This window comes from Microcaecilia unicolor, chromosome 8, assembly GCF_901765095.1.
Source record: "Microcaecilia unicolor chromosome 8, aMicUni1.1, whole genome shotgun sequence".
Classification (NCBI taxonomy): domain Eukaryota; kingdom Metazoa; phylum Chordata; class Amphibia; order Gymnophiona; family Siphonopidae; genus Microcaecilia; species Microcaecilia unicolor.
In genome coordinates, this window is record NC_044038.1 from 28,638,529 (window position 1) to 28,701,559 (window position 63,031).

General features: G+C 45.0%; 1 protein-coding gene across 1 annotated transcript; it reads right to left on the bottom strand.

Annotated features, from left to right (window-relative positions):
• Nucleotides 1-9,613: 9,613 nt before the first annotated feature.
• On the bottom strand, nt 9,614-52,364 carry LOC115476124 (acyl-coenzyme A synthetase ACSM3, mitochondrial-like). Its single transcript, XM_030212300.1, has 14 exons — nt 51,951-52,364; nt 47,193-47,451; nt 45,626-45,836; nt 43,263-43,470; nt 40,966-41,109; nt 37,592-37,748; nt 35,847-35,926; nt 31,625-31,748; nt 28,471-28,551; nt 26,618-26,719; nt 23,532-23,659; nt 20,163-20,262; nt 19,048-19,167; nt 9,614-9,880 (listed from the first exon to the last, which is right to left on the bottom strand). Exons 2-14 carry the CDS (start codon nt 47,394-47,396, stop codon nt 9,794-9,796), a joined length of 1,746 nt encoding a protein of 581 aa, XP_030068160.1. The 5' UTR covers nt 47,397-47,451; nt 51,951-52,364; the 3' UTR covers nt 9,614-9,793.
• Nucleotides 52,365-63,031: the final 10,667 nt, after the last annotated feature.

Consider the following 63,031-nt stretch of genomic DNA (forward strand, 5'->3'; position numbering starts at 1 on the left):
AAAAAGGCCCGTTTCTGACACAAATGAAATGGGCGCTAGCAAGGTTTTCCTCGGAGTGTGTATGTTTGGGAGAGTGTATGTGAGAGTGACTGTTTGAGAGTCAGAGTGAAAGTGTGAGTGTGTGAGAGAGAGAGTGAGTCTGGGTGTGAGTGTGTTTGTGAGAGAGTGTGTGTGTGAGAATGAGAGTGTGTGCAAGTGTGTATGTGAGACACAGTGTGAGAGAGAGTGTGTGTGTGTGGGCGAGAGAGAGAGTGTGTGTGAGACACAGATTCTCTGTGAGAGTGAGTGTATGAGACCAAGCGAGTGTGTGAGTGACTGTGTGGCACATAGAGAGTGAATGTGATACAGTGTGAGACAGAGTGTGTGAGAGTGAGAGTCAGAAAGACATTGTATATGAGAGAGAGAGTGTGAGCCCTGCCCTCCCAATCCATGCCCATCTGTCCCCTGCCCCCTCCATTAATCCTTTCTAGCAGTTCCCCTCTCTCCCTGAGCCCTGCCCTCCCAATCAATGCCCATCCATGCTCCTCTGTCACCTGTCCCCTCCATTCATCCCTATCCAGCAATTCCCCTCTCTCCCTGAGGCCTGCCCTGCAATCCATATCCATCCATGCCCATCTGTCCCCTCCATTCATCCCTATCCAGCAATTCCCCTCTCTCCATGAGCCCTGCCCTCCCAATCCATGCCCATCCATGCGCCTCTGTCCCCTGCCCCCTCCATTCATCCCTTTCCAGCAATTCCCCTCTCTCCCTGAGCCCGGCCCTCCCAATCCATGCCCATCCATGCTCCTCTGTCACCTGCCCCCTCCATTAATCCTTTTCCAGCAATTCCCCTCTCTCCCTGAGCCCTGCCCCGCAATCCATATCCATCCATGCCCATCTGTCCCCTCCATTCATCCCTTTCCAGCAATTCCCCTCTCTCCCTGAGCCCGGCCCTCCCAATCCATGCCCATCCATGCTCCTCTGTCACCTGCCCCCTCCATTAATCCTTTTCCAGCAATTCCCCTCTCTCCCTGAGCCCTGCCCCGCAATCCATATCCATCCATGCCCATCTGTCCCCTCCATTCATCCCTATTCAGCAATTCCTCTCTCTCCCTGAGTCCTGCCCTCCCAATCCATGCCCATCCATGCTCCTCTGTCCCCTGCCGCCTCCATTCATCCCTTTCCAGCAATTCCCCTCTCTCCCTGAGCCCTGCCCTCCCAATCCATGCCCATCCATCCTCCTCTGTCCCCTGCCGCCTCCATTCATCCTTTTCCAGCAAGTCCCCTCTCTCCCTTCCATGACCCCCCCTCGCATCCATGCTCCTCTCTCTCCCATGTCCCAGCCTGGGCCGCCCTCTTTCCCCCCCCCCTTCGCATCCATGCCCCCCCCTTCGCATCCATGCTGTCGTTTCTCCCCTGTCCTCCCGCTCCCATTGTTCTTCTTTACTGGCCACCCTCTTCTCTCCCCCCAACATCCCTTTTTGTTTTTTTTCTTCTTTTTAAATTTACCTCCGTGGCGGTTCTGGCAGCGAAGCGTCAGGGAAGGAGGCGGCGCTCCCGACGTCTAGCTTTCCCTTCGCTGTGTTCCGCCTTCTTTTGACGTCATCCTTGACGTCAGAAGAAGGCGGAACACAGCGAAGGGAAGGCTAGACGTCGGGAGCGCCGCCTCCTTCCCTGACGCTTCGCTGCCGGATTTGTTTTTTTTTTTTTTTTCCGCCCTCGACGTCATGACGTTTGACGCGAGGGCGGGGCAGAGACGGCTGGCTGGCTTGAAGACTTCACACCATGAATCCACGAACCCTTCAGCCTGGGAGTGACGTCAGATGGCTTCATGGCTTCAGAACGTTGTCCTCAGAACGTTGAGGGTGCGTTTTATTATATTAGATATGGGAAGCTTTCAAATAAATTAAAAAGCTGTCAAATAAGTAAAAAAAAACCAAAACAAAATATTTTGTCCTCTACCTTTTAAGGCACTGCCTATCTAACTGGAACAGCTTTAGACTTTTTACAGATGGACCACGCATAGGCAGTCCCTTATTTCCAATAATCTTTTTACTATTGTTTTCAAAAGTGTTTGCTACTGTTTTGGGTGAACCAGTGTGGTATCAGGCTCTGCATACTGGCTTCAGCCCATATAATGGGCTAGATAGGCCTACCCTGTTTCTTGTTTTATCTAACCTCCTTGCCCTGATCCCAACATCTCTCATACTCTCTCTCCCACCAGGTCAGCATCTCCCCTTTTCCTCCCTCAATCCTCTTCCCTCGAGACTACCTTTAATTTTGTTTCAAAACTTGCTGGGTGGCGGCAGCAATTCACAGGTGCTGCCCTGCCAGCGGCCTGACATCTTCTCTCTCTACTGTGCGCCCCCCCCTAGCAGAAACAGGAAGTTACCTCAGAGAGAGAACATTGGGCTGGCGGTAGGGCAGCGCCTGTGAATCATTGCCGCCGCCTGGCAAGTTTTGAAACAAATTAAAGGTAGACACGGGGAAAGAGGGTTTGGGGAAGGTGGAAGCAGCGGCGGTAGCGGTGCAGCGAATGAGAGGGAAAGGAAGATAAGATGTTGGAGGACGAGTGCTTCAGAGCACTGGCTGACAGCAAGATGCCGCTCCCTTGGCCTCATTATAGGACCGCCCCTGAGTAACTGCATGCACCTAAATGCACATGTGTGAATGCAGACAGTAGCTATTCTACAATGGCAATTTCATGCACAATGGCCAGGGCTGCCGAGAGACTGAGCCGAGGCAAGGCCACCCCCGAGGCCCCTCCTTCACTGTGCCCTGCCCTCGCGGAAACAGGAAGTTACATCAGATGAGGGCGGGACACAGTGAGGGAAGGCCCGAAGGGAGGCGATCTGCCGATTTGAATGCAGGGGGCCCGGTGGCGGACGGAGGGGGGCTGTTGACAGAGCCGAGGGCGGGCAGATGAGACCAGGGAATGCGGTGCCGGCAGCTTGGGAGCAGGAGAAGGAAAGAGACCCCGGCGCCGGGCCCCCCCTGGAGGCCTGGGCCCGGGGAATTTTGTCCCCCCTCCCTCTCGGCGGCCCTGACAATGGCTGTCATAGAATTCCCATTTAGAGTGCTCTTAAAGGGCACCTAACTTTTGCCACCCTTTAGAGAATCTACCCCCATATGACAATGCATGATGCAATAGGTAATGTGCTGCTTTCAGTTCTTGCAGATCTTTGTACAATATTTCAGCATCTGGGTCTGTACTTTGCAGAATTTTACAGCAGTGCTGAAATGACCATGCATAAATTTACTCCTGCTCTGAAAAAGATGCAAATGTGTGCAAGCATGTACCCACATATAGGGGTAGATTTAGTAAATGGCAGCCAGAGAGACATTTTATTTTGCTTTTACTGAAATTTAGATTTATATAAATAAGAATTCAATTTCTGTAACACTGAGATAAAAGAATTTTATTGCAATCATTTATTTACTCTAATAAATTTTAGCATTATTATAAAAGACAGAAGATATACTCTGGAGTGTGTTTCCTTTCTGACCCCTCCGAAGTGTTTAGCTGAGATGCAAGGGGGTGCTTTACAACTGTTAACGCGCATGCTAATTGTAGGCTTGTTAGAAACGCTAATGCGGCATAGTAAACAGGGCCCTTAGTGCGTATCTCACACTAACTTCGGGCGTGAGCACTTCAGTCTGCAAAAAACTGGTGTAAATGCTGGCACCTAAGTAATGGCAGTTGGGTGCATAAATCACACCTTTCTGTAACATCACGTCTGAATCCTGGGAACACCTCTAACCCACCCATACCCCTCCCATGGCCACGCCCTTTTTTGCAGTCACAGTCGAGAGAAATCAGGCCCTCGGTTTACAGAAAAGGGGCACAAGTCAGTTGTGCACGATTGCTAATTAGTGGCAATTAGTGTTTATTAAGGCCAATTATTGTTATTTATCCCCAATTAAGTGCCATTTAGCTAATTATGTTGCACGCATAACTGGACCTATTCTATGATGGTGCGCATAGATGCGTCCAACTTTGGGCACCATTTATAGAATTTGAAAGAATAATTTATAGAACACATGCATATGTAACTCCACCTCTGCTCCGCCCAAAGTAAACCCCAGGAGTGTCTCTATTCAGATCATGGAAAAGTGGGCATAATCTTCCTTTGCACCCCTGTTTTATGCATGTATTCAGTCACACAATTTTATAAGAGTCCTTTTCTAAGAGTAAAACTAGCTTTTATTAAATTACTAATAAATCTACAGCCCAGATATTCAGCCGATGACGGTCAGTGGCACTAGCACTGAATATTGGGTGCTAAATATGGACAGGCTGGGCGCTGAAGCATATACTACTACTACTACTTAACATTTCTAGAGCGCTACTAGGGTTACGCAGCGCTGTACAGATTAACAAAAAGGACAGTCCCTGCTCCAAGGAGCTTACAATCTAATGGGCAAAATGTCAAGTTGGGGCAGTCTAGATTTCCTGAATGGTGGTTAGGTGCCGAAGGCGACATTGAAGAGGTGGGCTTTGAGCAAGGCTTTGACGATGGGCAGGGAGGGGGCCTGATGTATGGGCTCAGGGAGTTTATTCCAGGCATGGGGTGAGGCGAGGCAGAAAGGGTGGAGCCTGGAGTTGGTGGTGGTGGAGAAGGGTACTGAAAGGAGGGATTTGTCTTGAGAACAGAGGTTACGGGTAGGAATGTAAGGGGAGATGAGGGTAGAGAGGTAGGGAGGGGCTGTAGATCGATTGCATTTGTAGGTTAAAAGGAGAAGCTTAAACTGTATGCAGTACCTGATCGGAAGCCAGTGAAGTGACTTTAGGAGAGGGGTGATATGAGTGTACCGGTCCAGGCGGAAGATAAGACGTGCAGCAGAGTTCTGAACGGACTGAAGGGGGGATAGATGGCAAAGTGGGAGGCCAGTGAAGAGTAGGTTGCAGTAGTCATATGTGGGTCCAGCCAATATTCAGCCGGGGCCTGCATAAGAAAACTATGTGGACCCTGCCTGAATATTGGGCCAGGACCCGTATAACCTTTTAAAAACAATTGAGCCACTCAGTCCTTTCCTGCTCACCCCCCTGGCAAGCCCACAGACAGCAAGAATTCCTCCATTCCCATCCAGTTGTTCAGGTAGGCCCCCTCTGGGCCTACCTCTGTCCTTGGTGGTCCAGTGGGAGTTATTGGAGGAATAGGGTTATCATATGGCTCCAGAAAAAGGAGGACACGTTGATCCAGTCCGGGTTTTGTTTCCATTGAAAGCAATGGAAGTAAAATCTAGACTGGCTCAATCTTTCCTTTTTTTGGAGCCATATGGTAACCCTATGGAGGAAGGAGCGCAGCCTCCTCACTCCTGCCCCTTAGAGCTCCATTTCAAAATGGCTGCCTCAACCTCTCGCTGCAGCTTGCAGTACTTCATATAGTACCGCAAGCTAGTGCAAGAAGTTGTGGCAGCCATTTTGAAATGGAGCTGTAAGGAGCAGGAGCCAAGGGATTTTCAATCCTGTCCCCAGTGACCCTCCCACTGGACCACCAGGGAGACAAGTAGGCCCAGGGAGGCCTACTTAAGCATCAGAGGGTGGGGGAGGGGAGGGACAGAGCAACACGGCCTGGGGGGAGGAGGGAGAGGGGGCAATTAGGGAGGCCGGGAGGTGGATCAGGATGGTTTTACAAACTAAAAATAGTTATGTGGGTGCCAGCCTGATATTCAGTGGCTATATCGTGTGATATGGCTGGCTAGCCACGAATATTCAGCACATCGCTGTTTGGCGGCCAAATTAGGCCTGCTATTTGGGCGGCCAATCTTTAGCCACTATAAACTTAACTGGCCAGTGCTGAATATTGGCTTGGCCAGTTAAGTTTAAACCGGACAAAAATAAACCGGATATTTAATGCCGGTCACCGGAAATGGCCCGGCATTGAATATCCGGGGCTCACCACCGACTGCAGGAGTTAACAGTGCTGCCTTCTGTGGTCTGAATATCGGCCCCTGTGAACATTATGGTTGGAGAAGAAGAATCCACATATTGGGCAGGAGGAGGGGGTCTCAGTTCAGTAACAGCCCTCCTTCTCTTTCTTCCAGCCAACTTCATCCTCAGACCAGCAGTCTCTCTTTCTCCTCATCACCCCTTATCTCCATCTCTGGTTCTTTGATCCTCATAATAATAATAATAAAACTTTATTTATAACCCGCTATGTCTATAAAAGTCTAAGCGGGGAACAAACCATATACAAAATACAAAAAATATAACAACAAAAATTGTTTCTTTCCTCAAGACTATAAAGTAATCTACCATAATAAAACGCACCTCCAACGTTCTGAAGCTGACTCCGTGGCTTCAGTGAAGGGTTCATAACATCGTAAAATTCGTAAGTCTGTCACATCTCTCTCTGCCCCGCCCTTGTGTCAAAACGTGATGACGTCGAGGGCGGAACAGTGAGAGTGAAGGCACTGGTGCACACTTACGACATCGAGGGACGTATCACATGGAACTGTATGGAAAGAAGGGAGGAGCGTCTGGAGAAGGGGTCATTTTCAGTTAGCGAAGGCAACGGTGCACAGTTGCCAGGCAACGGTACGTGATGTCGACGGACCTATCAGAGGGAAATATATGGGAAGAAGGGAGGAGCCTCAGGCAACAGTACGCGACGTCCAGGGACCAATCAGAGGGACGTGTATGGGAAGAAGGGAGGAGCGTCAGCAGAAGGGCTCATTTTCTCTGAGTCAAGTCAACGGTGCACAGTTGCCACGCAACGGTACGTAACGTCGAGGGACCTATCAGAGGGAAGTGTATGGGAATAAGGGAGGAGTCAGGACGGAGAAGGGGTCATTTTACGTGCACCACGCAGGACAGCAACATTGCTGGAACTACAAGATTGACTGGTTTATTTCTCTGTATTTCCAGTGTACTCATATTTTCCTGTATTTGAAGTGTGGTAAGATCCTAACACTTCCATTTACAACATTAATGGCAGAAAGTCATCACCTTACTAGCGCCCGTTTCATTGGTCTCAGAAACGGGCCTTTTTTTACTAGTTTTCTATATTACTCTTAAAATAAAGCATACTGCAAATTAAATGCAAATGTTATTGACAGCAAAATAATATCATACATCAAAGGAACCAAAAGCCTTCCATTCAATCTGTTCTTTCTCCCTTCTAGCCTTGATCTCTGGTTATATTTCCTTTTTTACCTTCTCCCTCGCACTCTCTCCAGTTCTGTTCCTGGTTGTCTCCCTTTCCTTATTTTATGGTTTGAACTGAGTCTGATTCTCCCAGAGGCTCAATAGTGGTACCTAGCAACAATTAAGCCCATGGAACAGCTGCACAGCTGTGGGACATTGAAAGAGCTGCAGCCTGCCTTTATGTATTCTGCCATAAAGTGATTCATTTAATTACAACAGGAGCAGAAGGAGGGACAGATCGTACAGTAGACTAAGTGCATGTACCTGCTCTTTCTACTCTCCTGGCCAGTCTGCGCAAGCTTGCTCAAAGGATGCCAGGTAGGTTGGGGTAAACGTGTTCCAATTATACTATTTGTGAGTGAGGTGAATAAGCAATTTATAAAAAGATCTGAGGAAGCCTTCCCAGGATGGTTCACCAACCTGTTCTTTAACTGTGGAGTGTTTTGATTCCTCAAAAACATACTCGTGGTGAAACTCATGTGGTTTGTGGCCTGCTGGGAAGTGAAATAGACACCAGAAAAGCCAATTCAGCCCATCAAATTCAGCTTTATCCAGAATATAAATCCGCATGTGACACATATGCGGACCAAAGAATGCTTTGAAATGGGTCATGAGATTCTTTTATCTTGATTAGTGAACTGACATTTTCTTTCAGAAATTAGAATAGTTTCCAAACCACAGCCATGGAGAAGGAGGCAGCTACTGGTGCAGCAAAGAGATTCATGGATCTTCATGAAGCTGAAACAAAGAAAAGGTTTGGGAACCACTGCCCTAGTACCTTCCAACCTGTTTCAAATTTGCCTTTTATAAGCAATCAATAGTAAAGATCATTGCTGTATTTGGAAGACAAATATTTCTTTGCAGTAGGGCAGTCTGGGTTCTAGACTGCACACGGTATCGAGGTGTCCGTCTGTCATTAATGGATGACTTGTATAGAAGTCTTGAAGCAGGCTCAAGACTGTGTCCTTATTTTCTTGGATATGTCAGCACATCTGACGCTATCGATCAGTGCTTCTTAACCGTCTCCCGGAGGCGCACGTTACCAGTCAGGTTTTCAGGTTCACCATAATGAATATGCATGAGAGAGATTAGCATACAATGGGTCTCTGCTATAGGCAAATTTATCTCATGCATATTCATAGTGGGAATTCTGAAAACCCAACTGGCTAGGCATGTCTCCGGGAGATGGTTGAGAAGCACTGCTACAGATCATGAAGAACTGCTCTTCAGGCCTTATGCCTGTGGTATTAAGGGCCTCCCCCTGCCTTGGTTTGCCTCACTTGTAAACGACAGAGTGAAGCATGTACAATGGAAGAATGAATTGTGGCAACCCTCAATATTGGGAGTTCTAAAAGGTTGAATTTATCAACAGTCTTATTTACATTCAGCCTCTTCAACAAAGTACAGATTAAATATTTGCTACTAGTAAAAAAGGCCCGTTTCTGTGAGCCATGAAACGGGCGCTAGCAAGGTTTACCTGCGGCAGCTTCGGGAGGGTGCAGGACGGCAGTGTGGCAGCGTGGGGAGGGTGCAGGCGGGTAGTTTTGGTTTTGTGGGCGGCAGCTTCGGGTTCCTGGTGGCTCAGGTGTTCGGACGGCACTCCTCCCCCTGCGTAGCTCGGTGTTTGTCGCTGTGTGTGTGTGGGGGTGGAGCCCCTGCGTAGTCCGCTGTTCCTCGCAGTGTGTCGGGGGGGGGTAGCGTCGGAGGGCGGTGGAACTGGCGATTGGCTGAGTGTCATAGCCCCACCCTTCACGTCATCACGTTGTGACTGAGGGCAGGGCATACACTCATGGGATCTTGCAACTACAAATTTGCATTTAGAATGTTGGGGTTGTGAATTATGTGTGGATGGGGCGTGGCTGAGGGTGGGTCTATGAGTGAGAGTGAGTGGTGCTGACAGCCTAGAAGACTACAGGGCTTCAGTGTTTCCCTGCCATACATACAGTGAGGTTCTGAACGTTGGAGGTGAGAATTATTTATATAGATATACGGATTATGCCTCAGAGAAGGCCATGTGAAGATTAGTCCTAAATTAAACCAGTCGGATAGAAGTTAATTGCTAGTTAACTCAAAACAGGCCTATGGATTCAGAGGCCTCAGATGCGTTTCCTTTGTCCACAAATACAGTTGGGAAACTTATCTGTTGCTCGTCAGGAAGGAGGTTAAAGTATTGGGGGGGGGGGGGGGGCGGGTCTTGAGAGACTCATTTATGACTTGGAAGAAGAAGATAATTTCAGTTGTGCAATCTGTTTTCATCCTCTATGGCTGGGGCAGTGCAACCCAATTGGGTTTTCAGGATTTCCTCAATGAATATGCATGAGATCTATTTGCTTGCACTGCCTCCATTGTATGCAAATAGATCTCATGCATATTTATTGAGAAGATCCTGAAAACCTGACTGGGTTGCGGCCCCTGAGGACCAAGGTTGCCTACCCTTGATCTATGGAATGTCCAATACTTACATCCATCTTTAGAAACGTCAGATTTATTTGTTTAGAAATGTTTAGAAAACGATGACAGGTTATATAACAAATAAATTCATTATGAATTCAACTTCTAAGAAAATAATAAGAGACGATCAACACAGGACAAAGAAAGCTATGAAAATCTAGCAGTACATAATCATTTAATTTAAAAAAAGACGGAGATCATTTGTGATTGGATCTAAGCTTTCTCCCACTCCTTCTTTCTTAATTCATTTCTTCTGATTTTTGAAGTAATGGTCTTTGGCAGCTGCTCAACAAATTCCACCTAGATATGTAAAATAGAAAAAGGGAGAAGGTCTCATTTTTGCCTAACATGCAACAATGGACAGCCCAGAAAGGGATGCCACACTCTAGTGTACGAAAAACTCAAAACAATGTCCTAAACATCCAGCTTTTCATCACAACTTTCATATACCTGCAGTGAACTGACTAAATTTACTTAATTTTTTTTTTTGGGGGGGGGATCATCAGATCTAACTGCAGCACAACTCATATGAACAGTTTTGTTCTTTCTTCAACAAAAGAAATGATTGTGGTGCACATCCTCATTAGATCAACCTGAATTTTTAAATTTTTCTTTGCTTTTCTTACTTTACATCTTTCATTTCTCATAGCTGCATGATCTAACAGCATTTATAAAAAACGTGCAATCTAACAGCAACTTATCTTCATACGGCGGCGGCATAGGCGGTCGGTGGCCTAACTGTTTGGGGAGGCTAAAGGGGGCGGGGTTAGGGGTGGAGCCAGGGGTGGAGCTTAAATCCATAATTGTCTGATAACACACAGAAAAAATAAATAAATAAAAATAAAAGTCACAATTAATACCTTTTGTTAAATATAGATATTAGATATGTATCATATGTCAAAGAATAAAGTGGTTGCTCAAAGCATATACTAACCACAATCGCTCAACTGCAAAACACTATGCACAATTTTGTGCAAAAACACACTCAGAACCTTACTGTACCATAAATATTACACTGGGCAGAACCTAATACACCAATATACCACCCATACGGAAAATGCAGACCGTCAACAATATGAAACAAGGGATCATAATATCACAATTCTCATGTAGAGCCACAAAACACCCTAATTCATGTTTAATGTGGGATAAAATGCCATAAATAAGTAAATAAATATAAACTTTTAATGTTGAGCACCTGATTCTCAGTGGACATATTCCAAACATTATAATGAAAATAAAATGATTTTTTTCTACCTTTGTTGTCTGGTGACTGTTTTTCTGATCATGCTGGCCCAGTATCCGATTCTGCTGCTATCTGTCCTCTTAACTCCGTTTCCAGGGCTTCCTTTCCATTTCTTTCTTTCCTTTCCTCCTTTCTTCTTCATTTCTGGTCCTCAGCTTCTGCCTATTTTCTTCATCCATGTGCAGTTTTTCTCCTCTCTTTCTTTTCCCTCATCTCATCTCCTTCCTCACTCTTCCCTCCCCTCCACCCATGTCCAGCATTTTTTCTCTCTCCCCCTGCCCTGCAAGCACCCATACACAGCAACCCTCCTCTCCCCTGCCCTCCATACACCCATGTCCAGTAGTGATCCTCCTCTCCCCTGCCCTGCATGCACCCATACCCGGTGACCCTCCTTCCCCTGCCCTCCATTCACCCATGTCCAGCAGTGATCCTCCTCTCCCCTGCCCTGCATGCACCTATTATACCCAGTGACCCTTCTCTCCCCTCCTTCCACAAATGCCCAGCAACTCCCTTCTCTCCCCTGCCACCCCCTCCCGAGTTGTTTGGCAAATTCCTCCCCTCCCTCCTCACTCCGGATCCGGTCCACTCACGTCACTGACCTGACTCTTCTGAGCTGTCAGCGCTAACTCTACCCCGCTGTGCTGGCGTTGCCGGCGTTCGCGCTTCAAAATGGCTGCCGAGACTTACAGGGCGGCCTCTAAGACTTCAGCAGAAGTCTCGCGAGGCCGCCTCTGGAAGTCTTGGCGGCCATTTTTAAAGCGCGAACGCCAGCAGCGCCAGTGCAGCAGGGGACAGTTCGCGCTGACAGCTCCGAAGACGAAGAGTCAGGTCGGTAACGTGAGGGACCGGGACCGGATCCGGAGGGAGGGGGAGGAGCCGGCTCGCTGCGGCTGGGGAGGCTTAGCCTCCCCAAGCCTTCGATACCGGGCACCTATGGGCGGCGGCCTTTGACCACAGGAGAACCTCCACCGACGTGGCCAGGTTTCGCATTCAGCTGCTTCAAGGAAGAGGCTCTCATAACAACATTCCAGTGCTCCCACATATAGAAAAAATGGCCACCTCATTACTCTGGGTGGGCTTCAATTTGAACACTCTAGTCTACAGCATTTATAAAGCAGTGCTTCGTGGCCTAGTGGTTAGGGTGGTGGACTTTGGTCCTGAGGAACTGAGTTCGATTCCTTGCACAGGCAGCTCCTTGTGACTCTGGGCAAGTCACTTAACCCTCCATTGCCCCATGTAAGCCACATTGAACCTGCTATGAGTGGGAAAGTGCGGGGTACAAATGTAACAAAAAAACAAAAAACCTAGTCCTTGATGACCATGCCAGCACAAAATCCAGCATGGGTTTTTAACCTGATAAACCTGGAGCAATCATTGAATAAATGTGCCCTATGGTAATGCTTCTCAACCCAGTCCTTGAGGAACACCTAGTCCCATCAGGTTTTCAGGATATGGGACTAGGTGTTCCTCAAGGACTGGGTTGAGAAGTATTGCCATAGGGCACATTTATTCAATGATTGCTCCAGGTTAATCAGGTTAAAAACCCACAGCCGGATTTTGTGCTGGTATGGTCATCGGCTGCATTTAACTTAATCTGTATAATCAGCACTGCTCTCTGTATATGTAGTAGCCCTGGGGACTGTGCTGGTACTGTTTGGTGTGGACCAGGGTTCTCAACCCAGTCCTCTGAGCACACTTAATCAGTCAGGTTTACAGGATACCTACAATCAATGTATGAGACAGATTTGCATGCACCACTGCCACTGTATGCAAATCTATCTCATGAATATTCATTGTGGGTGTCCTGAAAACCTGATTGGCTAGGTGTGTCCTGAGGACTGGGTTGAGAACCACTGGTTTAAACAGAACTGCCAGGTTACCCTGCTCAGGAAGATTTTAGGCCAGTCCTGGATTTCCAATAACCTCATCTTGATTCACTATGAGACAGGCTGAATTGATTTCAATGGGTAGAATCAGAGACTATAGACACCATGCTGATTTGGGATATAAGTACAAAAACCAAGACTGGCCAAATGTTTCCTTCCTGGGTAACTTGACAGCTCTGGTGGATAAAATATTTGGATAATGGCTGAAGACAGAGATGCCAAGGGTGGCCCATCCAAATTCTGGAGATTTACTACTACTAGTTATCATTTCTGTAGTGCTACTAGATGTATACAGCGCTGTACATTGAAAATGTAAGAGACAGACCCTGTTCAATAGAACTTACAATCTAATTAAGACTAGGGTTACCATATTTGCCTTGACAAAAAAAGAGGATACCAATAGCTATGCCCCTCCCACCCTGCCACGCCCCTCCCCACCCACCACTCCTTCTGTCGTGCCTCCACCCCCATGCCCCATGCCTTGATCCCCCCCAAAGAAAGCTTCCCTCACCCTCTACCCCCATTCCATCCATGATCCACCTCCCCTCCCTTATTTTGCCCTGGTGGTTTATTGGCCTCTTCAGGGCAGGAAAGGACCTCATCCTTTCTTGCCTGGCGATGCCACTACCTGCTCACTGCTGGCGCAGCTTCAAAATGTCTGCCAAGACTTCAAGTGATGACCTTGCAAGACTTTTGTGGAAGTCTCGGCAGCAATTTTAATGCGGCGCCAACAGCGAGCGGGGAGGAGGGAACATTGCCAGGCAGGAAAGAGTGGGGTCTTTTCTTGCCCCGAATAGGCCATTAGACCACCAGGACATGATAAAGTAGGGGAGGGGAGGACACCGTGGGGCCCGCCAGCCTGCCCTCTTGCCCGCAAACCCAGACAAATGGGCAGGCTGGAAAAACCCACCCGAACGTCCCGCGGTGCCCTCAAAAAGAAGACATGTCCAGGTAAAACCAGACATATGGTAATCCTAATCAAGACAGACAAACAGTACAAACTAGGGATAAGGGAATTTTTTTAAGGTGGCAATTATTAAACAGATGTGGGTACTGAACAAGTGAATAGGAGGAATTAAAAGCCGCCTCAAAAAGGTGGGCTTTTAGCCTAGATTTGAACAAGGCCAGAGCTGGAGCTTGAAGACTCAGGGATAAAAGGAATGGAGTCTGGAGTTAGCAGTGGAGAAGAAGGATGCAGATAAGAGAGATTTACCCAGTGAATGGAATTTCCAGAAAGGAGTGTAGGGAGAGATAAGAGTGGAGAGGTAATGAGGAGCTGCAGAGTGAATGCACTTGTAAGCCATTAAGAGGAGTTAATTGTATGCAGAAATGGATAAGGAGCCAATGAAGTGGCTTGAGGAGAGGGCTAATATGAGCATAGCGTCCTGCAGCAGAATTTTGAACAGATTGAAGGGGAGAGAGATGGCTTAGTGGGAGACTTGTGAGAATCAAGTTGCAGCAGTCTGGATAAGGGTTTTAGTAGTGTGCTCAGAAAGGAAGGGATGCATTTTGGTGGTGTTATAGAGAAATGACAGGTTTTAGCAGTTTGTTGGATATGTGCAGAGAAAGAGAAAGAGGAGTCAAAGATAACCCCAAGGTTACAAGCTACTAAGACAGGGAGGATGAGTGTTATTAACAGAGAGAGAGAATGGGGGAAGAGAAGAGTTGGTTTAGGGGGAAAGATAAGAAGCTCAGTCTTGGCCATGTTTAGTTTCAGATGGCGGTGAGACATCCAGGCATTGATGTCAGACAGGCAGGCTGAGACTTGGGCCTGGATTCCTGCTGAAATGTCTGGTGTGGGGAGGTAGATCTGGGAGTCATCAGCATAAAGGTGATAATGAAAACCATGGGATGAGATCAGAGCACCAAGGGAAGAAGTACAGATGGAGAAAAGAAGAGGTCCCTGAGGTACACCAACTGATAGTGGGATAGAAGTGGAAGAGGATCCACCAGAATATACACTAAAAGTGCGATGGGAGAGAAAAGAAGAAAACCAGGAAACAATAGATCCCTGAAATCCAAGTAAGGACAGCATATCAAGGAGTAGGTGGTGATCAACAGTGTCAAAAGCAGCAGATAGATTGAGAATGATGAAGATAGAATAGAGACCTTTGGATCTGGCCAGGAACAGGTCATTGGAGACTTTAGCAAGCACTGTTTCAGTTGAATGTAGAGGGCGAAAGCCAGATTGAAGTGGATCAAGAACAGTTTGAGATGAAAGAAAGTCAAGACAACAGTGGTGAACAGCATGTGCAACTATCTTGGATAGGAAAGGAGGAGGAAGATGGGGCAATTTGGTAGGGCAGGTAGGGTCCAGTGAAAGGTTTTTTTTTTGAGGAGTGGTGTAACTATGGCATGTTAGAAGGCATCAGGAACAGGTACAGTGGAAAGTGAAAACCGAGGATATGACAGATAGAGGGGATGACACAATATTTCCCTATGCTTATCCCATGTCCCATTCCCCCTCCACTACCCCTTCTCCTGTGCTCACCTACCCCTTGCTCTTACCTCCCTTCTCCCTTGCCCACCTCTACCTACCTATCTCTTTTATTAGTCTGTTATACTTGATTTATTTTTCTCTATCAATACTCTGTAATCTCTATTACTATGTAAGCCGCATTGAACCTGCTTGGAGTGGGAAAGTGCGGGGTACAAATGTAATAAATAAATAAATAATAGTGCTGAGTAGATGGGTGGGATAGAATCAGAAGAACAGGTAGTCAGTTTGGAGGAGGAAAGAAAATGTGCAATTTCCTCTTCAGTGATTTCAGAAAAGGAGGCAGGGGTTGAAGGAGGATTAACAGAATGGACTGGGGGAAGGAGAGGTGGAGGTGACTTGGTTGAGAGCTCAGGGTTAATCTTGTGAGCCTTATCATAAACGTACTCAGCCATAGTCTGGGGAGAAAATGAAAGAGGGGTTGGAGTTCAGTTTAAGGACAGAGTTCAGTGTGGCAAAGAGACGTCGAGGGTTTGAGCTAAGAGAGTTTGTTAAGTGGATGTAGTAGTCCTGTTTGGCAAGTGAAAGAGAAGACTGGAAGGAGGTCAGCAAGAATTTGAATGTATGAAGCCAGCATGGGCATGGGATTTCAGCCAAAGGTGTTCAGCAGATCAGGCACGATCTAGAGGTCAGCCAAGGCTGAGTTTTGGAACGCCCTACAGAATGGGGAATGTGAAGAGCAGGGGTATCCAGAGCAGAGGAGAGAATAGTACTATAGGAAGAGGCAGCCTCATTGAGATACTTGGATATCAACATAGTGGTTGAGAAGAGGGATGAAACACTAATGGAGAGAGTGCAAGAGTCAATAGCCTGAAGATTCCTAAATGTATAGGTGGAGATTGGAAGGGACTTGGGGGGTGGGGGTGGAGGGTGTTTAAGTGTGAAGGTATCAGATGATGGTCAGAGAGGGGAAGAACTGAGATGCAGAAACTAGAGAGTCGGAAAAGAAGATAAGATCAAGACAAAGACCATTCTGGTCATTAGGGGTAGTGGAGCACAGCTGAAGATTGAAGCAAGAAACAGAGACGCATAAGAGTCAGAGGGATCATTAGCATGAATGTTAAAATCCCCAAGAATGAGGGAAGGAAATAAGGGTTCAAGAAAGAAGGAAAGCCAGGAGTCAAAGTCAGTGAGAAAGGAAGAAATGAACTTATCAGAGGGTCAATAAATGACTGCTACTCAGAGAGGTAGAGGAGTGAATAGACGGATGGAGAGGACGTCTGAGGAAGAAAACCAGTGAGACTGAGGTAGAAGAAGAGGTTGAAATCTACAAAGGGGTGAGAGTAGTAGCCCAATACCACTGCCATAGCCAACCTGGCAAGGTGTATGGTAGAAAAGGTAACCTCCATGACACAGAGCATCAGCTGAAGCAGAGTCTTCAGGGCAAAGCCAAGTCTCAGTTAGTGCAAGCAGATGGAGAGTATGAGAAATAAAGAGGTCATGGATGTAGGAAAGCTTGTTGGAGACAGAGCAGGCATTCCATTGAGCACATGAGAAAGGCAGAGAAGAAGGAGAGAGGAGAGGAACAGAAATTAGATTGGAGACATTGCGATGTAACCTGCATGAGAGTAGGGTGAGAAGGAGCTGATTTGGAGGACCAGGATTGGGATTGATATCCCCAGCAGAGAGCAGGAGAAGGAGAAAGAGAGTACGGAGAAAAGTAGGAGAGGCATGAGGACAGTGATGAAGACAAGATGCACTCAGACAGAATGGAGGTGGTTGAATGAAAGCAAGAAAATGTTGAAGCTTGAGAGCTGAGAAGAAGGGAGAAGACAGAAAGGGATGATGAGGTGTGGACAATGTGGTCCTGAGATATACAGTGGTTTCAGATGGAGAAAGATATTGGGAAGGGACCGTATCAAGAAAAGAAATTGTACTAGAGTCATTGGCAATAGCAGAAAGAAAACAAACCTGTAGAGAGAAAATATTCATGCGCCTAATGGTGTGCAGCAACTGGAGCAGTGGACCTCAGAGTCACCCCAGAGAAGGCTAGGACAGTAAGCAGATGGGCTGCAAGTCCTCCACAGCACTTGGAATGCAACTAGTGGAAGTGCTCAGCACCTGGAGCGGAGGTTCTGGGTGATTCAGGGTGGACCTGGAAGTCATTCCGGAGAAGGCTGGGACGGTATGCAGATGGGCTGAAAGACCTCCACAGAACCTAGAAGGCAGATGGTAGAAACGCTAGGCACCTGGAGTGGAGGCCCTGGGTGGTTTGGGGTGGACTCGGGAGTCGCCACGGAGAAGGCTAAGAGGGCATTCAGATGGGTTGCAAGACCTCCATAGCACTTGGAAGGCAGCTAGTGGAAGCAATAGGCACCTGAGGCCCTGGTTGGTTCGGTGTTGGCCTGGGAGTCAGCCCAGAGAAGGCTGGGAAGGTATGGAGATAGACTGCAAGACCTCCACAGCACTTGGAAGGCAGCGGTGGAAAAACTATGTACCTGGAACGGAGGCCCTGGGTGGTTCAGGGTGGACCTGGGAGTCATCCCAGAGAAGGTTGGGAGGGTATGCAGATGGAATTTACCACTGTAATGCTGAAGATTGAAGGCCAATGAGTAAGGTTTTTCTCACAGGCCCCAGCTGTGTCTTAAACCAGCTCTAGTATATATGCATTCTACTAACTGACATATTCATCAATAAATAGAAAATAAAATTACTTTTTCTACCTTTGTTATCTGGTTTCTGCTTTATTCTCTCTTCTCTTAACTCTCTTGCAAGGACATTTCTTGTCTCTCTCTGTCAATCATTTATCTTCCTTCTGCATCCCTAGCCACTCTGTCCAGTACTCTGTGTCCCTACCTCTATCTTCCTGCTATGTCCACCCCACATCTACCTTTGGGGCCAGCATCTCCCTATCTTTCTTCCCTTCCTCCTATCCCCCCCCCCCTACCAGGAGCCAGCATCTATTTTTCTTTCTATTGTCCTGCCTCCACAAGGACCAACATCTTTCTTACTTTCCTCCTGCCCCCCAATCTCCCATCCAAGCATTCTTTTCTTTCCCTCCTGTGCCCCTCTCTCCAGCCAGCATTTCTTTTCCCTTTCTGCTGTACCCCCGCTAACCCCCAGGGGCCACCATCTCCTTTCTTTCCTTCCTGCTCCCTCCCTCACCCCAGTGGCCAGCATCTCTCCCTCTCTCTTCGCTTCCTCCTGCCGTCCCATCGTCCCCTTCCGCCGGGTCCAGCATTGCTGTACATCCTACCCTAGACATCTCTTCTATTCCCCCCCCCCCCTCCACCTACCTTGTGGACCCAGCGCTTCTCATTTTTCAAGCTTCCCCTTCCCTCCTGGCACACTGTAAGCTTTGCATGTCTGGCCAACAGCGTTGAAGACACTCCTGGCCTGTGCAGGCCTCCTCCCCTCATCTGCAGCTACCATACTTTTAGCACAAGAAGTACAGGTAGCTGTGGACAGCACTTCAGATGAGGAATTATTTAGTCTCTCTTTTCATGATTTTTTTTTGAGACAATTGAGAGTTTTAAGATTGTTCTTTATAATACACAGGATACAGTGGCCATCTACATTCCTTTACTGCAGATTTTCAGACTCCTGATGCAGGCTCTTTAGGCCAAAACATGATTTTGTGTTAAGTCTATTGAAGATTTAATAAAGGAATTCTCCATTTTTTCCCCTAGCCTCTACATGGTGGGATTCCTACTCCCATGGTTCCCCTCTATGCCACCTTGCCACATCACCAGCCAGTACCCCAATGCCTATGAAAATTTAGCACCTGAGGCATCTGCCTACATTGCTTGTTGTACCTAAATCCAATCCTGTGAATACAAATAGTATGAGCATAATGTTCTACAATTGATAAATCCTTCATATATTATTCTGTACTGACCTTTCTAGGATACTTGTAAGGGGCTGTGACTTTTTTCACGTGCTCCTGCAGCTCTCGAGTCAGTTCTCCTGGATCATGTGACTTATATGACTCTGATAGGACTATGAAGGCTTTTACAACCTAGAAAGACAGAAATTCAGCAACAGTAAGGAAGGATCATGACTTCCGTGATGCAATGTTCTTCACTTTAAACAAGGCATAGAAGAGTGTAACCTGCATTGAGCGGCAGGTACAACTCTGGCTGCCTTGTTGGGCAGACTGGATGGACCATACAGGCTTTTATCTGCCATCATTTACTAAATAAAGGTCATCTGATCAGTGAACAGTTAGTGAAGTACCATATGACTGAGGGTGGTATATATCGATTTTTTTCCTTTGTTTAAATGATGCTGATAATTCCTTTGGTTGTGATATTAACAAGAATATATTATTCCTGGTCATTTTGAATCTTTAAGTTATGGGAAGTGTGTGTTCAATGTGTTGTGCTCCTGTGCTAAAATGATTTCACTTCTAAAATCTGAACTCAAAATCAAAGGAATAAAATTGGGCAACAAATGTGGAACAACCAAAATAGGAAGAAACACCATCACTAAGTGCTATCTTCGATACGTCTCTGTGCTCAGCTTTCCTCTTCCCAGATCATCAGTATTATTTACCATCACTGTGACTCTTTCATTTCTTTACCTAGTATTAAAGACCTGATCTCTAAGCAGGCTTCTCAATAGTCACAAGCCTAAATTAACTAATCAGCTATTGGAAGCTCTGAATCCATGACCAACAAATCTCATTTTCTTATGATCAGGTCTACCAAGTTTATTCCACTTGTCACCATCTCATCTTCCAGGTGAGACCGTGTCCTTCCAGCTAATCTTCAGAATTCTCCTATTACACCACCTTCCAAATGCTCTTATCGCTTTTTTGTAAGCTCGTGTTTCCCTCTCGAGTTCTACTTCTGAGAAGATACATGCATCCAGTTGCCTTTTGTTTAACCTTAAATCATAATCTCTCCTAAGAAACTCATTATTTGACCAAAGAGAGATTAAAAAACAAACAAAAAAAACTAAAGAAACAGATTCTTGGCATGGAAATATTTACACGTGTTGTTCTCATCTTACCTCTCCTCTGATGGGATCAGGACTGCTGACCACAGCTGATTCGATCACAGCTGGATGTTCTATTAGGGCACTTTCTACTTCAAAAGGCCCTATCCTGTACCTATGTAGGAAATGATCCAATTGGTAGATAATTTGCATAATGACCATGCAAAGCAAAGTTACAAGATGGTAAATTAAACTATTCATGATGTTACTTGGAGAAGGCTGCAGAGCAAATATCCTCAATAAACCGGTTGCAACCCCACTGCTTTCTATCATTTGAATTCTAATAAACTGTTTCTTATTGTATTATTAAATTGAACATGATGATATTGCTTCCGTGTACTTGACTTTCAAGTCTTGGATTATGGACCAGGTTCCTTTGAAGTGGATTGATTTAGATTATATCATTTACAGTAGCATTCCAACATCACAAACCAGTAAATTGGCTATGAGGAGATTCCTTGATGTTTTTTTATACAATGGGAGTCTGTAACACTCTGCCCCTTTGTGGTAAGAGTTATTATTTTCCTTGCAATTGCTAGACCAACATGGTTCCAGCTGTCCTCTTCCTAGGTGCACTGGTCTCTGATGGGACCCAACTGGAATTCCAAGGTTGAGTGTGAGGTCAGAAAAAGCCCTGGTCCCCAAATTGTAAAGGAGAATAAATTAAAAAAAAATTATGTATTTTCTTTTCGGGGGGGGGGGGGGGGGGGGGGGGGAGAGGGCTAGTGAGTGCTAATGGTAGTGGATGTCAGAAGCTCTGCTAACCCACTAGGCAGTTCATGATCCCTTTTTGATGGTTTACAGCACATTGTTAATGACTACTGGTGAAATCTAATGCATTGATTTGAGATGCTGTATTCAAAGGTAAACGATGACACAGAATGACTGATTGCCAAATTTTACAGAGTTGGGTGGAGAGGCCTTGAACAGCACATACCAGGAAGAAAGGCCAGTGTATCAGGTCATGGAGACAGTGCAGTGAAGGCCAGGTGAAGACAGAGAATCGCAATTCCAGGGGAAAGCAGTCCTTGGTCTATTATTCCAGCGAGAATACCTCATGAGCCCTAGAAGTCAAGTCCATTGAGGACACGGGACTCCTAAGATAAGTCTTTTTTGCATTTTGTATGATAAGAGCAGAACTGGCCATTATTGGTTTAAGTTACTACTACTACTTAACAGTTCAATGTTTTGAGCACATGAATACACATGAATAGCACATACAGCGCAAAAAAGGAGTAGCCCGATGAATGAAGTGCTATATCACCCATAAGAGGTCATTACAAACCCCTAAGTGGGTGTGGATATCTCTGAGGGCACTCTTTTTCACATTTATATTTGAAAAATGAATGGAGTAGTAGCAATATAATTTCCTGGTTCTATAGAGCACTCTTCCAACTGTGGGCAATTTGTCTAGAAAAGAGCAATAGGGAGGGTGTGACGAAACAGTGGGTTTCCAAGCCAGAAAACTGTATTATTTCATGAAGTGTATTTCTCATAATTGGCCAGCAGATGGTGCTTGGTTTGAATTTTAAAGCTGTTGCAGAAAAAGACTTTCTCTTCTCCAGTTTCAGTTTATGGAAAGGCAATCTGCAGTACCATTGGGTAGCTACTTTCAAAATTGATACCCTGGGCTCTGATTGGCCCTGGATTTCAAATCTAGCCTTGAAGGTACCTGATTTTCCACAGTCTCAGCCAGGGAGCGGAGAGAGAAAGATCTCTTTACTGAGGCCCTGTAAGCAGTTATATTTATAACCTGTGAGTAGCTACTGTTCCTGAACTCCCCAGGTACTACCCAGGTAGTAAACAAATGTTTAGATAGTTTTATAATTGATCCATATTCAGTTACCTGTTATTGTTTGCTGAGTTCACCTTTTTCTGTTCACTGCTCAAGTTCTGTGATAATAAACCTTTTTTAGTTTATTGACTGCTGTCCTGGACTGATTAAAAATCCTGGTTTGTCCTTTTGAGTCTGTGGGTGCTTTCTGGAGTGTGGTCCCAGTCTCCTAGAAATCACCAGGGAATAATCTGGGAGTGGGAGACTAGCCCAAAGGCAAGCGGGACCCAGTTGGTGGGAGGAGGGTGCTAGTATAGAGCACGTGCCCAGGTGCAGGTGGGCCTGAGCAGTGCTGGGGACAGACACTCCAGATGGCCACAGCATTAACTCCAGATGGGTGCTAGGCATTTCGTGACAGAGGAGTTCTTTAGAAAACCAAGAAATTTAGAGGGGGAGGTACGGTTGCAACATCAGATGAAGGGCAGGCTAAACTGGAGAAACAGTGTGGTAGAAGAATTCTTTAACAGAGACCCAAAAGTAGCTCAGAGGGCATGCAATAGGGAATTGGGAAAATAAATTGGAGAAGTGGGGAACGCTCTCTACAGCAGCCTGGCAATGCTTGCTGTCAGTCAGTAGAGGGGGGCAACAGTATAAAGGGTAAAGGGTAAGGCATTTGATATAAAGCCTTTTTGTGGTGCAAGTATACTGGTTTACATATTATATACAGGTACTTTCACTGTCCCTAGTGTGCTCGTAATGTAAGCTTTTTTTGTACTCTTTAATGAGAGGGTACATAGCATTGACCAGGCTGAAAATGATGGGGAAAGAGGAGACTGATGGGTGTTGGAGATACTGTGGCCAAAGATGGACACTGTCATATGTTTTGAGTATGTGTCCAATTATATGGGTCTATTGGTGGTATGTAAAACAGGATGTGCTGCTGGAACCAACACCCCAGTTATTCCTAAACCTTCCCCCGAGGTAGGAAAAGGACTGAGAGTCCATCAGGAAAAAAGCTAATGATTGCTGCTTGGTGCGTTCTCTTGGCCAGCTGGACGTGCCCAGAGCTTTCTGTAGCAGAAAATTGGTGGTCTGAGGAGTGCTTTGTGAGGGAGATGGAACTGCTGTCAGCATGGGTGAATAGGAAATTGGAGAAAGTGCAAGTGATGTGGGAACCACTTCTAAAAAGTAAGAATGTTCAATGTACAGTGGCATGATATGAAATGGGAGCCTACATGCGACACGTGAGATTGGAAATGGGATGTTATCTAAGGGCTTCTTTTACTAAACTAGCGATTCCTGGTGTAGCAAATGCGCCGCAGCCCATTCATTTTGAATGGGTGCATCGCATTTGCTGCATGGGAATCGCTAGCGCAGTTTGGTAAAAGAGGCCCTAAGATGGAGGAGGGAGGAAGTTGGGGTAGGGAGGGGGTGTTATAACTGTATAGTAAATGTCTAACAACTTACATTTAAAATTAATAAAAATTAAGTTACAAAAATGTTAAGCTTTTTTTATAAATCACCAGTAGCTGTCCAATGGCATCCAGCTGCATCAGAGCATATCGAGAATGATAATTTAAAAATAAGAAATTAGAAAAAAAACTACCTACCCAGACGATAGGATGACATCATCAGCTCTGGACACAAACCAGAAATATCCATCTTCATCCTGAATCGCTCTGTCTCCAGTAACGTAAAAATCCCCTCGTACAGTTGAGGCTGTTTTCTCAGGATCATCCTGGTTAAATAGCAAAATTATTTCTAAATGCAAGAAATGCATTTCACATAACACAAAGTACCTGAAGTGAGTATAATGCTGGAGGTTTAAAACATTCAGCTTTAACGATGGAGTATGAGTTTCACTTTTCCAACATTATGAATTGTACGTATGGAAATGGTTCACATCTAATTGGAAGCAATATGCAGCTTCAGGGTATGTTAGCAGTGATATCAGCCACAGTTCATTGCCTGGCTGGAAGAGCAAATGTGTGTATTAAAAAAGAAGGAAAACTTGGGGGCCATGGAGGATTTTCTAAATAGTTTCAGTCTATATGAGTCTGAGGTGGATTCTAGTCAGTGCATTTTGTCTAGCAAAATAGGTGCCGGTACTCAAATGCTAGGCCACCCTTCCAGGGTGGGGTGATCACCGAGGGACCCACCCCACAATAGCCAGGTCCCCTGCAACCAGTCACAGAATCTATGACAAGGCAGAATTTGTGTGTAGAGCCTGAGCTCTTTCATTAAAACTTAGGGTCCATGGGTCAATTTTAGCAGACAATGGAAAAAGTGCCGGTACTCAGTACCCCCAAGTACCCCCTCAAAAAAAGCCCTGATTCTAGTGGATAACAAATAATGCCACACGATGAAGACAATAATGTCTAATAATAAGAACCACATTGTTTATTCGTGAATCGGGATCATAGAACCATTGTAACATTCATACTTGTCATACAGTAAAGGTTCAGAAGATGAGTCTGTCCTTGAGTTATACAGCCTGAATACTGCATTTTACAATTTAGGTAAACCTGTTAGCATCTTGATTCCTACATATACTAATTAAATAATGAATGCATATAAAAGACGGATTCCCAAACTCGCCCTGAGGACCCATAATAAATTTGCATATGTGGGATCTCCAATGTATGCAAATTTATCTCATGCATATTTATTGTGGGTCTCTAATGATCACAGCTCCTGAGGAAGAGGAGGAGGAAGAAGAAGAAAAAGAGGAAGAAGAAACCATGATCATAGTCAGAATATAGAACCCAGGATTTCAGGGTTCTGGAAGGAGCCCAGGTACACAGCCCTTGGCCAAAGACTTTCAATACATTGAGTGGCTTAATATAGTAGGGAAGAGATATAACAGGGGAAATCTGAAGAGTCCCAGATCCTAGTACATATTTCCACTGAGGTGCAGCAGGAGGAAAGGGCTGAACTAAAAGTTTACCTACATATTAATGGCATTAGTGAAATTACTTGTTCATCAAGTGCTGTAATTAACAATTATTTGATACAGCTCACAAAAAGATTCAATACAAATTATTTTGGTCCTCAAAAAGAGCATCTATAATCCTCAGGGTGGTGAGAATTCCCAGTGCTCAGAATCTGGCATGCTGTCTGAAATTGGAGGGTCAATCAGTGATGAAGGGGAAAATTAGGAAGCAAGCTTTATATCTATCCATCCAGTCAATAGTCAAGCAGCATTTATATGTTTTGCATCATACTAAAAGTATAACTTTCTTTTTATATCAGGGTGCCTTATCTATATAGAGCCAGATTCAATAAATGGTGCCAAAAGTCCATCACCAGAAAGATCCGCGCTGAAATCGTATTCTATGCTCATATTAGCCCTCTCCTTGTCACTTCATTGGCTCCCTATTCGTTTCCGCATACAGTTCAAACTCCTCTTATTGACTTACGAGTGCATTCACTCTGCAGCTCCTCAGTACCTCTCCACTTTTATCTCTCCCTACACTCCTCCCCGGGAACTCCGTTCACTCTCTCTTATCTGCACCCTTCTCCTCCACTGCTAACTCCAGACTCTGTTCCTTTTATCTTGCTGCACTATATGCCTGGAATAGACTTCCTGAGCCGGTATATCAAACTCCATCTCTGGCCGTCTTCAAAACTAGCCCACCTTTTTGATGCTGCTTTCAACTCCTAACCCTTACTCACTTGTTCAGTACCCATGTTTTACCATTCCCACCATAGCAATTCCCTTATCTCTTATTTGTCCTGTTTGTCTGTCCTAATTAGATTGTAAGCTCTGTCGAGCAGGGACTGTCTCTTCATGTTCAAGTGTACAGCGCTGCGTACGTCTAGTAGCGCTTTAGAAATGATAAGTAGTAGTAGTAGTCTTTGGGATTCTGGAATCTTGCTACTCTTTGAGATTCTACATGGAATCTTTCTACTCTTTGGGATTCCGGAATCTTGCTACTCTTTGGGATTCCAGAATCTTGCTACTCTTTGTCCTTATTTGTCCTGTTTGTCTGTCCTAATTAGATTGTAAGCTCTGTCGAGCAGGGACTGTATCTCCATGTTCAAGTATACAGCGCTGCATACGTCTAGTAGCGCTTTAGAAATGATAAGTAGTAGTATTAGTCTTTGGGATTCTGGAATCTTGCTACTCTTTGAGATTCTACATGGAATCTTTCTACTCTGTGAGATTCCGGAATCTTGCTACTCTGTGTCCTTGTCCCTTATTTGTCCTGTTTGTCTGTCCTAATTAGATTGTAAGCTCTGTCGAGCAGGGACTGTCTCTTTATGTACAGCACTGCATACATCTCGCAACCCCTGAATTCTATAGCATTGCAACTAAATTATGAGAGTGCCTCTGATCCACCCGCATCCCTCCCGTGGCCACACCCCTTTTGGGTTGCATGAGATACAATTTTTGCGTGCATCTGTATAGAATAGTGCTTAGGCAGATGTGCGCACAAATCCAAATGATTGTCAATTCATGCCAAAAATTGGTGACAGTTGGCTCCTTTAAGTAATTTTGTTGTGCGCGCAAAAATTTGGCCTGCAAAATATCAGCGACGTTTATAGAATTCAGTGTAGCAAGATCAAACATATTTCAAGATAAAGCTTAAATTCTGCTAAAGGAACAGCCTTTGCTGAAATGATGGTAAGAAGTTAAAAAGCTCAACCGTATTACCATACAAATCTCATCACATTTGGGAAAATTGTTCCTTACCGTGTAGTGAGTGAAGAGAGAAAACGGTCTGGTGGGTTTTACACGGATAGCGATCTCGCCGTCTGTCCCAGGAGGCAGAATATTTCCATTGTCATCTATAATCTGAAACAATGAAATGCAGTTAGATCAGACTTCATTAAAAATCTACCCAGCCAATATTCAATGCTTCTTAGCTGGAAAAGTACTGATCAGAAACCACAGAAGTGGATAAAACACAAATATCCCACAGAGAATCACACGAACAGATAAGGAGTGGGAACAGAGTCAGGCTCTCCAAGAAGGAGCAGAATCGCTGGATGAGGATGGTAAACTTTAATAAAGGATGACTCAACAAGGTACCTTTTTTAGAGCTTCACAGCTACGTTTAGAAGCAGCAGTAGCAGCGTTCATCACGACCCAAAAAGGTCTTTTTAAAGACCATTAATCTTTAGAGTCCACATATTGTGGATGGCAGATTCCTGAAGAAGGCACCCTGTGTGCCGATACATGGTACCTTGCTGAGTCATCCTTTATTAAAGTTTACCATCCTCATCCAGCGTCTCTGGTCCTTCTTGGAGAGTCTGACTCCATTCCCACTCCTTGTCTATTTGTAAGCAGGGGCATAGCCAGACTTCGGCGGGAGGGGGGTCCAGAGCCTGAGGTGAGGGAGCACATTTTAGGTCCCCCAGCGCCGCCGCCCCCTGCCATTGCCGACCCTCCCCCGCCGCCATTGCTGACCTTGCGCGGGAAGAGGAGGACCTCGGCTGGCGGGGGTTGGGGTCCCCGCCAGCAAAAGGTAGACGGCAGCGACGGCGGATTGGTGGCGGGAAGGGGGGTCGAGAGGGTTGTCAGCAGGGGGGTCCAGGGCCAAATCTATGGGGGCCCAGGCCCCCGTGGCTACACCACTGTTTGTAAGTACTGATCAGAGCCATGGCTGGAATTTCAGTGGCATTATTCAGACAGTGCCACTGAAAACCATTGCAGATCACCCTAGCATGATCCAGGTAGTGCCAGGATAGTCCATAGACAGAGGGAGGGCGATCCTCTTAGTTATCCAGGTTGCAACGATATTCAGTCCATTAACCGCTAGGCGCTAAATTCAATATATGATGCCAAAAAATCTGCACTGAAAAAAAAAATCAGCACTAAACGGTATTCCATAAAGTGCGCCTGAACATTGGTGCCCTTTATAGAATAGTACATAGCACCGGAATCCGTGCTCAACTTTGGGCGCAAGGCTTTACACCAACTGAAACCTGCTGTAAATCCCGGCATGCATATTGGGTGCGGATCCCCCTAATTCTATAACACTGCGTGCATTTTAATGGAAGACCCCTGACCTGCCCATGCCCCTCCCATCGTTACACCTTCTTTTCAGATCCGTGCAGAAACATTTAGGTGCTATTCTTTTTTTTTTTTTTATTTTTATTAACATTTCAGTTATGTCATATACATAAATTGGAATTTAAAGAAATATACAATATTGAAATAAACAAATGCAAATTTGTTTGTCCACATTAGTGATCCAAGAACTAGGAACTGAAATTAAAACAAGATAACTGAGGCGGCTTCCCACCTCAGTCTACTCGAATTCAAAAAGAAAAACTTTTTACAACAGGAAGGGCAAGAAATCAAGTCGGGGCAGCCAATATAGCATACAATCCAGACAAACAGCACATTACTCTTTACTAGCTATAAATTCTGCAAGTTTTCCCAGTTCAAAGAAAATATAATTAGTGGATTCTAGAGAAATATAACATTTACAAGGAAATTTAAGTATAAAGGTTCCACATTCAGGTGCTATTCTTTGACTTGGCATGCACTTATTATTATTTGGCTTTAACTCTGCTAGAAGGAAAGGTCAAAAGCTCTACCTGAACGTCATAAGCTGCAGTTGCTTTCCCCATGGAGCCAGGCTTAATTTTCATTCCTTTGAAAGTTCCACAGGCCAGCACCTGCACCAAAAGGAACTCAGTAAAGAAAGCTGATCTGTGCAGACTCTCATACTTTAAGAAAAAATATTTCTGTTCCGGTCAGGCAACAAAGACCATCAACCTCTTCTCTTGTTTCCTTGAATATATTTCCTGAAACATCACAGGAGGCCAGGAAAAATGTCTTCTGGAAACATTACTTCTTTTCTAATATATATATAAAGTACAATCAAGCACTTCAAAGCAGGGCTGCCGAGAGACTGGGCCGGGACCGGGGCAAGGCCGCCCCCACCGAGGTCGTCGTCCCCCCCCTCCTTCCAGCACTGAGCCGGGCCCCCTGAATTCAAATCACAGCGCCTCACTTCACTCCATGTGAAAACGCAGCAGCGGCAGTCTGCAGATCACCTCCCTTCGGGCCTTCCCTGCTGTGTCCGGCCTTCATCTGACGTAACTTCCGTGAGGGCGGGACACAGGGAGGGAAGGCCCAAAGGGAGGCGATCTGCAGACTGCCGCTGCTGCACTTTCATATGGAGTGAGGTGGTGAGGCGCTGTGATTTGAATGGAGGGGGCCCGGCCTGGTGGCGGACGGTCGACGGAGTCGAGGGCGGGCGGGTGGGACTGCGGCGCTGGGCCCCACTTGGAGGCCCGGGCCAGGGAAATTTTGTCCCCCCTGCTTCAAAGGAAAACAGTCTAGTCCACATCACAGGAGTATAAGACAATAATAATAAAAAAGGAAAAAAAATGATCATATACGGAAAACAAGACTAATTGGTCATTTCAACCTGGACAACAAGTGAGCCAATATTAATTATACCACACATGATAAACATCAATCTTTCCACTTGCTCAGGTTCAAAGAAGACATATTTAACAACCAATGAGAAGCGATTAAACATTTAGGGTGCCTTTTACTAAAGTGTGCTAGCATTTTTAGTTTGCCTAAAAATCAGCTTGTGCACCTTGAGTAAAAGACCCCTTTATGCGGAAATTGAAACCACTGCACCTATTCTGTCACCTTGCTTAGGTAACAGAATGCAGTGGGCTACTGAGGCAGGGCAGGGCCAGATTAAGGCCAACTGATGCCCTAAGTACAGCTCAATAATGGTGCCCCTTGGCCCTTCCATTGCTTCACTGAAAAGACATTGAGTCTGAATGACTTTTCAGTTAATGGGGAAGTTAAAAGTAGCCAGTGGCGTTCCTAGGGGGGGGGGGGGGCTGACACCCGGGGCGGATCGCCGATGCGCCCTGCCCCCTGGGTGCAGTGCTCCCCCCAGCGCGACGCCCCCCCCGCGAAAGAACCCCCGATCCCCCGGCGAAAGAACCCCCCCCCGGGTGCACGCCGCTGGGGGGGTGGGGGTGCCGCGCGCCTGCCGGCTCTTCGTTTTCATGCTCCCTCTGCCCCGGAACAAGAAGTAACCTGTTCCGGGGCAAAGGGAGCATGAAAACGAAGAGCCGACAGGCGCGTGGCACCCCCCCCCCCCAGCGGCGTGTACCCGGGGCGGACCGCCTCCACTGCCCCCCCCCCTTGGTATGCCACGGATAGTAGCACATTTTAATGGGGAAGAAACCACAGCTGTCTGCAAAGATTCATACACATTACTACAAAGGGGCCTAAAGCCTTTTCTAGAAAAAAAATTTCCAAATACCAGAATGAAAGGGGTCTAATAAGCAAAAAATAGAACAAGTATTTTAAATCACTTGCTTCAACTGAGTCAATGACAGAGTGGATAAAGTGGACAGTAAATAATTAGAACTTATCTGAACTTCCTGCGTTTGTACATCCTCCTTAGTACTGAGGGCAGCACAGCTTAATGCGACGTTTGCGAGCCCTTGGCCCAGAGGCGGCTGTGTGAGGATCACTCAACCACCTCTGGGTAGACGGAGTCCCAAGAGTAACCCAAAGAACTGAACTGGATTGCAAGTGGAGGTGAACTAAGGTAGCTTTAATGGCAGCAAAAGAACACAAGGCTAAAGGCAAACAAACGGCTCAGCAATAGTGTAAGGGAAGAGAGGACAATAAGCAGCCTAGCTGCACATCCTAACACTAGCTAAAGCAAAACAAAACCTTAAGCATACAGTATTGACAAATACTAAGACAGCCTAGCTGTACAAGAAAAGCAAACACAAGAGCACAAGAGTCTAAGCAAAAGGCCCACCCTGGCGGGCAACAGAATGCAGTAGCACTTAGCTGGAAGCAGTGAGACCGCTGGCAGTCAGACAAAGGTTCATTCTGTCAGGACTCTCATGTAAGCTGTGGGACCTCCACAGCAAGCTCTCTCAGAAGAAGGAGATAAGCAGTAGCAAAGCAAAGGAAATCAAAATAGTCTCTTGTAGAAGAAAACAGTCTCTGAAACGCCTGGGCCGAATGCTTCCAAGGCAAGCAGGTCAGTAGCAGCCTCTGAGAAGCATGAGCCGAATGCTCCCAAGGCAAAAGACACACAGGCACAGCGTAGCAACCAGGAACAGGCCACATGGATCCCTCCACACTCCAAGTACAGCCACCACGTCCAGGGATACTTCTCATCCCAGCACACACAGTCCAAAACACAGCACAGGGCCTAAACACTGCAGCCAGCAACCAGGGACTCACTGGGGACGACTGGGGACTCAGCTGAAGCCAGGGCAAGAAGTTCTGAGGACTCCAAGGCTTGGAAGCAGGCTTCACTGGAACAGAGCTCTCAGGACTTGGAAGCAGGCTTCATTGGAATAGAGCAAGAAGGAGAAAGCTACAGCAATGCTTCAGGCCATGGCCTGACAAGGAAACAGCAGATTGAACAAGCAGAGCCTCAGGCAGGCCTGAGCTCAATCAAGGATTATTGCCAGAACACTGAGTGCACACAGAAGCCAGCTTAAGAAGGGCTCATTACTGATGACATTACTAGCTTGACTTTCACCACTCTACAGTGACCCCACAGGTCACTGGCTAGCAGTGCAAGTAAAACTAGTGGGTCTAGATGGAATAGGGCACTGACGCGCAAGGCACGGATGTCGACGACCGTGACACTTAAATTACATAACTGTTGAACTTTAGGTTACATGTGTGCCACCCCCACATCTTTGCTCTTTGGGAAGTTCCATAAATGTGATTTTATCTTACTGTTTCTGTTTGGCCATAGCCTTCATAGATATCCAGTCCAGTATGGGTTTTCCACTGTTCCATTACTTCAGGGTTCATGGGCTCACCTACACTAAGGCAGTGCTTCAGACTCTTGAACTTGTAACTTTGTAGACATGCAAAAGAAAAAAATATGCCATTTAAAAATCAGCAGATAATTTTGCTTTGGGAAAGAAAGAACTGCACTGCCCTCAGTTTGCTATTAGCATATAAAGGTCAGGTGTAAAAGGGCTAGAAAGGACCTTAGTGGTTCATGTGGACCAGTCCATTGCTGCCACTCAGTTGTCCAGTTTAAACTCATTTCTTCTTGTCTTGTTCACAGAGGATATGGAGAACAATAGATCAGTAGACTCACTGTAACCACTGTTCACTGTAAGTTGAACTTGAGTCCTCCAACTGCACAGCTCCCAGTGGGGGTGGGGTGGGGGTGCTGCTTCAATATTATGTTTCAATGGCTAGGAACAAGCAGGTTACCTTGACTCCTGCAAAGCTTGCCTGTGTTTCACTATTGAAAATGTGATACTGAAACAGACACCCCCCCCCCCCCCCCACACACACTGGCAGGGCTGCAGGTGGAACACTCTTGCTCAGCTTAGGCTAGTGGTTCCCAAACCTGGTCCTGGAGGCACCCCAGCCAGGTTTTCAGGATACCCACAATGAAGATTCATGAGAGAGATCTGCATGCACTGCCTCCACTGTATGCAGATCGATCTCATGAATATTCATTGTAGGCAGTGGCGTAGCAAGGGCGGGGCGGTGGGGGCGGTCCGCCCCGGGTGTCATCGGGTGCGGGGGTGCTCCGCTCCCGCTGCTCCGCCTTTAAAATTTTTTTTCAAAGCGCCGGAGACTGGCAGGCAGCGCGCCTCGCGTCTGCCCTGCTAGTAAAGAAGATCTCGCTGACGTCGTCGTCCTTCCCACACTGAGTCCCGCCCGCCCTCGCGGTAATAGGAAGTTGCCTCAGAGGGGGCGGGACTCAATGTGGGAAGGACGACGACGTCAGCGAGATCTTCTTTACTAGCAGGGCAAACGCGAGGCGCGCTGCCTGCCAGTCTCCGGCGCTTCGAAAATTTTTTTTTAAAGGCAGGACAGGGTAGGATCAGCAGGACAACGATCTCAGCTGTCGGGGTCGAGGGGGTGGGGGACTCAGAGGGGAGAAGGGGATTGGAGAGGGGTGCTTAAAGGGGATTAGGGAGGGTGGGAGAGCATCAAGGAGGGGAGAAGGGGATTGGGGAGGGGTGGGGGACCTCAGAGGGGTGCTTAAAGGGGGTTAGGGAGGGTGGGGGAGCTCAGGGGTGCTTAAAGGGGGTTAAGGAGGGTGGGGGAGTTCAGAGAGGGGAGAAGGGGATTGGGGAAGGGTGGGGGACCTCAGAGGGGTGCTTAAAGGGGATTAGGGAGGGTGGGGGAGCTCAGAGAGGGGAGAAGGGGATTGGGGAGGGGTGGTGGCGCTCAGAGGGGTGCTTAAAGGGGATTAGGGAGGGTGGGAGAGCATCAAGGAAGGGAGAAGGGGATTGGGGAGGGGTGGGGGACCTCAGAAGGGTGCTTAAAGGGGGTTAGGGAGGGTGGGGGAGCTCAGGGGTGCTTAAAGGGGGTTAGGGAGGGTGGGGGAGTTCAGAGAGGGGAGAAGGGGATTGGGAAGGGTGGGGAGCTCAGAGGGGTGCTTAAAGTGGGTTAGGGAGGGTGGGGGAGCGCAGAGAGGGGAGAAGGGGATTAGGGAAGGGTGGGGGAGCTCAGAGGGGTGCTTAAAGTGGGTTAGGGAGGGTGGGGGAGCGCAGAGAGGGGAGAAGGGGATTAGGGAAGGGTGGGGGAGCTCAGAGGGGTGCTTAAAGGGGATTAGGGAGGGTGGGGAGCTCAGAGAGGGGAGAAGGGGATTGGGGAGGGGTGGGGGAGCTCAGAGGGGTGCTTAAAGGGGATTAGGGAGGGTGAGAGAGCATCAAGGAGGGGAGAAGGGAATTGGGGAGGGGTGGGGGAGCTCAGAGGGGTGCTTAAAGGGGATTAGGGAGGGTGGGGGAGCTCAGATGGGTGCTCAGAGAGGGGAGAAGGGGATTGGGGAGGGTGGGGGTGCTCAGAGGGGGGAGGGGAGTGCTCAGATGGGAGAAGGGGTCTGAAGCTGGAATTGGGGTCTGACAAGGGGGCAGGAGGGAAAATGGGTCCATGCCTGGGGCAGGTGGGAGAATGGGTCTGGGGCTGAAACGGGGGGGATGCAAGGCAAGTGGTGGATGAAGGGGACTTTAACTGGGGGCTGAAAAGAGGGGGCAGAGAGAGAGGGGACAGATCCTGGATGGAAGGGGGGCACGTAAGGGAGGGCAGACCCTGGACAGATGGGAGAGGGAGGGCAGAAGGATTGAAGGGGCAGAGAGAAAGGGCAGATGGTGGGTGGAAGGAGAGAGAGAAAGAGGGCAGACTGGGGCAAATGGTGGATGGAAGGAGCAGAGATAGAGGGCAGATGTTGATGGAAGGGGGAGAGAGAGATGGCAGACTGGGGCAGATGGTGCCTGGAAGGGGCAGAAGTGGATGGAAGAGAGAGAGGGCAGACAGTGGATGGAAGGGGCAGAGAGAGAGGGCAGACACTGGATGGCAGAGAGAGAGCGAAGACAGATGCTGGATAGAAGGAAGACAGTGAAAAGATGAGGAAAGCAGAAACCAGAGACAACGAACTGTAAATATATATTTTTATTTTTTTTGCTTTAGGATAAAGTAGTATTGTAGCTGTGTTAATAAATGTTTATAATAGAACATGTAAATAAGGTAATCTTTTTATTGGACTAATTTTAATACATTTTAGTTTCGGAGAACAAAACCGCCTTCCTCAGGTCAGGATAGGACACTGTAACAGTACTATACTGAATTGACCTGAGGAAGGAGGTTTTGGCCTCTGAAAGCTAAATGTATTAGTCCAATAAAATGGTATTTTATTATCTATATTTGTTTTATTTCTATTTGTTAATTTGTAAAGTGGTGATCGGATTTGTTAGTTTTTTCAAATTTACATCCACTGTCTTTATATTTTGCACAGTACTAGGGGACATTTTCTGTTTCTGTGGTGTTGCATTGTATGCAGAGTCTGGCATCGGGGGTTCAGTTTAATTTTTGTCTAAATAGAAAGTTTATGATTACTTATTCTATAGTGGATTAGGGTGTATCTGTGTTTGTGAAAAAGACATGGCTTTCGGTTGGCATTGACTGTGCAGGATCGACGATCTGTACTAATCTGTCTGTTTTCGTTTTACAATAGGTGAATTGATGTTCTAGTGCTCACTGTAGTGTTTAAGATGCTTTCCTTTTCCTTGTGTGACTCGTACAAATTACTGCTTATGGTATGGTAGAATTGCTCTATAGGTCCTGAGTGTTTTGTATTCTCGGTATGCCTAGTACTGGATTGGGGGGGGGGGGGGGTGTTAAAAAATGACCGGCCCCGGGTGTCAACTACCCTAGCTACGCCACTGATTGTGGGTATCCTGAAAACCTGACTGGCTGGGGTGCCTTCAGAACAGGCTTGGAACCACTGGCTTAGAGGGAACGGTGCTTGTAAATATTTTGTCAACAGAGAGGACTTTGCATTTTCTCATGGATTAATCTACACTGACATTAATATGACCAAAATAATCAGACCACTTTACCAATATAACAAAGTGATTGTCTCAGAGGAACAAAAGCGGCTGATATTCAGCCAGAAGTGCTCAGCATTTTGCTGACCGCTGCCAGCGTTATTCCCAGACAGTCTATGTTGGGCACTGTTCAGGCTTCGGCATTGAATAAGCTGTTTTGAGAAGCTGGTTAGTGCCTCTCCGGTTAAGTCCAATATTCAGCACTGAACCGACTATGGGTTACCACATAAGGTTAGGGCAGTCTTGTATGCTGTCTCATTTATGTGGTTAACTGGTTGGTTAAGTGCTGAATACTGACACTTAGCCGGCCAAGTGCCAACTGTGCCATTTCTGGCCCATTAAATATCAACCCCCAAATGTGTAGGAAGTTACAGCCATTAATACCCTGAGGGTTCAGCAGCTCCTGATCAGCAGATGCATTACAAGCTCAGTGTTTATAGGAATCTTGTTGGTTTGTTCCAGAAATATTATGATTCTTACTTAGAATTTACTTTCCTTGATTTCATGGAGTAGGAATTTCTTGTTGCCAGAACCTTGTTCACAGTGTATTTGTAAGAATGCAGGAACGGATGAGTATTTCAGTAGCATTCGGGGCTTACCTGCTAAGGTCCTGCTGCACCAGCATCCGATAGGCAGTTGGAGCGGAGCAGAAAGTTGTTATAGGATATCTGGAGAGAATCTGGAATATATTTAGAATAACTTTCTCTCACAACTGGAAAACAAGATTTACCTGTTAACAAAGGAGTTAATTTACTCTTTTGGAGGAAAATAATGGCCAAAGGTCAGGAGTTCTCAATTTATCTCCTCTCACAGAAGGACATGGTATGCTGGTATTTACTGGCTTTTCAAAGTTATTTGCAAGGACCTGAAACAAGGTATTTGGGCCTGTTTTAGGCAGAGTCAGCCTATACTCGCCATTATCATGCTTCGTTTCCTCTCTGCTCTCACTCACAAGTGACTATTCATCCCCTGGAGAGTGGCTTTTATTATCCTCTTTAAGGCCTCTATCTGAATATATTTCCTTTTACTCATAGAAGTCTGACTAGCCTCTATTTCGTCTGCCTAGCTTCCACTACTTCTTAAGCGGTAACGGAATTCAAAATTGCATGGGATATAAACAAAGGAATCCTGTTTAGAAGGAATCGATCCAAAGAAGCTTAGTGGAGACTAGGTGACAACACCGGTAATTGGGAAGCAAAGCCAGTGCTGGGCAGACTTCGACAATCTGTGCCCTGATCGTAGCTGAATAGATTTGGATGGGCTGGAGTGGAGCTTTTCAAGGGCTTCGACCGACAACTTCAGAAGTTTTAGAACAAGGACAGGGCTAGGCAGACTGGTATCTAGGTGTGTGTATGCATATATACGTTGTACGTGCAGGACGTCAGACTCACAGAAACAGAACGAAGCCTTGCAAATCAGCAACGCGGCCGCGCCGGAGAAGAGGACCTCAGAAACAGAAGCCTGCGCAGCCTTCTACATGGAATGTTGCTAGTGGAATAGCAACATTCCATGTAGAATCTCCAATAGTAGCAACATTCCATGTAGAATCTCCAATAGTATCTATTTTATTTTTGTTACATTTGTACCCTGCGCTTTCCCACTCATGGCAGGCTCAATGTGGCTTACATGGGGCAATGGAGGGTTAAGTGACTTGCCCAGAGTCACAAGGAGCTGCCTGTGCCTGAAGTGGGAATTGAACTCAGTTCCTCAGTTCCCCAGGACCAAAGTCCACCACCCTAACCACTAGGCCACTCCTCCACTGTTGCTACTATTTGAGATTCTACATGGAATGTTGCTATTCCACTAGCAACATTCCATGTAGAAGTCAGCCCTTACAGATCACCAATGTGGCCGCGCAGGCTTCTGCTTCTGTGAGTCTGACGTCCTGCACATACATGCAGGACGTCAGACTCACAGAAACAGAAGCCTGCGCAGCCTTCTACATGGAATGTTGCTAGTGGAATAGCAACATTCCATGTAGAATCTCCAATAGAATAGTAGCAACATTCCATGTAGAATCTCCAATAGTAGCAACATTCCATGTAGAATCTCCCAATAGTAGCAACATTCCATGTAGAATCTCCAAGAGTATCTATTTTATTTTTGTTACATTTGTACCCTGCACTTTCCCACTCATGACAGGCTCAATGTGGCTTACATGGGGCAATGGAGGGTTAAGTGACTTGCCCAGAGTCACAAGGAGCTGCCTGTGCCTGAAGTGGGAATCGAACTCAGTTCCTCAGTTCCCCAGGCCCAAAGTCCACCACCCTAACCACTAGGCCACTCCTCCATCTGATGCAGATATGTTTCACATTTCAAACACACTGGACTGAGCCTTACTTACATCTAAGATAGCAGCTGCCTCAAATCGTGGCATATTATGAGCAAAAACACAGGATCCCTGAATCCAAGGAACAAAAATGTTGGACCAGGCAGACTTTGCCCAGCCTGTGTCAGACGTATTCCATAATATGTTGGAAGGGGTTAAATCCATCCAGTACCTGGCAATGCAAAGAGATAGCTGACATACACGTGATGCAAGATAAAGGTAAGAGAATATGACAATAGAAATAATTGAAATCTTACAAACAATAAAGCCAGAACGCCCCCAAAATAGCCAGTTATCACTTCAGCGCTAACCGGTTATTTTCAACGGTACTAACTGGTTAAGTGTCGCTGAAAATTAGTGGTTAGCCCCGACGAGGAGATGGAACCAGTCAGGATCCATTTCTGCCTGGTTAAATCATATTGACTATTGACCCTTAACTGTTAATGCACCTTAACGCCCGTAATGAGTAATTCTCTAAGTAGGCACCCACAATTATTTGCCCTTTGTGCATATAAATGCAGAGAAAATTGGCACTGACACACGTAAGCACACTAATCACTTTTCTGTAAGGGCACGTGTAAATTTTATAGCACATAACCACAAGGGGGCATATATGTGGGCGGAGCATGGGTATAACTGCAGGCATGCAAATGTTTAGGTGCGCTGATACCGAGTTACGCTGGTATTCTAGCACCCAGGTGCCTTTATAGAATACACTCCTATCGTGCATTATCAGGGTGCCTTCATGCATATCGTGAACCACCAGGCTCAATTTATTTGTTGGTTTGAAAGGTTTATTTATTTTGTTGGTTATTAAGGTTTTGATGAATCTAATGCCTTCTGTAATGTAAGCAACGTTTCATTTACATAAACCTACTAGATCTCAAACGTTAGCTTCTTTGAATGTATTAGACGTATGCTGTTTTCGGATTAACCGTTTAGAGGAATACAGATACTCAATTTTGTATGTCTTTGGGCCCAGTTTGTGGAACAGTTTGCCTTTACCACTGAGATCAATTATAAAGTTATATCTATTTAAAAAGGCTTTAAAAATGTATTTGTATCAAAGTGCGTTTCAGCAAGGTTAATTAAAAGTCCTATGATATTGAGGTATTGAAGAAGTACAGTATTGGTTGTAGAGTTGTTATTTATTTGAGAATGATGTATGTTGTTATATAATGTTATATGAATGATTGTATACGTATAATTGTAAACCGCTTACAATTCTAGATTATGGGGTCTATAAATTTTAATAAATACAGTAAGATGCCGATTATCCAGACTATCCTTGGCAGTGGGTGGTCCACATAATCATAATTCCGGATGATTGGGCAAAACCTACCTGTTTAAAAAGAGCACACAATCAGAGCTATCCCCCACCTCATTCAGATGCACATAAGGCCCCACACCCTCCGGAAACATTTCATCCACTGCCAGCTTTATGGCGCCTGCAGTTTCAGGCAAAATAAGACCACCACTGAGCTCCAGCTCCAGTGATCACCGAGCTTCAAAAACCTTACCCTTAATGTTATCTTCCAACTCCTCTTCCGGTCAGACAACCTCGCTCGAGCAAACGCTCCCAGAAGTCAAGGCACATGGCCAGGAAGCTGTTCTAACCTTTGGAAGACCTCTCTTTATTACCAATCGTCCTTTTACAAAGTATGGGAGGTGAGATATGAGCTGCCAGTTACGAGCAGGCTAGGGGGATGTTTCTGGGGATCTTTTTGCTTTATAACAAATGTTGCCTTTAAACCACCTTGTGTAGCTTGAATCCAAGGAGGTTTAATAATAGAGACTTTTTGGCTGGCCCACCCATATGTACGCCACTGTGTGCTGGTCCAGATAATTGGACATCCGGATAATTGGCGTTTGGATAATCGGTGTTGTACTGTAAATAAAAATGTTAAAGGCCTTAGCACATTTTGTTAGTGAATGACTCCCACAATGATGGACGAATACCCTGTAATTCTATAAACTTGCACGCACAAATCTATGCTTAGGAGGAAATGTCATAAATGGCAGCCAAAATTATGTGTTGGGAAGATCTTTACAGAATACTTTCTTAGCGCGGATCTTGCACCTAACTTTGGGGCGTGGTGTGCACGCCTGCTGAAAACTGGTGTTAATGTAGGGAGCCTTTTACGAAGCGGCCATAAGCCCAATATGGGCATACCGCTCGCTAATCAGGAACTACTGTGCGTGCTACTTCCGGCGCTACAAAAATATTTTTATTTTTGGAGCGCTGGTGTTTACCCAATGGTAATTAGGCAGGTAAAAGGCTGTCTTTTTTCTTTTTAAGAAATGGTTGTGCGGCAAGTAAACTGCTTGCCACGTGGCCATTTCGGGGAGGGGGGGGGGGAGCTCATAGGCAGATGCACATGAAAATCCAAATTAGTGCCAATTATGTCGGAAGCAGGTGAAAGCTTGGCTCTTCAACCAGGCCTTTAATGAAAGAACTAACTAACTTGTTAGTCTCAGTCACACACACAAGGAGTGACACGGGTTGCACATTCTGCAGCAGGACATGTTTATCCACTCCTAGCCTAGCAGAGATAATATTTAACCATCTCTCTGACCTCATGTGCACCTTTCTTTAAATTAGTTGCCTTACTTTCTAACTTCTTATTCTCTTACCTATCTATATGTTCCATCTTTGTTTTTTACCCTTCACTATCAATTAAAATGTTCTATTACGTATTGTGTTGACATTGTAAATATTATACTATGCCATACTTTGTATTGTTATTTGAATATTTTTACTGCTGTAATTGCCCATTGCTCATGCTTGAATTATTCTTATTGCACATCGTCTTGAGTGAATTCCTTCAAAAAGGCGGTCATTAAATCCTAATTAAAAAAAAATGTTCCAATCAACTCTAATTAACCTCGCTAATTGGTTGTTAGCACCCAATTGACTAATTAGTTTATGCGCACATCTGGGCTCTGCGTACATGTAGGCGCTCAACTTTGGGCAACCTAAATAGAATCCAGGGGATAATTTCTCTAACAAAATAGGTTTAACTTTAGTGCCTAGTGGCTGCATCAGTTTAATCATTCTGTTATAAAAAGACCCAAGATATGATTAGATTAGTTCTCAACCAGTCTGATTTTCAAGATAACCACAATGAATTAGCAATGGACATACTGCATGCCCTACCTTCATTGTATGCATCTCATGAATATTCATCATGTATATCATGAAAATGAGCCTGCAAGATGGATCCCAAGGGCTGGATGATGAAATAAGTACTCGCAGTAGGATGAGAACCATTGCTCTGAATTATGCAGAGATTATTATAATGAAATGCAACATATCTTTTGGCTACACTGTACAAAGAAATCATGTAACAGAAACTGCAGTGATCTGACGACCCGTTTTCATTCCGTACCTTCCGGATATGATATGCCCAATACCATAACTGCAATGAGAATGCTCCACCATCTTTGGAGAGCCTGTGGTTCCACTGGTAAAGAAGATGCTCACCGGCTCTTCACTCTTTGTCTTCAGACATCTGTGATCAGCAGGTGCGGCTCTAAGATATATTTATTAGAATCATGATTAAAATATTCAGACTGACCCTTAATGTCCTAAATCAGTCTAAAATAATTTAAGCTTACATGAGAGAAAATTATATAATGTTTGTTATAGACAGCTGCACAGGAATGGGGATTGCAGGAATCCCGTGGAACCTAAAGGATTCCTGCGAGTATGGAAGAAGTTGCCATGGGATTCCCGCGGGGATGGAAATTACCATGGGATTCTCATGGGAGTGTAGTCAAAATCTCTGTTGACTCCAGAATGAGGCTTGGAATGCAGTGAGAGAGGCAACTGGAGCACCAGACTGAGGCTTGGTTCATATGGAGAGAGACAGTTGGAGCACCAGACTGAGACTTGGAACACTCATTGGTTAAACAGTGAATAATACCATCCATAAAACCACGGGAGGCTGTTGGGAGGAAACAGAGGGCTGTGAGCAAGTAAATAATAGCGTTGACTCCTGTGGATACAGGTGAGGATGAAGGAGATTAATTGTGGGGATGGAATAGATCTTAGTGGGTATAGGTTAGATTCCATTGGGGATGGGCGAAATTTCTGTCCCCGCGCAACTCTCTAGTTTGTTATAAATTGATGGGTCAATATTTAAGCACTATGTTCAGAGTTTCTTTAAATTCTCCATGCTCACCTTACTGATTGTATTTTATGCTTACGTGTGGTCATTTTACTGTTGTTACGCTGTTAACACAATGTAAGTTGTTTAGATTTATTTTATATTTGTATCAAGTTATACCTATTGTACGCTGCCTTGTGTGAATCTCTTCAGTGTTTAAACATACCTGAATATTCAGTATTAGATGATATCTAGATATCAGTGCCCAGGAATGGTGGTGACTGATGACTAGAGAATAACACGAGGATGGGAATCCACAGTAACTGTGGGGATGGGGACGGGGACAGAGCTCGCGGGGACGGGGCGGGGACAGATCCCATGAGGATGGGGCAGGGATGGGGACAGAGCCCACAGGGACGGGGACAAACTTTGTCCCCGTGTCATTTTCTAGTTGGAAGGGTAGAGGTGGGAAGGAGGGTTATTATAGCTGCTCATTGTTATTATAACAGTTCCACAGCATATTGTTCCTTTTTATACTTTAATAAAAAGATTTAAATATAAAATCATAAGTGTTCAAGGCTTCTGTAGATGAGGATAGAGCCCACGGGGGAGGGGACGAGGACAGAAACTTCGGGGACGGGGCGGGGATGGAGACAGGACCTGCGGAGACGGGGTGGGGATGGAGACAGAACCCAAGGGGACAAGGCAGGGATGGGGGACAAACTTTGTCCTTGTGTCATTCTCTACTGCTGACGTCATCCCGATAACGGTGATTTTCAGCACTGTTACCCAGATAACTATCCAAATAACTTAGGCTGTGCCAACTTGTGAGAAATTTTCTTTTGAAAAGGTGCCTCTTCATGTAGCAGTGTGAAAATATTAAAGGCCCACCTACCCCAATGGGAAGTCCCTCTGGGCCCCTAACCCCAGAAGGACCTTAATGCTCTGATGTCCCAATGGGCCCAATGTCAATGTGGGGCTGAAACATTTAAAATCACCCCATTTCCACAAGCCCCTTTACAATGTAATCCTGAAGATGGGCCTGACCTGTCCCCTTCCTCGCTCCCTCCCTCTCAGCAGGGGCGTAGCCAGACTACAGATTTTGGGTGGGCCTAGGCAGGAAGTGGGTGGGCACCAAGTGTTCTCCCCCCCCCCCCCCCACCAAAAAAATCTCAGCAGGTGGGAAAACGCTTCTTTCCACCTTTTCAGTCTGCAGCAGGCATGTGCAGAAAACAGAGCATGAGCAAGTGCCGGTATCATGGAGAGTGCTGTTTCCATTACCATCAAGGGGAAGTCTTCAGATGGCTGAGCTTGGGATCCCCACCAACCACCACCAAATGTGTGCTACTGTTGGGTGGGCCTGAGCCCTAAGTTGGTGGGCCCTGGCCCACCCAGGCCCACCTGTGGCTACGCCGCTGCCTCTCAGCACCCCGTGGTCCTGGGAGTGATAGAGGTAAAAGCAATCCCCACTTGTTCCTGCCCTGTATGCTGCCAACTTCAAAGTGGCAGCAGCTGACCATTAGCAGTAGAGGTCTGATTCCTACTAAACAAGGACATGCAAATGAACAGATATTTACCTAAAAAGGTCTTTATAACTCAGCCATCCTTCCCTCTTGCTTTCAGACACCATTAGCTTGACTTTCACAGAGTGACACTGAGACACGCCAGAATCCACCACTGGTGCCAGGACCTCATTAGTAACGATGCATCTTGCCTTAGACGCTTGCAGTCTGTGCAGAATGTCCTTGGCTGTTAACTGGACAGTCCCAGGAATGAGGACCAAACCTAAACAATAGCCAGGATTCTGCACTTACTAGACAGGTTTGGATTTTAGTGGCTCTTTGAATTACTGCGTAAATGTAATCATTAGGGCACACGTTTGTAATTCTTACCTGCTAAGGATTATTCATAAATAGAACATGAGTATCAGCATGAACATAAGAATCCTTTGAAAGCGGTGTAGAAGAGGATGAGAGCTATCCCAAGATGAAAATTGGTGAAAAAGACCAATTGGCTCATTGTGTCTATCTTGTAAAATAAATAAATAAATAAAAATATCCTGCAAGCCTCATAAAATAAATATAGAGCTCAGGCAAAATTTGGGATTAGTGCATACTAACGAGGGAATTTCCCATGCGCTAAACCCATCTTAATGTGACAACATTGAAGCCATTTTAAATATATATATTTTTTTGCTGCGTACATCTAGTAGCGCTAAAGAAATGATAAGTAATAGTAAGTAGTAGTAATGTAAATTTTTGTACCTCGGGCAATGAAGGGTTAAGTGACTTGCCCAAGGTCACAGGGAGCTGCGGTGGGAATTGAACCCAGGTTGCAGGAATCAAAGCCTGCTGCACTAACCATTAGGCTTCTCCTCCAGTCATGCTAGTCTCAGATTTGCCGTAGGACCCCCCACAGTCAGCCCTTTTAAGCCGTGGTAAGTGTGGGATAGTGCGTACCGCAGCTTTGTAAAGGACTCCTACGTAAACTAGCTAAGGCAGGGGGTGTGCTGGTAAATTGTTAACAGGGGGCTCTCTCTCACCAGCAAAGTAAAAGAGAATTCAGGAGGGGCCCAAGCCCACATTTTGGGATCCAATTGTTAAAGTAGCCATGGAGAACCGGCTCCCAAAATTCTTAAAAACTTAACAAACGGCTCTCGAGAGCCTGTGAGAGCCTGCTCCAGCACACCACTGCCTAAGAGGCTTAAATGAAAATAATTCCTCCACCTCCATAATTCATCAACTGATGGTACCACTGACATGCTTCATGGGTTTGCTTGTTTAGTTTAAGTTTCTCAATTTTTGATATACCACCCAATTTGAAGCACAAATCGAGGTGGTTTACATATGACTATTCAGGTACTTGCACTGTCCCTGGTGGACTCACAATCTTAAGTATATTGTACCTTTAGCTCACACTTTTTTCCAAGCTGAGGTACATTCAGGTACAGTAGATATTGTCCTTCGTGAGCTTACAAGCTAAAGGTCTCTTTTACCAAATTGCGCTAGCAATTCCTGGCACGGCAAATGAGAGGAAGCCCATTCAATTTCTATGAGCTTCCTTTCATTTGCTGCGTGGAAATCACTAGCGCGGCTTTGTAAAAGAAGCCCTTAGTTCGTATCTGAGGCACTGGAGAGTTAAGTGATTTACCCAAGGTCACAAGGAGCCACGTTGGAATTTGAACCAGGCTCTCCTGGTTCTCAGCCTACTTCTTTAGCCATTAGGCTACTCCTCCACTGAATCAAACATATAAATTGCGAGTGACCGTACTCACCCGCAAATGCGCAGTAGAGACTTTCCCTCTCTGTCCCGCCCCCGCGTCAATACGTGATGACGGGTGTGGGACAGAGAGGGAAACTGTGCGAAGAGGAGGGAGGGAGGGAACCGCCGAGGTCGCTACTGCTCCCCCCCAACCGGAGTCACCGCCGCCGCCCCCCTCCACCCGGCCCGGGCCCTCTCTTCGCAATTCAACTTACCGCGCCAAAAACGCAGCAGGCAGATCAGCTGAGCTGCCGTCGGCCCTTCCTTCCCTGCCTCTGTCCCGCCCTCGCCGACGTTACGTCACAGGAGGGCGGGACACAGGCAGAGAAGGAAGGCCGACGGCAGCTCAGCTGATCTGCCTGCTGCGGTTTCGGTCCTGTAAGTTGAATCGCGAAGAGAGGGCCCGGGCCGGCAACTTCGGTGGGGGGGGGGGGGGGGGGGGGCACGGCGGCGACCTGGTGAGGAGGGTAGCTGGAAATCTCGCTCATTTTAACAGACATAGAGGCATATTTTCAAAGCAGTTTGGGAGGCTAAGTTCCATAGGTTTCTATGGAACTTTGGGAGGCTAAGTGCTTTGAAAATGAGCCTCATAACGGCTAGTATAGTTGCACCTCTGTTGCTTTACTTTATCTCATGACTGGAGCCACCAAAATGCGGGCCTATTTTTTTTTTTACTGACCTGCTCGCATACAAGCCACATTGAGTAGCCACCACTCAGGTATTCGCGGTAGAATTAAAAGGACCCTGTCTCCTCTTTGCAGACCACATGCTTCGGAGAGTAGAGAAGCCACTTTCTTGGAGAGCATTCCGAGCTCTTCAAAACTCCACCTCACTTCATCTCCTTTATTACTTATCCACCAAAGAGCTGGATTTAAAGGTCTCTTTCCTTCCTAGAGAATGGCAGAAAGTCTTAAATATTATTTATTTAGTAAAATGTGATATACTGCTGTTCAAATTAACATCATAGAAGCCAGCTCTGAGGGTGCTGTGGGTGCTTGAGCATCCCCAGTACTGAACAAAACTCCTTGATGGTGTCCAGGGAAGGGTCATTTCCAGTGGATTTAGCACCTCCAATCATAACAATGTCAGATGTTGCAGTATTAATGGAAGTACTGTAATAGTAAAGATATTATTGTTCTGAACTGCTTTAGCGAGCCCTTACATGGGCCATTCCCACACGCTAAGGCCATTTTTACTGCTGGGGAAAAATGGCCGATTTCTCTACCCCAACCCCCCACCAGCCGAGGTCCTCTTCTTCCGGCGCAAGGCTTCATTCTGTTTCTGAGTCTGCCCAACAAGATAAACTCATTTCACATGGTATGTGATACTTTATATGTATACCCAAGTTTGATTTGTCCTTGCCTTTCTCAGGGCACAGACCGTAGAAGTCTGCCCAACACTGTTCTTGTACTAAAAGTTCTGAAGATTCTGGAATCCTAAAGAGTTACAAGATTCTGGAATCCCAGCTAGTAGCAACATTCCATGTAGAATCCCAAGAGTAACAAAGTAACATAGTAAATGACTGCAGATAAAGACCTGAATGGTCCATCCAGTCTGCCCAACTAGATAAACTCATTTTACACGGTATGTGATACTTTATATGTATACCCGAGTTTGATTTGTCCTTGCCTTTTTCAGGGCACAGAACGTAGAAGTCTGCCCAGTACTGTTCTTGTACTAAGTTCTGAAGTCTAACATTGAAGCCCCTTAAAATTTACACTCCAGCCCATCCCTATCTATTCAGCCACGATCAGGGCGTAGACCGTAGAAGTCTGCCCAGCTTCCGTTTTGTTTCCAATTACCGGCGTCGCCACCCAATCTCCGCTAAGATTCCACGAAACCATTCCTTCTAAACAGGATTCCTTTGTGTTTATCCCACGTATGTTTGAATTCCATTACCGTTTTCATCTCCACCATCTCCCGTGGGAGATGAAAACAGTAATGGAATTCAAGCATGCATCAAACATGCATTGAAACGTGCATTTAAACATATATCCTATCATTCTTTTATCCTAAGCTATATATATTTTTTATTATATTTATTTATAACACAGTTTCTAGACAACTCTATCCTATATTCTAGGCGGTTTACAAAAGCAACATCCATAACAAAAATCTAATCAAAACAATACCTTCAAGACAAAAATAATCACTAAAAACATAAATCAAAATACAATAAACAGCTTACATATTATAATAAACATCCCATAAGCAATATATTGTATTTAAATAGAAAAAACATTTACCTTTTCCTTTTCAGACCATTTGTCCACGACATCACTTGCAAAATTAAAGTATTCTGGCACTTCTGGTCTGTACAGCTGTTTGATGGCCTCATAGTCTGAAAAGTTTTGTGGTGCGAACACTCTGTAATCTTTGGAGAACAGCCTGCGAGATGCCAAAGGAGTCCACAGGGCCCTAAACTCTTTGCACTTCAGTAAAATCTTCATAGCTACAAATGACAATTGGTCCTTTGTTACTTTTTCTTTATGATGCTCTTTGTTCCTGCAGTGAGAAAAGTACATCAGATTTACATTAGCTACTGTCTGCTAGACTGTATAAATAGTGCAAGAATAAAGTGAAGTTACAACCCACCAGTGGTTCATTCAGGGGCCCTTTTACTAAGCCGCATAGGTGCCTATTGGGCTCATTTTTGAAAGAGAAGGGCGCCCATCTTTCGACACAAATCGGGAGATGGGCATCCTTGTCCCAGGGTCACCCAAATCGGCATAATCGAAAGCCGATTTTGGGTGCCCTCAACTGCTTTCCGTTGCGGGGACGACCCAAGTTCCCGGGGGCATGTCGGAAGCATAGCGAAGGCAGGACTGGGGCGTGCTTAACACATGGGCGTCCTCAGCCGATAACCGATAATAGCAGCCAAGTTATGAAGGTTATAAAGAAACACTGGAGAATTATGCAATTACATCCAGCCTTTAAAAACCAACAACTAAGAATAGCATACTCGCGAGGCCAAAATTTGAGAGAGTTACTACAGGAGAAAATGCCAGAACAACAGGAACATCACAGGCCTGGACATAGAGAGTGGGATAAATGTAAATATTACAAGATAATGGTGCAAAATAACATATTCGAAAATCCAATAGATGGGAAGAGGTACCAACTTAAGTTCTCGACAAACTGTGAAACTACTCATGTAGTTTATACTTTAATGTGCCCGTGTCGTAGAATTTATGTCGGGAAAACGAAAAGATTGTTAAAACTTAGAATGAGTGATCATAAACACAATTTAAAATACAAAAGATGGAGGCACCTCTTGTAAACAACAGTTTGGAAAAAGGTCATATATTTAGTGACTATAAATGTATGGCGATTGATCACATTCCTAGTTTTTTACATGGAGGAGACAGAGATAGAAAATTATTGCAAAATGAACAAAGATGGATATATAGATTGGGGTCATTGACCCCAATTGGATTAAATAGTCAGGTTGAGTGGAAAGCATTCTTGTAATGGCGGTGATTAGGGAGTGAGGTAGAGAATAGTTCCGTTAATCCAGCCAGCACAGGGATTGGCGGAGAGAAGAGCGTCTGACGTATTAGAATCAGCTGTCAGGCGCCATGTGGGTCATTGCGAAAAAAGCCAGGAGATACTTTAGACTGGACATGTTAACAGGTACAGCCAGAAACCTAAAAAGAACTGTGAGTACACGAGTTAGTATTACACAGCCGGATTCTAAATATTAATTGTTTACTTTTAGGGCTATATGAATAAAGGTTCAGCTCCTTAAGAAGCAGACACGAAACAGGAGTTCGATAAGAAAAGAATAAATGCCTGAAGAAAAAGATAAGTGCAACAGTTACGATTATGAAAATTAGTGATCTGTGAAAAAACTCCAATCTGGTTTTCGCCCTCTTCACTCTACTGAAACTGCACTTACCAAAGTCTCTAATGACCTGCTACTGGCTAAATCCAGAGGTCTCTATTCTATCCTTATCCTTCTTGACCTATCTGCTGCTTTCGACACTGTTGACCACACTATACTTCTGGATACGCTGTCCTCGCTTGGATTCCAGGGCCCTGCTCTTTCCTGGTTCTCCTCTTACCTCTCACTTCGTTCTTTCAGTGTTCACTCTGGTGGATCCTCTTCAACTTCCATCCCGCTTTCTGTTGGTGTGCCTCAGGGTTATGTCCTTGGACCCCTCCTTTTCTCCATCTATACCTCTTCCCTTGGTACCCTGATTTCATCCCATGGCTTCCAGTACCATCTTTACGCTGATGACTCTCAGATCTACATCTCCACCCCTGAAATCTCAACCTCAATCCAGGACAAAATCTCAGCCTGCTTGTCCGACATTGCTGCATGGATGTCTCAACGCCATCTAAAGCTCAACATGACCAAAACTGAACTTCTCATTTTTCCCCCTAAACCCACCTCCTCTCTTCCCCTTTCTCTATCTCTGTTAATGGCTCTCACATCCTCCCTGTCTCCTCGGCTCGTAACCTTGGAGTCATCTTTGATTCCTCTCTCTCCTTCTCTGCCCATATTCAACAGATCGCCAAAACCTGTCGCTTCTTTATCTACAATATTAGCAAAATTTGCCCCTTCCTTTCTGAATACGCTGCCAGAACCCTTATCCACACCCTTGTCACCTCTCGCTTGGACTATTGCAATTTACTTCGCACTGGTCTTCCGCTCAGCCATCTCTCTCCTCTCCAATCTGTCCAAAATTCTGTTGCACGACTTATTTTCCGCCAGAATCGTTATACCCACACTAGCCCACTCCTCAAGTCACTTTACTGGCTCCCTGTCCGCTTCCGCATTCAGTTTAAACTTCTCATACTGACCTTTAAATGCATCCACTCTGCAGCCCCCTAATACCTCTCCACTCTCATCTCTCCCTACATTCCTCCCCGTGAACTCCGCTCACTGGACAAATCTCTCTTGTCGTCCCCCTTCTCCTCCACTGCTAACTCCAGGCTTTGCTCCTTTTCTCTCGCGGCACCTTATGCCTGGAATTAGACTTCCTGGACCTATATGTCTAGCTCCATCTCTACCTGTTTTCAAATCTATGCTGAAAACCCACCTTTTCACTGCTGCTTTTTAGCTCCTAGCCACTACTCAATTGCCCTCCCCTTGTCCCTTCCTTCCTTCTCACCCATTACTTCCCTCACCCGTAACTGTCTTGTCTGTCTGTATTATTTAGATTGTAAGCTCTTTTGAGCAGGGACTGTCTCTTTGTATCAGGTGTTCAGCGCTGCGTGCGTCTGGTAGCGCTAGACAAATGCTAATAATAATAATAATGAGGATTCCCGCATGTTACCGCACTGGGTAAAAAAGAAAAAAACCCAGCGGCATAGCGGAGCGGTGCATTTCAAAAAAGTAGGAAAGGCACCGGGGATCTGAAGTCTCATTACCTAAATAAAAATAAATAAATAAGATTATGTATAGAATGATAGCTTGCTATTGAGTTACTATAGTGTTGAATTGATTGAGCAAAGCTTGGGTGGTTCGAATATATAATAGGTGGATGTTTGCAAAACAGGTTTTGAAAATACCGACTTGGACGTTTTGAGAAGATTTTCATCCAAAGGCTGTTTTTTGTTGCTATTTAAACGCTTTTCTCTTTCAAAAATGAACCCCATAGCTGAATTTGGACACCGAGTTTTGATTGCCTAACCACATGCCCCACTCACTACAAACATTCTTACCAACTTATGCGGAAACATTCCTTTGTCTTTACATTTTTCAAGTATTTTGGATATTTTCAAAAAAAATTTTTAAACTCTTTAGAATGATTCCATTGACACATTAAAACCTTTTTTTCCTTTATATATTTTACAGGGTAGGAAAAAGCCTCAGGCACATCGGGTAGCTTTATAAACTATCTCCCCGATATTCAGCCAGCAGCTGTCGTTGGGGGCAGGAGCACAGCGCCCTCGCTCCTGCCCCTTGTAGCGCTTGTCTAAAATGGCTGCTGCTAGGAGAGATCGCGACAGCCATTTTAGAGAAGCACTGCATGGATTCAGGAGCAAGGGGGTTGCACTCCTGCCCCCAACGGCCCCACTGGACCACCAGGGATACAGGTAGGCCCAGGGGGTGGGCCTGCCTGCACAGCTGGGGGGGTCATCTGGGAGGTGTCTTGACATGGGCTGGGAGGGGGGAGGGAAAGAGGGAGCTCGGGGCTTTTTTTTTTTTTTTTTAGAGGAAAAAACATTTATGCAGATGCTGGCCTGATATTCAGAGTCGGCACCCGCATAGCTGAGCAGCCTTATTTAGGACAGCTCTTGAACTGTCCTAAATGAAGTCACTTAACTATGCGGGTGCTGGCACTGAATATTGCAGCCACCCACATAACCTGGGGCTCCTCCCCAGTGCCCCGCCCCCAACGCTGCCCATGACCTGTCCACTTTTTGTTTGGGCGGTCTGAGGAGATTTTCAGCAGCACTCTTTCTCTGGTTAAGTGTCGCTAAATATCCCCCGTTAGGCGGCAGGAAGTTATTTAAGCTCCTGCCCACTTAAATCGCTTTGAATATCGGCCTGTATCTGTTTATTGCTCTATCCCATTCAATCAATGGCTTCCAAAAAACCCTCCCTTTTAATATTAAACTTCTTATTTGAGGTATCACTTCAAAAAACAGTTCTACTACAGGGCATATTCCCATTTTACATAGCAAGCTTTTTATCTTCAGTGCCCAACAAAAAAACATATTCTCAGAAAAAGTTCATTTATGTCTCTCTTGAGTCATGTAGCACATTGCGTTAAACTTGCTCACTGCAGTGTGCAAATATCTCCAACGTAGCTAGCATTTCACCATACATTCACTGCTGTGTAAGGGAATCATTAAATCTACTGCTGCAAGCAACATCCTCTGAAAAAATAAAGTAAAAAGACACCTTTACTATCAACTCTTTTCAATAAGCAAACTTCATTCTAATCTTCTTTCAGTTTTCTTTATCACTTCTTAATGTGCTACTCAACAAACATGGTGACCTATACTACACAGACACCATTGCGGCAGAGGGGCCAAGCACACGGACTCACGTGGTTGAACAGGATTGGTCAAAGCTGACATCTATCGCATTATTCAAATGTAATGTCCTTTAATAAAAATGCAGCCATTCCATATTAGTATTCAAACCTTTCGGTTCCAAAGATTTCAATAGAAAAAATCCATCGCTGTTCTGGTCGTGCTAACAGCTTCTGTTGGTGATCTCCTCCCCTCAACAGACGTGGAAGGTGTTCCAAAATTACAACTTTAAATTCTCGAAATTCATGGTTAAACTGTAAGCAATGCTTAACCAGAGGAGCTTCCGGACTCTTTCCGATAATGTTGCATTTATGCTGATTTAGCCTGATGTTCAGTCTTCGGTGGTCTGACCAATGTATAGCTTGTCACATGCATCTCAAATAGAACACAACTGAAGTTGTGCAGCAAGTCATTTTGGGTTTAAATCTGTAAATTCTTCCACCCACAGGATTGGTAAACAATTGTGTTTGTTCTATCTGATTGCATAGCTGGCAAGCACCACAGGGGCCATGACCTAATATGTCATCCCCTGGTTGTTGCAAACTAAACTCAGAAAGGCACAAATTCTCTTTCAATGTTTTCTCCCTGCAAAACTCACTGTGTGACTAGAAGAAGGTCACTTAGGGACCTGTTTACTAAGCTGCACTATAGGCGCGTTTGCGTTTTCAGTGTGCACTAATGCTAAAGACACCCATAGGAATATGGGTGTCTCTAGTGTTAGCGCGTGTTCATTTTTAGCATGCGCTAAAAACGCTAGCGTACCTTAGTAAACAGGGCCCTAAGGGCTTAATTCACTGAGGGGCCCTTTTTACTAAGCTGTGGCAGGATCTACGCGTGTGCAGCGCGCACCCAAATGAGACTACCGCCAGGCCAGCGCACCCTCCTGGCAGTAAGTTCATAACACGTGGATGAATCTGATTTTACAGGACAGTTTTATAAATCATACCGTTAACATTTGTTTTTGCTTAATAGTCAAACATAAAACATAATTTATAGGAAAGTAAAAATAATCCAAGGAGTGAAGGAGGAACTCAATTACATAGTTGTAAGACTGTTGTTACATCCATCTGCCTTTTAGGTCATTTTTGGATATTTTTCTCTTTCGAAAATGAGCCCACTAGTAACCTTTGGATGTTTGTTAGTCTAATTACTTTGAAAATGAGCTCCATAGACTCTTTTCTTCAAACCCACCCCAGAAAAATAGAATTGTAATAACAATAAAAAAAAAAAAGGGTTTCTTACAATAAGAATCCACTGAACTAAAAGCAAGAAAATAAAATTACAGCTAGTAAATACAAAGTTAGAAAAGGAAATCCAGGTACAGCCCAGTAACATACCAACATAGAAAGACTTCAGTCACCGGTGTAAACCTAAGATGAAAATCTGATTTGTTCTAATCCTTACCAAGAGTTTTATACTACAGTATATCTGGACTTCACAATGGGAGAGGGAGTGGGAGAAGAAGGGATCAAATATGACATCACCAGCTCTTCTTTCAGGTCAATAAACAAAATAATATGTAAGGAGATATGTTTTTCTCGGATTAACCTAATATATTCATGACTAGTTTTAGGACTCAACTCTCCTTTCATCGGGTCAAAAAAGAAAATGAAAAAATAATCAGCTCACGCGAACGATGATATTTTCTGTGCATACAAGTGAAGCATGAACTATATTAGAACAGAGCTTCTCAACAAGGAAGGTTACCACATTTCATTCCTCCATTGTACATTGTACAAATGAGGCAAATCAAGGCAGGGCAAAGCCTCTAATACCGCAGGCATAAGGCCTAAGAGCAATGCCTTATGATCTAGAGCAGTGCTTCTCAATCCTCTCCCGAAGACACGTCTAGCCAGTCGGGTTTTCAGGATTACCACTATGAGATAAATTTGCCTAAAGCAGAGACTCATTGTATGTTAATCTCTCTCATGCATATTCATTGTGGCAAACCTGAAAACCTGACTGGTAACGTGAGTCTCCAGGAGAGGATGGAGAAGCACCGGTAGGTAGGTCACTGGAAGTAAAGAACTGTTTGTGAAGACTTTAGGAAAGTGTCAGTCAATAGTGAATTAACTCTGAGTTAGTAACGTGCATGCAGGACGTCAAAGAGTCAGGACTCACAGAAACAGATCAGTGAATGCGCCGGAGACCGGCGCTGAAGAAGACTTCGGCTGGTGGGGGTTGGGGACCCCTGCCAGCAAAGGTACCTGGCGGTGGCGGCGACAGGGGAGGGTCAGCGGCAGCGGGAGTGGAGATCAAAAGCGGCGGTGGGAGGGGGGGGTCGAAAGTGGCTGGGGAGGGTTGGCGGTGGTGGGGGGTTGGCGGCTGGGGGAGGCGGGCTAAAATGTCCCCCCCACCTCGGGCTCTGGACCCCCCTCCTGCCGAGGTCTGGCTACGCCCCTGCTTGTAAGCTTCTAAATTAAGGTGAATTTTTAGGTGAAATCTTACAATGTTCATATTTATTCCAAACCTTGGTATACTACCCTTCATGGAAACATCATCTTAAGCTTTACTGAAAATAGGGCACACATTTTGGAGCCCAGCTTTCTTGGAATATTGGACCCACTAAGGGCAATTCTATAACTTGGTATGTGCATTTGCTTGCCAAGTGAGCACATTAATGTATAGAATATTAACATCTTTGCAGCATGCTTAAGTGGCATAGGACCCAATTCTATAAATGGCGGCAAAAAATCAGTGCCCCAAAAACCCGCACTAAGCACCATTCTATAAACGGCATTTAAAGTTAGGCACCATTTATACATTAGAGCTTAGCGAAAGGATCCAGGCACAAGGACTTACACCAACTAAACCCTGGTGTAAATCTTTGTGCTTAAATTAGGCACAGATTCCCCTTATTCTTAACGGTGTGCACATAAATTGCAAGAAAGCCCCTGATCCACCCCTGATCCTCCCATGGCCACACCTCCTTTATGCAGGGCTGCTGAGAGACTGGGCCAGGCCCGGGACAAGGCCACCCCCGGGGCCCCCCCATCTGAGGTTGCCGGGCCCCCCCTCCACCCACCACTGGGCCCTCTCTCCACCCCTGGGCCCTCCGTACAGACCTTAAGCGCCTCGCCTTCGAAAGTGCAGCAAGCAGCAGCAGACCACTCCTTCCTTCCGTGTCCCGCCCTCGTGGGTTACGTCAGGCGAGGGCGGGACATGGAAGGAAGGAGTGGTCTGCTGCTGCTTGCTGCGCTTTCGAAGGTGAGGCGCTTAAATCCAATGCCAGGGAGCGATGGAGGGTGGGCGGGCCAGACTGCAGCGGCGGCGCCAGGCCCCTCCCAGAGGCCCGGGCCCAGGGAATTTTGCCCCCCCCGTCCCTCCCTCTCAGCAGCCCTGCCTTTATGGAGCCATGTGTAAATTTTATACATGGATCTCGGCGCCTAAAATTCTGTGCATACATGTTAATTGATGCCAATTGGTGAAAGTAATTGATCATTAGCACCCAGCTATCAGCACTAATTGGCTTATTATTCAATTAAATGGCGCGCACAAATTGGGCATGCATCCAAATTTGCGCATGCAGTTTTTAGCACTATATATAGAATTTGGGGGCGTTCACATAGATGGAGCATGGGAGAGACATGAGTGGGGCTGCCTCTTAAATACATAACTTACAGAATACTCTCGGAATCCTGTGCAGAAAGAATGGATCCTCAGGAGCTTAGTCAAGATCGGGAGGTGGGGCTGGTGGTTGGGGGGTGGGGATAGTGCTGGGCAGACTTATACGGTCTGTGCCAGAGCCAGTGGTGGGAGGTGGGGCTGGTGGTTGGGAGGCGGGACTGGTGGTTGGGAGGTGGGGATAGTGCTGGGCAGACTTATACGGTCTGTGCCAGAGCCGGTGGTGGGAGGCGGGACTGGTGGTTGGGAGGTGGGGATAGTGCTGGGCAGACTTATATGGTCTGTGCCCTGAAGAACACAGGTACAAATCAAAGTAGGGTATACACAAAAATTAGCACGTATGAGTTATCTTGTTGGGCAGACTTGATGGACCGTGCAGGTCTTTTTCTGCCGTCATCTACTATGTTACTATGTTTACTCTCAATTACATCTGCTCCTGCATCATTTATGTGACTGCAGTTACACTAGAACTATAGTTGGTCCCAGGTCACGATAGTGTTCAATAACCAAATCCTGGCACCCAGATAGTTCTATAGAATAGGCTTTCAGTGCAAAGCATCAGAGCATCTAAAATTTCCTCTACTATGTCTGCTTTTTTTTTTTTTAATGGAAATGCTTATTGAGCTTAGTTTGCACAGTAACAGTGAAGTATATCAGAAGTATAATAGTTTTTCTTAAGGACGAGAAAAATAAATTCTGCAGGATATTTCCTGATAGCCCACCATTTTGGACATAGCCAAATTTTATATTGTGGAGGAGTAGCGGAGAGATTGAATGAATTCTTTGCTTCAGTCTTCACCAAGGAAGATTTTGGTGGGATACCGGTGTCAGAAATGGTATTTCAAGCGGACGAGTCAGAGAAACTTACTGAATTCACAGTAAACCTAGAGGACGTAATGTGGCAGTTCAGCAAACTGAAGAGTAGCAAATCTCCTGGACCGGATGGTATTCATCTTAGAGTACTGATAAAACTGAAAAATGAGCTTGTGGAGCTACTGTTAGTGATATGCAATTTATCCTTAAAATCAGGCGTGGTACCGGAAGATTGGAGGGTGGCCAATGTAATGCCCATTTTTAAAAAAGGTTCCAGGGGAGATCCGGGAAATTATAGACTGGTGAATCTGACGTCGGTTCCAGGGAAAATGGTAGAGGCTATTATTAAAAACAAAATTACAGAGCACATCCAAGGATGTGGATTACTGAGACCAAGTAAGCATGGCTTTAGTGTGGGGAAATCTTGCCTGACCAATTTGTTGGAATAATGTATTGTATTTTACATGCATTGCCTGTCACCTATTATTTCTCTGTGATTACTCTGTGACCTCTGATGTGAATTACTTAGAGAGGTCACAGCTATGCAACTTCCTGTGGGGGTTAGGCACAGCACATGGAGCTCATGATCCCTCCTAACCTGAGAGGATCTATGGTGGTGTGAGCATCCATTACCATCTAAGCACATGGAAAGAGCTGATAATCCAAATGTATAGTATTATGTATATATAAGCCTGTCTGATTATAATCTAACTACAAACTGTGAGTAAACAGATGTTTTGTTACTTCAACTTTAAAGTGACTCAGCAGTGAATTATTCTGGGGTATATGAGAGAGAGATGAAGAAAAGAAATTAACATTTCTAAAGCTGAAGCTGTGTGTACTAAAATCTGCTAATTATTTACTACAAATAATCCAACAAAAGGGTTATGGGCGCAGGGCCAGGAATTGAAAAAGAAGAGAAATATTACCAGGCAGTAAAAAAAGCCACATTTTTCTCTTAAGTTTTAAAAGAAAGATTCAGTCTGTCTCTCTCTCCCCCCACACACCAAACAGAAGGCTAAGAAAATGGCTGAGGGAGGAAATTCACCATTTTTCCACTCTCTCAAGGTGCCTAAATTAACTGAATTTAATTATCAGCAGTGGGAACTAAGATTCATATGTCTCCTTCAAGCAAAGAAACTAAATATATGCTTAGACCAAAACAGAACAGCTGAAAATATGGCTGAATGGGACAATGCAAACTATTATGTGAAGTGCATGTTTTTGGAAGCTCTCTCAGAGAAACAAGCCATATTAGTGGAGGGAAAAGATACACCAAAGGACATTTTATATAAACTGAGAACTATGTATGCAACTACATATGCAAAACAGCAACCAATTTGGTTGGCAGAGTTGAATGAAACCAAATTAAGGGATAAAAGTAAATGTAATGATCACATTATGCATCTTATGTCTTCATTTCAAAAGTTAGAACTTTCTGGAATTCCCATGTGTGATGCATTGAAAAGAGCATTTCTTTTTACCTCACTATCAAAGAAGTTTGATGTTTTTAGGTCTGTAAATGAAGCCATTGAAGGGCAATCTTTTGAACAGGCAGCATCAAAACTAAGGCAGGAATGCATAATAAATGATTCTGAGGAGATGTGTTCTCAAAGCAAGTCAGAGAGAAATGAAACAAATTTCTTGGCAAAGAACAGAGGAAGGCGGAGCTATGGGAAAACTCCACCCAAGGGCAAGCTGATTTGCTATTCATGTGGAAAGGAGGGACATGTATCTAAATGGTGTAAGGAAACACAAAACACTCCCTCTAGCTCACCTAAGCCAATGGAACTAAAGAATTTTCAAACCAGGAAATGTATGAAGGACAATAATAAACATAAGGGCTTTCTAATGGCAGAAAAATCTTTGACTATGGTAAATAATAATTCAAATGAAAGTACTTGGATTTTGGATTCGGGGAGCACATGCCATTTAACCAATTGTAAGGATTTCTTTCAGGAAATGTGTCCAGAAGAAGGTATTCTTAAAACTGCAAACGCAGGGACTGCTCAGATCCAAGCAAAAGGCATTGGATTCTTAAAATGCAAAGTGTCTAATGAAGTTAAAGAAATTCCTGTAAGTGATGTCTTGTATATTCCCCAAGCAGTTTGCAATATGCTTAGTGTATCTACATTAGATAAGAAGGGATTTGTGATTCATTTTGAAAACAGTAAGTGCACAATCTCTAAAAATGATGAAGTGTATGCTGAAGCTTTTATGCATAATGATGTTTATAAACTGAGCATTTCAGGTGAAGCCTCACATATGGCGCAAGTAAGGAAGAATGATGGTAAATGTAGTCTGGAAATCTGGCACCGCCGCCTGGGACATCGTGATTTTAAGGTGATCCAGGATCTTTACAGTAAGCAACTAGCCACTGGCATTCAGATAAGTGCAGATGCTGGTAAAATGGAGAAATGCATAGACTGTGTTACTCAAAAAGGTGTGAGACCCTCATTTCCTGCATACACAGGAAATAGGAGTAATAAAGTACTGGACTTAATACACAGTGACTTATGTGGACCGTTTAATATCCCATCATTGGGAAATAACAGATTTGTGCTAATATTCTTGGATGATTTCTCTAGATATTGTGTGGCCTATTTGCTGAAAGAAAAAAGTCAAGTCACAGACATGCTGAAGAAATACGTAGCCATGGTGAGCAATAAATTTGAAAGAAAACCAAAGGTTCTTCAGACCGACAATGGTGGTGAGTTCACTTCACAAAGCATGCGCACATTTCTAGAACAAGAAGGCATTCAGCATATCACAACAGTAGCTTATACACCAGAGCAAAATTCTGTTGCAGAGAGAAAATTTAGGTCACTTGTGGAAATGACCAGATGTATGCTGTCAGATAGCAATCTCCCTAAAAGACTATGGGGGGAAGCCATTCTCACAGCAGTGTACCTACAAAATAGAATGCCAACTAAAGGCGCTGAGCGCACACCACATGAGACATGGCATGGTAGGAAGCCAAACCTGTCACACATAAGAACATTTGGAAGTACAGCATATGCTCATGTACCCAAGCAAAGAAGGCATAAGCTGGATTCCACAACAGAAAGGGGCATTTTAGTTGGCTATGCTCCAGGACACAAAGGATATAGAATTTTGAATCTGAAAACTGGCATTGTTGGCATAAGACATGTTACATATTTTGATGAAAACAAAAGGGTTGATAAAGGCTGGATTATCCCAGATGAGCCTTATCATCCAGAATATGAAACTAGAACCATAATAGACATGCCAGTGTATATAAATGCCATACCAAGGCAGATGTCTGAAAGCAACTCATCTGTATCTAACGAGGAACAGGCAGAGGAAGCAGACATAGAAAGGATCATTGAAGAAGACAGTACAGTTGGAGAAGGGGAATCAATTGGAGAAGGACTCTCAGATTTAGAGGATGCGGAAAGGTCAGACCAACCTGTTGTCAGACGCTCATCCAGGGAAAACAAAGGTGTTCCACCCCCAAGACTGTCTTACCTAACAAAGTCAGCAGAAGCTCAAGAGCCCTTAACATGGGATGAGATTGAGAAAATGCCAGCAGAAGAAGCTGCTGAATGGCGTAAAGCTGCACAAGAAGAAATTGATGCATTGGATAAAAATAATACTTGGATTCTTACAAAATTACCTCCTGGCAAGAAAGCTATAGGATGCAAATGGGTATTCAAGTTAAAAAGGAATGCACAAGGAAAAGTGGAAAGGTATAAAGCCAGATTAGTCGCAAAGGGATATCTTCAAAAATATGGAGAAGATTTTGATGAAGTGTTTGCACCTGTAGTGAAACACACGACAATTAGAACACTTCTGAGCATTGCAGTCTCAAAAGGCATGCAAGTCAACCACATTGATGTGAAAACAGCATTTCTTCATGGAGATATAACTGAAGACTTGTACATGGAACAGCCAACAGGTTTCATAAATACAAAACAAAGACAGCTAGTGTGTAAATTAAACAAAGGTCTTTATGGATTAAAGCAAAGTGCAAAATGTTGGAATGACAAATTGCATGAAATATTGACAAATTTAGGATTTAAGCAAGGTGAAGCAGATAAATGTTTGTACACTAGGTGCAGAAATGGACAATATGCATACATTTTAGCTTTTGTTGATGATCTGCTCATTGCAAGCGAAAGTGAGCAAGAGTACAAGGACATTGTAAAATATTTAAACCTGAATGTTGAGATAAAAGAACTTGGTAATGTGTCATACTATCTTGGTATAGAAATTGAGAAACAAAATGATGGTTCTTATCTTCTAAGCCAGAAGCAGAAAATAAATGAGCTTATTGAAAGTTTAGGTATGCAAGATGCCCAAGTTGTAAGCACGCCCATGATCACTGATTTTCTGAAGGATAAAACAGTAAGAGAACCTTTACCAGATAACATCCAATATAGATCAGCCATAGGTAAGCTTTTATATCTGACTACCACATACAGGGCTGATATAGCAAATGCAGTAGGAATTTTGAGCAGAAGGGTCAGCTCACCTACCAAATCAGATTGGACTGCAGTTAAAAGGATGGTAAGGTATTTAAAAGGTACCATTGATTGTAAATTAAAGATTTCAGCCAATAGTAATCCAAAACTAATATGTTACTGTGATTCAGATTGGGCAGGGGATCATTCTGATTATAAATCCACAAGTGGATATGTGTTTATGTATGGAAATGTACAAATTTCATGGGCCAGTCATAAACAAAGTATTGTGAGTCTGTCTTCTACAGAAGCTGAATATGTGGCCGTATCAGAAGCGTGCAGAGAACTGATGTGGATTGAAAAACTTTTGCTGGATTTTGGAATAGCTGAACAGAGACCAATCCAGATAATGGAAGATAATCAGAGCTGCATCCGACTGTCACAGAATGACAAGGTTCAGTCACGCACCAAGCACATCGCAACGAAATACCACAACGTGCGAGAGTTGGCGAAAGAAGGGGTCATCAGTCTAGACTATTGTCACACCAGTGAGATGACAGCTGACATCATGACCAAACCGTTACCCAGAGAACGTTTTGTGAATCTGCGAATAAAGCTTGGACTTTGTATGAATAAATAATTGCATGACAGTTATGCATGAGAAGGGGTTTGTTGGAATAATGTATTGTATTTTACATGCATTGCCTGTCACCTATTATTTCTCTGTGATTACTCTGTGACCTCTGATGTGAATTACTTAGAGAGGTCACAGCTATGCAACTTCCTGTGGGGGTTAGGCACAGCACATGGAGCTCATGATCCCTCCTAACCTGAGAGGATCTATGGTGGTGTGAGCATCCATTACCATCTAAGCACATGGAAAGAGCTGATAATCCAAATGTATAGTATTATGTATATATAAGCCTGTCTGATTATAATCTAACTACAAACTGTGAGTAAACAGATGTTTTGTTACTTCAACTTTAAAGTGACTCAGCAGTGAATTATTCTGGGGTATATGAGAGAGAGATGAAGAAAAGAAATTAACATTTCTAAAGCTGAAGCTGTGTGTACTAAAATCTGCTAATTATTTACTACAAATAATCCAACACAATTTACTTCAATTCTTTGAAGGAGTAAACAAATGTGGACAAAGGGGAGCCGGTTGATACTGTGTATCTGGATTTTCAAAAGGTGTTTGATAAGGTACCTCATGAAAGGCTACAGAGGAAATTGGAGGGTCATGGGATAGGAGGAAATGTCCTATTGTGGATTAAACACTGGTTGAAGGATAGGAAACAGAGAGTGGGGTTAAATGGTCTGTATTCACAATGGAGAAGGGTAGTTAATGGGGTTCCTCAGGGGTCTGTGCTAGGACCGCTGCTTTTTAATATATTTATAAATAATTTAGAGATGGGAGTAACCAGTGAGGTAATTAAATTTGCTGATGACACAAAGGGCCAGATGCACTAAACCTTAACAACCCTCTAACAACCCTTTAACGAAGGAAATTCCTAACCATTAACACCGAATCATTTACCGCGACATATTAAACGTATGGTCAGAGCAGTCGTAAAGGCCTGAGCTGTCATCTCCCCGCTTCCCCCTGCACCTTAAAATTCCAAGCTGGCATGTTGAAAAACAAAATAAACAACACAAACATGTGGCTCCCCGCTCTGCATTCAATACAAATGAAACGAAAACAAAATAAAAAAAGGACTGGGAGGGGGCAAGGGCGCTCGTCAGGAGCATTCTGTATGGATGGCCTTGCCCGCCCCCCCCCCCCCGAGGTCGCCGCTGCTCCCCTCTTCTGCATGTATTAAATAAAAAACAAAAACAAAAAACAAAAGTTTAGCAGCCCCGGTCCCCCTCCCTTCCTCTCTCTGTTTTTCTCCTTCACCCACAGCTCCGCCTCCAGCCATCGTCTGCCCCCGTGCCCCACCCCCCTGAGCTCGTCGCTGACACTCCCCCCCTCTACCGGACCCCCCCTCCGCTTTACAGGCCCGCGCAGCGCCTCTCACCTCTGTGTGAAGGTGCTGCACGGGCAAGAACAGTTGATCAGCAATCAGTGCTGCCTTCTCCGACGTCCCTCTGTTCTTCCTGGGCCCGCCCTCCTCTGTCGTAAGTTACCCACAGAGAAATACAGCTTTATGGTTTATAATGGGTTAGAAAACCCAGATCCTTATTAAGTCCTGTTTGTTGGGTGTCAAAATATTCAATCATTCTTATTTCAA

Bases quoted from the DNA above. Each gene is read 5' to 3' on its own strand.
- LOC115476124 (XM_030212300.1), bottom strand. From the start codon at position 47,396: ATGAAGATTTTACTGAAGTGCAAAGAGTTTAGGGCCCTGTGGACTCCT. The intron at 28,552-31,624 runs GTAAGATAAAAT...CTTTTGGTGCAG, and splicing joins GCTATGGCCAAACAGAAACA to GTGCTGGCCTGTGGAACTTT. The intron at 9,881-19,047 runs GTCAGTACAGAA...TTACATATCTAG, and splicing joins CTTACAAGTATCCTAGAAAG to GTGGAATTTGTTGAGCAGCT.